Source organism: Nesoenas mayeri (assembly GCF_963082525.1).
Source record: "Nesoenas mayeri genome assembly, chromosome: Z".
Classification (NCBI taxonomy): domain Eukaryota; kingdom Metazoa; phylum Chordata; class Aves; order Columbiformes; family Columbidae; genus Nesoenas; species Nesoenas mayeri.
Genome location: NC_137542.1, coordinates 806,970 through 879,058, shown reverse-complemented (window position 1 = coordinate 879,058; position 72,089 = coordinate 806,970). Strand labels below are relative to the sequence as shown.

The 72,089-nt window shown below is 46.4% G+C and overlaps 1 protein-coding gene across 1 annotated transcript; it reads right to left on the bottom strand.

Moving 5' to 3' along the window:
• Positions 1-27,929: 27,929 nt before the first annotated feature.
• On the bottom strand, positions 27,930-54,938 carry PCSK1 (proprotein convertase subtilisin/kexin type 1; the record flags this gene model as incomplete). Its single annotated transcript, XM_080362749.1, has 14 exons — positions 27,930-28,292; positions 29,338-29,499; positions 31,317-31,450; positions 33,453-33,610; positions 35,110-35,343; positions 36,304-36,404; positions 37,565-37,777; positions 39,970-40,142; positions 44,004-44,092; positions 46,142-46,218; positions 46,676-46,822; positions 49,054-49,164; positions 52,577-52,681; positions 54,756-54,938. The coding sequence occupies 14 exons, from the start codon at positions 54,936-54,938 to the stop codon at positions 27,930-27,932; spliced, it is 2,250 nt and encodes a 749-aa protein (XP_080218875.1).
• Between the last annotated feature and the right edge of the window lie 17,151 nt (positions 54,939-72,089).

Here is a 72,089-nt window from a genome sequence, read left to right as displayed (position 1 = left end):
ACACAAACCTGACAGCTGCTGAATCTGCCTGCCATGTAGGGGAGAAAAAACAGGGTTTTTATCATGCTTCTGTCTATAACTCTATAACTGTCTATAACATTCACAGAATCCCAGAGTGTCAGGGGTTGGAGGGCCCTGGAAAGCCCATCCAGTGCAATCCCCCCATGGAGCAGGAACACCCAGATGAGGTTACACAGGAAGGTGTCCAGGCGGGTTGGAATGTCTGCACAGAAGGAGACTCCACAACCCCCTGGGCAGCCTGGGCCAGGCTCTGACACCCTCACCCCAACAAGTTGCTTCTCCTCTTGCAGTGGAACCTCCTGTGTTCCAGTTTGCACCCATTGCCCCTTGTCCTGTCACTGGTTGTCACCAGAAGAGCCTGGCTGCATCCTCCTGACACTGCCCCTTTATATATCTGTAAACATTTATTGTAAACGTTAGTGATTCTATGATTCTATGTTCTCTCACTGTCTGGAAAGTTTTTAATTATCAATCATTGCTTAGTTCACAGTATCACAGTATCACAGTATGTTTGGGATTGGAAGGGACCTCAAAAGATCATCTAGTCCAATTCCCCCACGGAGCAGGAACGCCCAGGTGAGGTCGCACAGGAACATGTCCGGGTGGGTCTTGAATGTCTCCAGAGAAGGAGACTCCACAACCCCCCTGGGCAGCCTGGGCCAGGCTCTGTCACCCTTGCTGAGAAGAAGTTTCTTCTCAAATTTAAGTGGAACCTCTTGTGTTCCAGCTTGATCCCATTACCCCTTGTCCTATCATTGTTTGCCACCGAGAAGCGCCTGGCTCCATCCTCGTGGCACTCACCCTTTGTATATTTATAAACATTAATAAGGTCACCCCTTAGTCTCCTCTTATCTTCTTTAGTTTGGAGAAGGGGAGACTGAGCGATGACCTTATTAATGTTTATAAATATATAAAGGGTGAGTGCCACGAGGACGGAGCCAGGCTCTTCTCGGTTTAGTTTCTGTTTTGTTTAGTTTTGTTTTGTTTAGTTTCTCTTCTGCTTTTCAAGAAAACTTCAAAGTCACTGTTAAAGCTCTGTTCTCTCCAGCAAATGATGTGGATCCATGCCAGTAAATTGGTTTTAAAGGCAACAGGATTATGGACTCTATCTATACTCAATTTATAGAATCATAGAACTGTTTTGGTTGGAAAAGACCTTTAAGGTCATCAAGTCCAACAGTGAACCCAACACTGCCAGGTCCACCACTAAGCCATTTCCCTAAGAACCTCATCTATACTTTCTTTAAACCCCTTCAGGGATGGTGACTCCACCGCTGCCCTGGGCAGCCTGTTCCCAGGTCTGACAACCCTTTTAATTCCATTTTACATGGACCGTTTAAATTTTAAATGATAAACTTTGAGATGAAACCCCTACTTTGTGGATACACTTTGAAACTCCCCTCTGCCTCCATTGCTCATTTCACTTGGCTTTGTGTCTAGACCTCATCTGGTTCAGACAGCCAGCAAGTGCCAGCAAATGTCCAGCTGTCACTTAAATAGGAGTAATAAAACCGTCTCTTACACAAAGCTGCTGGTACTCCACCGACCAGACTAAGCCAGAACGCCTCTCTGCCAGCCATGGAGCTATGGGATGGCCAAAAAAACCCAGTTTTCCTGCATTATTTTTCTTAGCATTGCCTGTGCTTTCATAGGACGGTTGTCAAACACAGCGGTACCTGCACAGGGTTGTCAGGACATCGCAGGGGAAGGAAGAGCTGTCCTGGGGCCAGAGCAGGGGACAGGCAGCCGGGTGGCTGTCCTCCTGCTGGGACGGCTCCCTGCCAGACCACGGACAACCTTGCCAGCCTTTGTTTCCTACCTTTGTAAAAAAATCCTTCTTGGAATGCCTAAATTTAGCAAGTGTTTGTTTGTACTGCAGCTGCTGATGGTGCTGGTTGGGCAACGGTTCGTGCTGTGTCAGCACATCCACATCTCTCTTGCTCCGTGGTCACGAGGTGCATGTGGGTGCAGGGGACCTGGGGGGGCTGCAAGGTCCATCGTTGATGAGAAAGGGAGAACGTTGGCTGTGTGGGCTCCCCTTGGGGCCAATGTCTGCCCAAAAACACCTGCAGGTCCCACATGGTCAGTGCCAGGTCCCTGCAGGACACGATGTTCTGCAGGGTGCCCCAGCATACGGGCAGGAATAGACAAATACTGTCTATGGCATCCCTTCAGGAACTGCTTTTATGAAAATAAAGTATTTTATCACAAATAAATCATTATCGCAAACACAAATCTTGCTATTGGACATGGCAGAGCTGCACGGGAACTTCTGGGATCCCCTTGTTCATTTCTCCTCTCTGCTGCCTCCCTTTCTAGCACCCCCATTCTCCCTGAATTGCTTCTCAATTCCTGCTAGCAGGGGAGAAAAAGAAACGTTCGACTTGCATCCTTTATCCACCAAACCTGAAAGTTCACTAGGTTTTTGTGAGAGGTAAAACCTACATCCAAAGCTCCTTCTCTCCTCCTGTACTACGAAGGTCTCACATGGGGAGCCCAACACCATCTAAGACCCAGAGAGTCTCACCTGCCATTAGATTTACCTGGTGCTGTGTCTAACTAATCTACCTGTTAGAATTAGCCCCCTGCTAATTGTTGCTTTTTCAGATGTCACCAGAGTAAGAAATAGTTTCTTCAGGGAATAAATTAGAGGAGCTGAAGAGAAAAATTCAGCCCGGGGTAACTCCTCCAGCACTCTAGATTGCATTGAAGCCAAGCAAGACAGCTTTAATTGTGCCATAACACAGCTATTGTGAGCAAAGCACCTGCCGTTAGTGAATTAATTGAAAATCACAGTTCTTAAAAGTCAATTGTTCAACTAGGGGCCAAATTACAGAAAATTATGTGAACTCTAATAAAGTCAGAGCAGTTTTTGTAACATGTTCCTTTTTAACCTGTAATTGCAATCCCAGATGAACTTTCAAAGGAATAAATTGACCCCAGAGACTGGTCTAAATAAATGTGGTGGCAGCTGGAAACTTGCTTTACTGCCTGGGCTTCCACCTCCTCTCAGATTTAGAAGCAGCATCCCAGCACTTCACCTGCCCATTGCCTTGTGCCAGCTGTGGAGCGTAAACCCCACATCTGTATCACAGGGGAACAACATAGGCTACTTTTAACAAAAGTATTTGCCTTTTATTTTCATGCACCAAAGCCAGGAACAGGGCTAGAAACAGAGATGCAGCATGAAGACACCGTTTGAAGCCTTGTTGTTGGAGGAGGCAGCATTGACGGATGTGCACTAAGGTCTGTCAAAGAGAAGAAGCCAACATTTCATGTTCCACTGAACTTTGATAAGTTCTCGTCATGCAGTAGTCTCTTCTTTAAGGATACTCTAGAAGTAACTGCTGGTAATTTGGATCAAAGGTCTGGTTACTTATATGTAAAGAAAAGAAATCACAAGATAAATGGTCACCAAGGTGACCCCAGAAGATCCCAGTTGCAAATTTATTTGAAGCTGGTGATGGCTGCACCCAGTTCAAGAGGTATCATCTCCTCGGTTCTATGATTCTATATGTATAGATGACTTTCTTAGGGACATGGTTTAGTGCCAAACTTAGGTTAATGGTTGGGCTCAATGATCTTGAGGGTGTCTTGCAAACAAAATGATTCTGGGGTTCTATGATTCTTCTGAGGAGCAGCTGAGGGACCTGGGGGTTCATCTGGAGAACAGGAGCTGAGGGGAGACCTTCTGATCTCTGAACTGCCTGAAAGGAGCTTGGAGCCAGGGGGGTCGGGCTCTGCTCCCCAGGAACAAGCGCCAGGAGCAGAGGAAACGGCCTCAAGTTGCCCAGGGGAGGTTGAGGTTGGATGTGGGAACAATTTCTTCCCCAAAGGGCTGTGGGGCATTGAACAGGCTGCCCAGGGCAGTGCTGGAGTCACCAGCCCTGGAGGGCTGGACAGACGGACATGAGCTTCTCAGGACACGGGGCAGGGGTGGGTTATGATTGGACTCCATGATATTGAGGGGCTTTCCAACCAAAATCACTCTGTGATTCTGCAGGCTGGGGCAGAGACCTCTGGCCCTGCCTCATGAGGTGCTGAGGGCGTGGGAGGGCACGGTGCACACAGAGAGACGGGAACACGTCCCAGCTATGGGCAGCAGTCCCCACAAAGACCACTCCAGCAGCTGATCGCTTTTCCTTCATTAGCACACATCTGCAGCAACGCAAAATCAGTTTTAGTGATAAAAGTTAAAACTGCAAATCTTTGGCTGCACTACACGCCTTTTGACGCGATCAGACACCCACGGGGAGATGAAGTCTTCCAGGAGGAAGGACTCACACTCTCTGGGCAGCGGGGACATCCCGAATGAAGAAGTGCAGTTTTAAATGACAGGTTTTGCCACCGAAGAGTCACCTGCAGGAACGGGAGGAGCGCCGAGGTACTCCAGGAGCGCGGTGCCCTCTAGAGCTCCTGGGCTGAAACTGGTGCTTAGTTCAGATCCGGAGTTCACGTCTGGCACACACCCCGCGCTGGCCACGGCATGTCAGTGAGGATAAAGAGTAATTTACCTGGGGGAAATGTGTCTGGGGCTTCTGCACATGGATCACGTCATTCTGCCTGCAAGGTTGGTCAACTCGCCCACCACCTTTTATAGCTGAGAAAGTGGCTGTTAATAATTTCCCTCTGCACAGAGGATTGTGCACATCAGTTCTGCTGTGTCAGTTGAGCACTAAGAGCATCTTGGAAAGTGTCCAGATGGCTGTTCAGCAAGAGCTTTATTTAGAATCACAGAGTCACGGAATGTGAGGGGTTGAAGGGCCCTGTAAAGCTCACCCAGTGCAATCCCCCCATGGAGCAGGAACACCCAGATGAGGTTACACAGGAAGGTGTCCAGGCGGGTTGGAATGTCTGCACAGAAGGAGACTCCACAACCCCCTGGGCAGCCTGGGCCAGGCTCTGACACCCTCACCACAACAAGTTGCTTCTCCTCTTTCAGTGGAACCTCCTGTGTTCCAGTTTGCACCCATTGCCCCTTGTCCTGTCCCTGGTTGTCACCAGCAGAGCCTGGCTCCATCCTCCTGACACTGCCCCTTTCCATCTTGATCCCCAGGAATGAGTCCCCCCTCAGTGTCCTCTTGTCCAGCTCCAGAGCCCCAGCTCCCTCAGCCTTTCCTCACACGGGAGATGCTCCATATCACAGGATGGTTTGTGCTGCAGGGCCCTCCCCAGCTCCCCATTCCCCTGCCATGACAGGGACATCTGCACCAGCTCAGGGTGCTCAGAGCCCGTCCAGCCTGGCCTGGGGTGTCTCAGGGATGGTTCAGCCACCACCTCTCTGGGTACCTGGCACAGGCTCTCACCACCCTCAGGACAACAATTCCTGCCTCATGTCCGGCCTGAATCTCCCTCCTTTAGTTTAAACCATCACCCCTTGTCCTGTCACAACAGGCCCTGCTCTAAAGTCTGTCCCATCTTTCTCATGGGCCCCTTTTAAGCACTGAAAGGTGCACTAAGGTGTCCTGGAGCTTCTCTCCTCCAGCTGAACACCCTAAATCTCTCAGCCTGCTCTGTAGCCGCACACGTCTGTATGGCACGGCAAAACGGGAGCTTTGCTCTCTGAGAACACGTGTGCTTTGGTGGGTGAACTTTGCTGCAGCATCTTCCCCAACACTGTGGTCTGGAAGTCCCAGGGAAGGGCAGACAGACCAAACAGCTGGGTCTGTCCTACACATCTGTCGCGTATCCACTTCTTAATTTAAATCTCTCAGTTTCTGCATCCCTGTCAGTGCTGCAGAGCAATGTATGGGGGTTTTTCGTTTGCTTCGTTAGTTGGTTTGTTTGTTTTGGCTTTGTTGGAGTTTTTTGTTTTGTTCATTTTTGGTTTGGTTTTGGTTTCTTTTGTTTGTTTTGTTTTGTTTTTCACTATGTAGTTTAGTATGGATCTGTTTAAAGGTTTCATGAAAGAGCTACAACCATTTCATATTGACTGTGCTGTAACATCAGGTGCTCCAGAGGACCCAATTTAATATTTTCTTCAGCACAAGGTTTCTTCACTGTGGCCGTAAAGCCACCAAGTCAGCATTACTCACCACTAGCTTTGTGTTTCTGCCTCGAATACCAACTCAGCTATTTACATCTGTTTTCATCAAACGATGTCTTATTTCTACAGGCTTTGGTTGTCGTGCTGACCCCCTTTCCTGGTGCAAACACAGCACGTGAGCTGCTCCCATTTCAGGTGTCGTCCCCTCGTCCCCAGGTCCCAGCGCCACCGGCACTGCGCTTTGGCAAGGATGCGGCACAGACTGTGCCAGGGTTGCTGTCACTTCCCAAAATATGTGTCAGAAGACGGATGTTAAACTGTCCATTACATCCCGTGTTTATCTGACAGCCCCCTATTAACTTATTTCCCTATAGTTACTCATGCACACATACCTGTCAGAGACTTTTTTACACTCTCCAATGATTTTGTCTTAGTTTCTGCCTGAAGCAGAAGCTATACATTATATTAGCATATATTACAAGACTGTGAAATATGTGGTGGGGTGTATTTTGTAGCTGACATATGGACACTGCACATCTTTAAAAGATCTTGGCAGCTGAACATGCCTCTTGAAGGAAGAGGGCAGCACTTCAGTTAGAGATGATGAATGTCTGCACGCTAACCATTTTAATTAGACAAAGCAACCCTTTTTGGTTCAGCTGTTTCATGAGAGAGCAGAAGGAATTAAAAAACAACCTCCAGGGCATGGAGGTAGGTCTATCAGTCACTCAAACATTGACATTTAAGATAAATTTGATAGCACCTGCACTGCTTTTATCAGCACTAGAAAGTGATCACAACAAGGTCACTACAAGGTGTGTCCGTGTCCCTGTCACGCTGCTCCAGGCGCAGATGCCGAAGCGGTTTGATGGGTCTCAGCACTGTGGCCGGTGGCCACTGTGGGTGGCCACCTTCCACGAGATGGAGCTCCAAACGTTACCATGAGCCCCGTAAGACACTCCATCTCACTCATTACACTCGGTTCCTTCCCCTGTCCACCCTGCAGAACTGTAAAGCTGCAGCTGGGTAATTCATTTCCTTATTAAATGAGAGCTTGCTTCAAAAGTAAACTTGAGAGTTTTATTTTCCACCTGCCTCTCTGACTTTACCTAATGCCGGTTTGCTCTCCTGTGCAATCACAGGACTTCTTAGATGGGAAGTACAGAACCAAGTGTCTTATTAGAAAATGGGGCATAATCATGAACAAAGAGCGTTACATCAGCTTCACTTCCACACTGAAAGCTCCGGAAGGCAGAGATTATCTGCAAATTCAGATGGCAGATAATGACAGTTAATGGTAATTGACACAGGCAGAATCATGCTGAAGAATTTCAAGTGTTTAACTGAAAAGTTTTGAGTAGTTTCACCTAGCCCATTTCTGTAATTGTGGCAGGAACGTAAATGCCTTCCCTGCAGCCCTGGCACAAACAGGTCATGGTAACTTTAGAGACTGGACACAAAATGAGTAATTAGGGTAACCTTACCCACCTTTCCAAGGGACAGTGTGTTCAGGAGATCGCGCGCTTGTTTTTCTCGTAAGGTTGAGAGCAGCAGAGCTGGTGTCACCTGAGACGAGACACAAAGTTATCTTTCTTACTGTAGATCACCTAAAAGCTCCAGCGTTTCCGTGAGCAATACTGCGTGTGCTCCCCGTCCCTGTCTAACCTCTGAGGCTCAGATGAGCCAGGCTGGGCTTATTGGTGCCTGATGGGACTTGCGGGTGGGTTTTGAGTCCCCTGCCCCAGACCTTCAGCATCAGTTTGGAGAGGGGATACAGGTCCACACTGACACCCTGAGCCCGGACCCAGGGGGCTTTGGGTCAGAAGGTGCCAGCTCCGAGGGCCTCTACCCCAAATATCGGCATTTTAGTAGCATTATGCAGGGTGTTTCGAAAAGATGGAGGCAGCGCCCCAACATCGCGTAAGTCACACAGGACCTCAAGGCTTGGTGCTACAGCCTTGGCCCCTAAGATGCCCAGATGTTACACCCTGTGGCTTCTTCTTGTGGGGATATGTCAAACACGATGGTTTTGTGCCACTGTTAGTGACTAATCTGGATGACCTCAAAACCAGAACCGCAGCAGTTGTGACCTCAGCAAAAGAAGACGTGTTTTGGATGAATTCAACTATTGTCTCAGTGTTGTCTGTACAGCAGGTGGAGGGAACATAGATCATTTATTGAAAGGTTACTAAAACCTTTTAACCTTTAGTAAATTTTTTGTGCAATTGTAACATGTTTGCATGGTGAAATAAATGGCTTTGAAATCAAGTCCATCTTTTTGAAACACCCTGTACTGCTTGGTGAAAAAAACACTGAGCCAAGATCCGCAACTCATAGCACGTTGCTTTTTGTGGAAACTATAGCTAATATTGAACAAAGTAAGGGCCAGTTTGGTCAAAGGTCATTTGAATCTGTCGGGTAAGTGCCACTCTGCTCAACTCCACCACCGCTCACACACGCACACTGAAAGCAGATGGTTTGGAGGAAGCTCCTTGCAGGGGCAGAAGCAAGACCCCTGCTTCTCGTGATGGACCCACGGACTGAGCTGCACCCTGCCAGATGTGCCTAAATTCCTCTGGGTTTGTGGACAGAGATCACAGAATCATAGAACCACAGAATCCCAGCGTGGAAGGGACCTCAAGGATCACCTGGTTCAACCTTTATTGGAAAAAGCCTGGCCTAGACAAGCTGGTCCAGCACCTGCCCAGCGGAATCCTAAATGTGTCCAGTGTTGGGGAACCCACCACTGCCCTGGGGGGATTATTCCAATATCTGGTTGTTCTCATCGGGAGAAATTTCCCTCTTGTGTTCAATCAGAATTTCCCCAGGAGTCACTTGTACTTATCACCTCTTGTCTTTTCCACGTGTCCTTGTACAAAGAGTCTCCATCTACTTTGTAGCCACATTAAAATACTGGAACATGGTGATGAGGTCTCTCCTCAGCCTTCTGCTCTCAAGGCTGAACAAGCCCATTTCTCTCAGCCTTTCATCATATGGTGGTTTCCCAGTCCTTGCATCGTCTTTGTGGTCCTTCTCTGGACCGTCTCCAGCCTGGCCACAGCCTTTTTGCACAGTACGGACCAAAACTGGTCACAGTGCTCCAGGTGTGGCCTGGAGAGCACTGAGTAGAGCAGGATAATCACAGAATCACAGATGGTTTGAGTTGCAGGGCCCTCCCCAGCTCCCCATTCCCCTGCCGTGACAGGGACATCTGCACCAGCTCAGGGTGCTCAGAGCCCGTCCAGCCTGGCCTGGGGTGTCTCAGGGATGGTTCATCCACCACCTCTCTGGGTACCTGGCACAGGCTCTCACCACCCTCAGGACAACAATTCCTTCCTCATGTCCGGCCTGAATCTCCCTCCTTTAGTTTAAACCATCACCCCTTGTCCTGTCACAGCAGGCCCTGCTCTAAAGTCTGTCCCATCTTTCTTATCAACCCCTTTAAGTTTGGAAATAATGACTTTTTGTCCCTGTTGGTGATGCTCTGGCTAATGCAGCCCAGAGTGCCGTTGTCTTTCTTTGCCACAGCAACACGCTGGTCACTCGTATTGAGATGATGATTTTTCCCGTCACTTTTTGATGAGCAGCTCCCCAGCTGGAGCAGCCGCTGTGTGTCCATCGCCTGGCTCTGACCTCCTGTTACGGGAGCAGTGACTCACACAGGACAGCAGTGCGGTGACACTGCCAGGGCAACATGCCCATCAGGGCTCCTCAATTAGGGTGCTAATTCACTTCCATTTGCAACTGCTGGAAAACATTACCATTTATGCCAGCCTGTGCAGGAGGACAGGAGGACAAGACCTCAGTCTCTTGTACCCTGGCTCTTCATCCTAGCTAATGACCTCTGCTCCTCAGCTGGTGTTTCAGATCCCACCCCGATCCTGCCCTGTGGTCCAGATGGCCTCACTGGCCACTATTTCACCCTGACCCCCATCACCACTCATAGCACACCTTTGTCATCTCCCACGCCTGGCCCCAGGTGCTTTGCGCTCAGGATTGTTTTCCATCCAGGGGGGTGATAACTCACACCTCCACAGCTCCTGCTGAATCCGTCTGTCCGGGCAGCTCCTCACTGGAGCGCTGTGTGCAGGTCTGGGTGCCATGGGCAAAATGGGTATAAAGGCGCTGAGCTCTGCTCTGTGACAGTGACAGAGCCCAGGGAGCGGCAGCAGATGTGACAGGGAGAGTCAGTGGGACATGAGGAAAAGGTTCTTCCCCAGAGGTGCTGGACACTGAACAGGCTCCCAGGGAGGTGTCACAGCCCCAACCTGAGTGTTCAAGAAGAGACTGGACAATGTCCTCAGACACACGGGGTGACCTGTGGGGTTGTCATTGCAGGGACAGCAGTTGGACTCCATGATCCTGTGGGTCCTTCCAGCTCAGGACACTCTGTGGGTCTGTGACCTGATCCCCTCTCTGCTGGAGCCCAGTTTTGGTGCTCCGGGGTCCTGCCAGACCCTGGACGTGCGTGGCAGGAGGTGTCCAGGTGTCTGTGCCCCTGACACCACCCCTGCAGGTGTGGGACCAGCTGGAGCATTTTGGGAAGCGAAGCGCCAGAGACTTTTGCCTCTGACCTCCCGGAGCTGCTCAGACCGTGATGACAAAACTGAACAAAGGGCTAAAAATCCCCCACTGAAACACAAAATAGCACCAGCTGGATGGGGTGTTGGAGAAAGAAAGGCATGGGCATAAAAGATGGTACTGTTCCCCACACCTGCACTTGTATCCTACAAATCATAAGACACATATCTCAAGATTGACAAGGGTGGGATATTTTCTAAACAATGTTATGATACATGTTTACACCTGAAACAACCTCCCTTCAGTTTCAATATTGATCAGTGATGTTTAAGCAATGACACTGAAAAGTTGTGTCTGGCTGCTGTTGTTGAGGTTTTGATTGTGGGGTGACAATAAAACCATGGTAGATGTATTGTTAACCCCCTCTCCATCCTTCCCACTCAGCACAGGTGATGGAAAGAAGGACAGAGAGAAGAGAGCTGGAAAAAATAACAATGTTTTACTAATGCTGCTGATAAAATAGAGAAAATAATACAAAATATACAAAACCGATCTGGAAAGTCCCGGCAACTGCAGAGCCGGCACCCGAAGTCCTGGACTGGACTCTGCAGCCAACCGGAGCTGGATTCAGTCTGTCACTGGCCTCAGTTTGCAGGGACGACTCGCAAGATCCTCTCCTCATGTCGCCATAGGGAAAAGGGACGAGATCCTTGTGATCTCCCACTTTTATATGAAGTATCACGTGAATGGGATGGGATGAGATGGGATGGGATGGGATGGGATGGGATGGCATGGGATGGCATGGGATGGCATGGGATGGCATGGGATGGGATGGGATGGGATGGGATGGGGTAGGATGGGATGGGGTAGGATGGGATGGGATGGGGTGGGATACTTAGGTGATTAGGTTTTGGTCACCTGTTTCTCGTTGCCCCTCTCGCAGGATGTCCATCCATCTTATCAATAACCTCGCATTCCATTGCTCTATTCACCAAAACATGTATCTGGTTCTACAGGAAAATGCAGCTCATATGAAGCTTCAGCTGACAGGCACATTCACTGAAAGATAAATTTGGTTTTTGACAAAACCAGGACAGCTGTGACCCAATCCAAAGGCATCTCCTCCTCCCACACCCGTGACATGGATGAGGACAGGTCAGCAGGTGGGGCACATTTGCGCAAGCAGAGCGTCTCCTTTCACCATAGTCACCAGGGGGTGGAGTTGGGGTTAAATGCCCTGAAGACCCACAGCGTAACAGGTTTGACCCGAATGAGAACAAGTGACATGCACTGGTCAAGCTGGGGACCACACTCCTTAAACGGGCCAGGACAGAAACGTGCTGGTTTTGCCCCATCCAGGCACACACCTCCACTTTGTAGCTCAGGCTGGGCTGAGCAGACCCCTCCATGAGCCAGTTTACCAGCTGAACAGCAATACCTGAGCTGTCCTCCCTGCCAGGGGGGGCTCTCGGGGGGGAGGGACACGTGGGAGGTCGGTGTGTTCAATGGTGACATTTCTAACAGCTGAAGCCGTGTTGCCCCAGATGAGTCACTTTTGCTGCTGTCGGTGTTTTTAGAAGAATTTTCAGCGTCTGAGCTGCGGTCCGGGGCGGGAGGGCAGCCCTGACTCACCCGCCGCGGCGCGCTCGGCACCCGAGGGCTGGGGACACCTTCACTCAAGCCGCGTGCATCCTACATGCATTTATTTATTCCTAACACAAAGTTTTTTAAATGGCATTTCTTGTGCAGGTCACTGTCCCCATTTCCAAGGCAGCAGGAGCAGCCGGGAGCCCATTGACACCACGTAGGGACTGGGCAAAGGGCCTTGTCCCACCTGAAGGAACCCTCATGGCAGCATGGCGTTGTCTTGCTCTTGTCTGCCTGCCAGGACAGACAGACAGACAGCCTGCCTGCTGAGGAACAACCTGTGCCCTTCGCTGTGGCTCTCGGCTGCAGCTCCCTGAGCTGCAGCTTTAGGCTGAGCTTATCCCACCCGCTGCACACGATGACGTTGGCCTGTGTCCCCTCTCCCAAACTTCTGTTCAGTGATGTTAAATGTACAATGGGAACAGCAGCAGTTCCTCCATTTCATAGAATCATGAAACAGTTTGCATTGAAGGGACCTTCAGATCCCCCCCAGTCCCCTGCCATGACAGGGACATCTGCACCAGCTCAGGGTGCTCAGAGCCCGTCCAGCCTGGCCTGGGGTGTCTCAGGGATGGTTCATCCACCACCTCTCTGGGTACCTGGCACAGGCTCTCACCACCCTCAGGACAACAATTCCTTCCTCATGTCCGGCCTGAATCTCCCTCCTTTAGTTTAAACCATCACCCCTTGTCCTGTCACAACAGGCCCTGCTCTAAAGTCTGTCCCATCTTTCTCATGGGCCCCTTTTAAGCACTGAAAGGTGCACTAAGGTGTCCCAGAGCTTCTCTTCTCCAGCTGAACAGCCCAGCTCTCTCATCTGTCCCCATGAATGTTTTGAAAACACATACAGAATAAGAGGTTGTCAGCTCTTCGGGGAGATTTGCTTTGAGCTAAATTGCATTTTACAAGGAGGATTTGAGCTCTGGTCTGGGAACTTCTCACTGCCAAGTCCTGGAGTTTCAGACCGGTATCAGACATCTCCCTCTAGACCAGGATTAAGCGGCTTTGCTCCCTGGCAGCGGGATTTAAGACTAAACCCTCTCCACGATTTTCTGCTCAGTGTAATGAGCCCGAGACATCCGACCTCTCTGCCCTGATTCTCCTCGCGTCTCTAATTTGATGCTGTGGTTTTTGCCTCGGGAGGTGGCTGATGGAGACCAAGCTCATTCCAACACGCACATTCCTGGATCCGGCCCCAAATTGTCCTTGTTTGCATGAGGATTTCTTCTCTACCAGCTAACTAAGAACTAAATAAGTCATTATTTTTCCTGGAGAATCCGAAGTGGCACAGCCCTCTGGAAAATGGCTTGTTTTTCTTGAAGGATGAGTTTGGTGTGATAGTCAGGGCTTGTCTTTGCTAAGCTCCGATGTAAAAGTGAACCCACACAAACAGAACTATTAACTTTCAGATTCTCCGTAACTGAGTCTTGCTAAGGAAACGAAACCTCATGTGTTTTGTGTGCAAGATATCCATCGGTTTTCTGTTTGCTGGCTGCTCACAGCTGTGCTTAGTGGTGGTAACTTCCATAACCTTCTCATCCTCCTTCCTTATGGACCCGATCTTGGTATACCAAGATAAAACTTCAATAAAATAATCTAATAATAGTTGAGCAGATAATCTGTTTAGGTAGAGCATGTTACAGGGCAGAGTTAAAAAGTTATTAACACTTTCTTCACACCTGCTGTACTAGTGAGTAAAACAGAAGTTTTCATCCAACAAAAGTGCGTTAACACATGTAGGGACAAAATCTTTGCACTCAGAAAATCCTGCTCAGAGGATGAGCACAGTTTGTATCTAACGTATACAGAATAGCGCCTTCACACCCCATTAATCAACCAACTTTTCCCCCTTTCTCACGCAAGTAGAGTTTTGCTTTAATTGCCATCCCGTTAGTTCAAGCATTTGAAAGTTTGACACAAATAACCCCAAATACTTGTAAATAAATATGGAGTGATGGTGTTGATTCAAAAGTACATTCGTATTTTCTGTTACAGTAATACGATAAATAGATAGATAGATAGATAGATAGATAGATAGATAGATATAGATAGATAGATAGATAAGCACCCAAGTCCCTATCAATTTTACTATTAAGTGACAAGGGACCTTGAAATATCATATCCGTAGGAATGGGTCTCCGCAGGAATAAATGTTCTGGTGGCAGGAGACTTGTTGGCTATAAGAAATATATAAGTATTAAATAAATCACAGCGTTTGTGCAGCCAAGGAAGGCGGGAGGAAGGCGCCATGCAGATAGCGACCAGGCGGCAATCGTCCTCATTGCTTTTATTAGAAACAAAACATATGGTCTTGAAGAGCTGCAGGAAGAAGTGCAAGGTTACACAGCAATTATATCCAAAGGTCACAAGACAATATGGAAATTAAAATGTAATTTCGCAATTCTTCGCAGGAATATTGCTTTTTCCTTCATTTAACTGATGGCAAAATCGAGACTACTATTGAATTCATGTGCTGTAATTATTACGTCAATAGATAAGATGATTTGGTAAATAAAAGGAGCAAGAGGTTTTTGTGCTATTAGTACTTTACCATTGACTATTTCAAGCTTTTATCAAGTACTGGTCATCAACCTTTATTTGCTTAATATATTCCTATCCCAAAGTGCTGATTTTATCAAAATTACCTTCTCAGTAAAGTGTATAATTTTCCGGTGGTAGAATGAAGGATGTTCTCGATACTGGTAATTGTCCAATTATTTTGTACGATTTTTATGTTTTAACAAGCTCAATGAGTTTCAGAGCAGCCGGAGTGCTCCGCATGGTTTGCAAGCACATTAAATAGGAGGGCACCTGGCAGCATTTTAATTACACACGGTCTTCTTGATAACTGGGAAAGTAAGACCTGAGCAGGCTGGGTTTTTTCCTGCTGCGTGTGGAAAAGCCATCACATTTTCACACACCAGAACACAAAACAAACATCACTCAATTCGCTTTCCACTCCAAAAAGCGTGTTATTTAATAGCGCCTGCCAGGGCGAAACGTGAAGCTCAGTGAAAACAGCTCTGCGTGAGTTCGGTGGGGACAACCGCCGCCAAGACGCAGCGGTTGTGGGTGCGTGGTACCACCGGGGCGCCCTGCACGTGTGTGTCGACAGAGAGATGCTCCGCAACAGCCCCTGCTCTAAAGTCTGTCCCGTCTTTCTCATGGGCCCCTTTTAAGCACTGAAAGGTGCACTAAGGTGTCCCGGAGCTTCTGTTCTCCAGCTGAACAGCCCAGCTCTGTCACCTGTCCCCAGCAGAGCTGTTCCAGCCTCGGGTCATTCCCGGGGCTGCTCTGGCCCCTCTGCAGCAGCTCCATGTGTGTCTGTGCTGAGCACAGAGCTGGACCAGCGCTGCATGTATAGTTCGTCACGCACTGGGGAGCTCAGCCAGCTCCACATCCCAGCCCCGCTTTGCCGAGCTCCGCTGTGCTCAGCTGCTCCATCCCACACGTCCCCACCATGCCAGACTCCAGAAAAGAGCAAAAAAAGGTGGTGGCGAAGGACTCGTGTGTGGGTGTGTGGGAGAAGCCTGGAGAGCTGCAGCTCCATCGCCGTTTGGCAAAGGACGTTCTGTCCTCTTCCCCCACACTACACGTGCAGAGGGTTGTGTCCAAGGAACAACACACTGCACCACGTAACCATCCAGGGCGTCTTTGCTGCTGGGAAGACGAGACGAACCTCAGTGCAGACACAAAACACAGCTCACACACCATGATTTGTACCACCAGTAGTTTACACAGTAAACCCACCTCCAGCAGCCAGAAACAAGTGGGACGCGGCCGTCACCTGCGTCTGGGGACGCACAGGACGGGAAAATGCAGCTCAGAGCACTGAAAGTGCAGCTTTGCCTGCCAAACAAGGAAGATCCGACCCTTCCCATGTGCCAGAGCGCACATGGAAATTCCCACATTTCAGAACCCAACAGCAATCTGAAGGTGAATACCTATACAATCTTACGCAGTTAGCAAGTCGGCAATGATGCAACATTAACACCTGCCCGGAAAAAAGATCAGCCTTACACAAATATGGGCTTTAATTCATCAGGGGTCAGCAATGCAGCGTGTGAAGGACGTTCCTAAGCAGCTGTGGGTGTTTCAGGCTGTGGTTAACGCAGGAGGCTCAGGACGCGTCTGCACCCCTGACACACGGGACGAGCATCTTTCCACCCGCCGGCACCCGCTGAGTCCCACAAAGGGAGCAGCAGCTGTTCCTCGGCCCACCTGTCACTGCCTTTTGTGTGGCGGTGTCCCCAGCTGGCCGGTGACAGCACCCCCAGCACATCCCCGCGCACCGCACGCACCTGCGCGGTGTCACGGGCAGCAGAGGCAGCCGCAGCTTCTGCCACACGAAACCTCACCGGCTGTTTGCTCGTCCGTGATTCCAGCCACATCGGGGATTAGGTGTTGCTTTCCCGTTCTACGAGCACCACCCGCTTGTTAAACACTTAAAAAATCTTGAACAACTCCAGTAACTTGTTCCTGAGAGAGCTGACAGGCAGTTCAGGTGTGTCACAAGCTGTACACACACCAGTGCACGCAGCCCTGTGCACCTGCATTCCAGCAGGGACACAGCAGCAGAGCATCACGGGGGCAGCATCTCCCCAACATGTCCAGGCAGCTGCAGCAAGGCCTTCAAAACTCCTAAAAAGTCAGAAAACAAGGCAGAAAGCCCACAGGGTGTATTTCATCTCAACAGAGCCACATGGAGTGGAAATTAAAGCCCTTAAGGAGTAATCCCGTCAAGTTCACCAAAAAAGTGAGGTACCACAGAGTTAATTCTTCCACATGATGTGGGCAAAGGGGAATCCTCTGGTGCTGTTGGTTATTAACCCCAGGTTCCAGTATGAGTTGAGAACAAGCTGTTGGAGAGCAGTATAGGGAAAGGGACCTGGGGGTCCTGGGGACAGCAGGGTGACCATGAGCCAGCACTGGGCCCTTGTGGCCAGGAAGCCAATGGGACCTGGGGTGGGTTAGAAGGGGGTGGTCAGTAGGTCAGAGAGGTTCTCCTGCCCCTCTGCTCTGCCCTGGGGAGACCACACCTGGAATCTTGTGTCCAGCTGTGGCCCCTCAGTTCCAGCAGGACAGGGAACTGCTGCAGAGAGTCCAGCGCAGCCACCAAGATGCTGCAGGGAGTGGAGCATCTCCCGTGTGAGGAAAGGCTGAGGGAGCTGGGGCTCTGGAGCTGGACAAGAGGACACTGAGGGGGGACTCATTCATGGGGATCAATATGGAAAGGGGCAGTGTCAGGAGGATGGAGCCAGGCTCTGCTGGTGACAACCAGGGACAGGACAAGGGGCAATGGGTGCAAACTGGAACACAGGAGGTTCCACTGAAAGAGGAGAAGCAACTTGTTGTGGTGAGGGTGTCAGAGCCTGGCCCAGGCTGCCCAGGGGGTTGTGGAGTCTCCTTCTGTGCAGACATTCCAACCTGCCTGGACACCTTCCTGTGTAACCTCATCTGGGTGTTCCTGCTCCATGGGGGGATTGCACTGGATGAGCTTTACAGGGCCCTTCACCCCCTGACAGTCTGGGATTCTGTGACTCTATTATTCTGTGACCTGCCCACAGCAGTAGCTGCCGCCTGCCCAAAACTGCTGACTCTGCAGGACAGACCCTGCCCCGGTGAAGGAGCAGCAAAGGCAGCACGGATCTCTCTCTGTCCAGATATTTGTGGGATATTTGTGCTCCCCATCCTCTCCAGAGCAGGGAACAGAGCGGTGTGCAGGAGGGCGCTGAGCAGCTCCCTGCGAAGCTCACGGTTGTTCTGTTCACAGCAGAACAAAGCAAACTGTTCTGGTAAAACAATAAAAAACGAACCCAAGGTTGATTGTGGTTCTTCAGAAAACAAAACATGTTTTCTTTGCGTGTGAAGGGTCACGACAAGAGCACCAAATGTGATGCCAACATCGCAGGCATGGTCCTTGCTGCTCCAGATTGTAAAGGGCAGCTGTTGGGCACCAGGACAGAGACGGGGAGTTGTGATTGTTGCAATTGCTGCCGAAGTCTCTGTTGAAGCGTCTGACTGTGTCTGACACCCATTCCCACCTTCACCCTTCATCTCACTGCGTCTGCCTGGAGAACAGAGCTGAGGGGAGACCTTCTGATCTCTGAACTGCCTGAAAGGAGCTTGGAGCCAGGGGGGTCGGGCTCTGCTCCCCAGGAACAAGCGCCAGGAGCAGAGGAAACGGCCTCAAGTTGCCCAGGGGAGGTTGAGGTTGGATGTGGGAACAATTTCTTCCCAAAGGGCTGTGGGGCATTGAACAGGCTGCCCAGGGCAGTGCTGGAGTCACCAGCCCTGGAGGGCTGGACAGACGGACATGAGGTTCTCAGGACACGGAGCAGTGCCGGGGGTGGGTTATGGTTGGACTCGATGAACTTGAGGGGCTTTTCCAACCAACATGATCCGTGACTCTATGATCCTGCCCCGGATCCCCAGCAGGGACCGTCCCTTTGTCCCATGCACCGCGGCTCCATCTTGGCCGGGTTGTGTTTATCTTGGTGAAAGCACAGAATTACTAAGCACAAGAAAAGCACGGCTGTGGGTTCGCACATTGCCTGAAAACACCATAAACAACATTTTACTCCGGCTGAGGAGCTCCCGAGCAGCCTCTTCGCCAGCGGCAGCGCTGGGCGCACCACGGTAACCCCGGCCGGGAGGCCTTTGAGCAGCCGTCGCACAGACAGCGCAGCGAGTTCTGAAATACAGGGTGCCCCGGCGCTCCCCTCTTCTCGGGGTCAACAGGAGGTCATCCTGGGTCTCCCACCCCCATTCTGCCGCGCTGAAGCGCTCGTGCTCGTTGCTCCCCCGGCCACCTGCAGCCTGCGACACACTAACCCAGGACACTAAACCCAGTGACATTCTGCTGCCCACGGATGGACCTGAACCGCCACCGGGGAAAACTAACGCTGCCGGGAGAGGAGCCAGCGATGCTTGTGTTTATACGGTTTGTATTGTTTTATGTAGAGACGCGTGCATGCTTGTATGCTCCTGTTATCAATAATTCCAGGGGAGAATGACCATTTTCTTCAGCCTGGGTAGTTCTGTTTCACATCTCACAGCTCGTGGCTAATTTACAGCTTTTTAGCCTCGAGGATGCCCTTGGCCACAATTTGGAGTTTGCTTTGGTACATATGGGGGAACCAGTAAATTCCCACATGTTAGGGGGCCTGCAGAGCTTGCACACAACATGTAGATTCTATTGCCAGTAATGGGAATTAAATACACAACATACTGGATTTCGTAATTAATTTCGCTGCACCAAAAACGCACAGAAATCCAAAGCGCAATGTTTTTATTCGGATGTAAAAGAGACAAGGAATGTTTGGACTGCGAGAACGTCTTGGTGAAAACACACACCAGTGAAACTGGTATAATTTATTCTGTTGGGAGACCATATAAACCACACCGGCGGCACCACCGTTCCATTGATAAATACACCTGGACGAGCCACAGCAGGAAACAGCGCGCAGAACAAATGAAATCCCAGCTGTTTGTGACCCGGACAGGGACCAGCAGAGAGAAAGGACTCTTTGTTGGGCGTTTCGGCAGGAGAGTTGGGCTGGGCTGGAACACACCCGGTCGGGCCGGCGGAGCCGGAGCTGCTCTGGGTTACACAGGGGATTCGAGTTTTCCCAGGTTAGGGAGAAAGAAGCATTTTTGCCAAGGTCTTGCACGTCATGTGGCCGGTTCCACGTGGCCTCCAATGCAGAATCACCTCCCAGCGTTCGCCAGGAAAGGAGGAAGCGAGCAGGAAAGAATATGGGGGTTTTTGTGCATGTATAAAGATTTTTAGCTCTTTATTTCATGTCGGATTTGGTTCTTTGAGGCTGATGAAGAGGGAGAGCGTGAGCAGGTCAGCACCACTCGTGACTCGTGAGGGACGACCGATCAGCCCGGCGGGGGCACGGGGCTCAGCACCAGCCGTCTCTGTGTGCACGGTGTAACGCACCAAGTTAAACCTTCTCCTCTTCCACTGTTAATTCCACCTACACACATAAACCACTTGCGTGGCTCTGCACGCTGCGGATGCCGGTGGCGAGAAGACATTTGGACGCTGAGCCTCGGCTTTGTGCGAGCAGGAGACATCACGCTCCGTTTAGTGCATAATCCCCAGCCAAACTTTGCAATCCACGCGGGATATTTTGTTCCTCATGCAATACTGGGCCGCGGTTTAAATAAATCCTGTGGGTTTAGGTGCTCAGATGACATTAAAAGGTGAAGAAAGCTCTGCGCCCTGTTTTCTGCCTTGTCTCAAGGTCCCGCCGTGTCGCACCCTCCACCAGCACGTCTGCGGGAGTGGCGCGTTGTGTTGGTGCTCGGGGCTGCTGGGCAGGGTTGGTGAACAGCAACGGGCTGAGCTTTGCTGAGAAAAGACAACACCGAGCGCCTCTGCAGGTGAGCACGTCGATGGATCCCTAAACACGGGCAGCGGCTCAGACTGTATAAAATTGCAGGAGCGAAGTCAAGGAGCTGAGCGGATCGGCACGAACTGCAGCGCTGATGAACCCTGTGTATGCTGGGCTTCGGGTTTTATGTTTAGAATGACGGTAGGAAAGGGAGACATGGGAGAGCAAGAAGGCGACTGATCTTGTCACAAAACAAGCCGTATCTGACTCACCAGCGTGAGCAGCAGAAAGATCTCTAAAATTTGTCCTTTGAAGCCAGGGCAACGCAACCAAAAACTGCTTGAATAAAGAGAATAGAAAAACACACAATTCGCTCTTTTCTGGGTCTCTTTCCGATCTGCCACCAATTCCTTTTTCTTCCTTTCCACTGCTGGGTAGTGACTCCCGACTCAAGTTATCTTCAGCATTCTCTGAACTTCGTAAGAAGACAAAGGTGACACAGGCTCGAAATCACCAAACATCTGAAATGCTTATTAAGAACGTGAAACCATCCTGTGTCAGGCGGGTCTCTGGCGCACAGGGCTTGCCCAGGGCTCTGTTCCTTGTTGTTGCCCTGATGAAGAACATGCCCCCAGAGGTTGAGACCCATGGTGCTGCAGCGCAGGCAGCTTGTGAACCCCAGCGCACAGCGCATGGAAATCGGGCAGAATTGATACAGAACCGCGGGCAGACATTGGCAACAACTGCGCAGAACTGGAACATCGGGAAACTTCAACACACAGACACACATGGAGCTGCTGCAGAGGGGCCAGAGGAGCCCCAGGAATGACCCGAGGCTGGAACAGCTCTGCTGGAGACAGGTGACAGAGCTGGGCTGTTCAGCTGGAGAACAGGAGCTCCGGGACACCTTAGTGCACCTTTCAGTGCTTAAAAGGGGCCATAAGAAAGATGGGACAGACTTTAGAGCAGGGGCTGTTGTGACAGGACAAGGGGTGAAGGTTTAAACTACAGGAGGGAGATTCAGGCCGGACATGAGGAAGGAACTGTTGCCCTGAGGGTGGTGAGAGCCTGTGCCAGGTACCCAGAGAGGTGGTGGATGAACCATCCCTGAGACACCCCAGGCCAGGCTGGACGGGGCTCTGAGCACCCTGAGCTGGTGCAGATGTCCCTGTCATGGCAGGGGGGCACTGGGGGTGGTTTAAACATCCCTGCCACCCCAAACCGCTCTGTGATTCCTGCTGTTCTATGATCACATCCCATCACTCTCTGCCCTGGAGGATCAATCCTCTCCAGCTCAGTCAAGCATTTGGTCAGGTACATGGTCCCACACACACACCTGAACACGACAGGAGAGTGATTTAAGCAAGTGGGTAAGATGAAGCGCAGGCTTAACGGTTTTACATCACCTACAGCGTGTGCTTAAATGACTCGGTGAACTGAAGAGTGCCCGTTGTTTTCCGAGCTGGTTTTCCCCAAGCCCGAGGGGTCACACACGGTCTTTACAGGACAGTCTTGCACTAAAATGGGAGATGCTGGAGGTTTGTGTGGTTTGAGCAGGGATTAACAGCTTGAGCCCAGCTTCTCAGCAGCACTGGGCGGCTGCGCCCAGGCGTGCTCAGCTAAGCTCGGTACCAGACCAAGCACAACGTCCACGCCGCCTCGCCGTGGAAATTCAGCCCCTGAATCAGGCGTGAGAGTCAGAACGGGGCTGACACCCACCACGGGACGGGCTCCTCTACACTGTGATTCACAGGAACCTCTGGATCCTGCAGATGCTCTAAAGGAGCCTGTTTCTATCTTATTTAAAGGGAATTTAAAGAAATATTCCGTGTTCCTTCCCTAAAGAATTCCAGATTGAGCAATTGAAGCCATGAAGGAATTTTTCCTGCAGTGTCTTCACAAGAGACACAAGATCCCACATTTATAGGGTCTGACAGAATACTCACCTGTTCTCCTACAAAATCAGCATTACTTACCTGTCCAAACTGCTCAAAGCTCCCTGCACAATTTTATTTATTTTTTGCATAATAAGAGCCAGACTATTCTTCCATTAGTGCGACTGCAGAAACACAGAATGCTTTGGCAAAATGTACCCCGTTGTTAAAAGGATAATCAAACAATCGAACAAATCTCGCTTCCTCCTCTGCCGCCCTCCAGCGCAACCTGCGTTAACACCACCACTTCGGTGCAAAATCTGGGACGAAATTCAGCTTTAAACTCTGTTATAGCAAATCAGCGCTGCGTCTTCTTGCTGCTCCTGCTGAGTTGCCACGTCTGTCCTAACACTGCAATTTTCCAAGTGATAAATGAAAAATCAATGACAGCGAATCAAAGTCACTAAATGAAGGCGGTTTTTCAACCAGTTGCACCTATCGTACCGCGAGTTGGTGAACTGATATTCCACTCTTTCCATACGGCACCAAAACCAGTACTGAGTATTTCCCCTGACAAAGACGTCAGCGTGTTGCAAAGGCAACTCATAGCAATGTAAGTTATTTCTTAACAATACAAGTATTTTATACGATTAAAAAAATGCATAAAGAGCAGTTGTGCTCTTTACATCTGCTGGCATAGCTTTATAGAAACAAACAAAACAACACCAACCAAAGCAAACCCACAACGACAACAAACCATGAGCCAAACACTTAAGGCAAAGCTCTGTGAAACCCATCGGTTCTCTAATGTAATATAACGACCATATTTCTATTCACCTTTGAAATGCTCTGCTTGCACAGAACCTTTAACCTCTATGGGTCCATTTCACAGGAGGACTCCGTGGGGCAGCAGACCCACGTTCTGTTTCCTTATCACAGTATATGGCACCGCATTATGTCTGCGATTTACAACACGGACTGATAACGTGGGCACAGTCAAACAAAACAGCGCATGTAACAGCGGCCAATTCACTTGTTCCAGGGAAAGAACATGACACCAGAAAGAAAGAGATCCATGCTCAGCAACAGTTGACTCGAGGTAGTCAAACAGCTAAACGATACAACCATTAAGATATATTTTCCTGATAACTACCGACATTCACATATTATCTATTTATTTTTCTCCAGTATCTCAGTGGAACTTGGAATGTATTTGACCCGGGTTTTTTTCCACTGGGCATTTACTGAGTTGCTGGAAGCAAAATTTCTCATTCTTTCTGCTTACATTATCCTCATAAACTGCAATAAAAGAAGCAATATTTTTAATGAGTACTTGTGCCATTAAATAGGAAAATGTTTACTGTAACGATCTCTACTAGTGACTAGCAGGGTTGGAGTTTGAGCCTTTGGACCGCTCAGAACAGCTAAAGCCAGAAGGTTTGAATGCAGCATGACATTTAAAAACCATGCCAACTTGACAGAAAATCCATTGTTTAGTGCAGAAAATAGGCAATATTTCCCGAATGTAGGCTCAGGTTTCCTGGTTTTTATGCTACTTCAGCAACCTGTTTTCTATGCACATTTACTAGAAGTATTTCTGCTGTGGAAACGTAGCCTATTGTGAGCACCAAAGCACGTTTTAATTACCCTTGCAGCGTTTGACACGGCAGGTTTTGCTGACCGAGCAGTAATTACTTGAGACCTGAGAAACAAACTAAATCCAAGTATGATCCGTAAGTCCTCCAGCAGCCGAAGCTTTGGAAAGCAAAACAGACTCGTTAATTCCTGCATGTTTGCCCAAACTTGGGGTTTTTTTGGCCTAACAGTGGCAGAAGGGGGTTCCATGGAGCTGCATCTTTCTGGGCACATCACAGCAGCCCAGGAACACCCCGAATTGTGCAGGTGGTCCCCAGAGCCCGCTCCCAACACAGACCAGCAAACAACTGCCCCTAAAAAGCAGTTTTCCACAATTATTTCCAGTATATGTGGCCTTGAAATACAAGTAGTGGAGCGGGGAGAAGAACAACAAGTGTTTTAGCTGCTGATGATCGATGCAAGGCAATGGAGAGCCACATCTCCAACCTGACCCCCGACCCCTCCTGCTGTGTTATTCCGCTGCAGTGCTTCAGACACACACGTTTGCACGTGAAATCAGCAGAATTTTGTAATTTGGTGTGAATTGCACCGATGTCCGCAGCAGATCTCGCTCCAGCTGCGGTGAAAGGTGATAACCCCGCTGCCCCTGGACCATAAACCCTCTGCGAGCCTCCATCTCCAATAAACCACACACCTTCTCCACCCAACCCCTGGATATTCTCCTCAAGCCGTTATTTTTGATTCTAAACTATAAGTCCCGGTCCTTTGAAGTCAATAGCTTGACTTTGTCTTACTGTTTTCTTTACAAATGGTAAGACCACACACTGAGCTCTGCTAACACACTGTATTATGCTACTAGTAGACAAATTTTAACATCACATCACATACATGTTGCGGTTGTTGTTGGAACATGCCTTTTAAAAAATACCTTTATTGGATGAAATTGTCTCTTTCCCAAGAAAAAAATCTGGTTCTTCAATATAATTTATTAAGCCTTTTAAAATTCTGTCTGTTCAATAAAATCTTTGCTATATTATAAATACCTGTAAAGAAAATATAATTTAAAATTCTGAGAGAAAACATTTTTTTTTTCCTTTTACATTTTTCACAAAACCCACACGGGCTCCAAGGAAAGACTGACAATAAAAATAATTTACTCCTGTACAATCTACTCTGGGTTGGAAACATTCAAAAGAGAGATTTCAGACTTGTCCTCTGATGAAACTTTGGCTACAACACGTGAACTTATCTTAAAACAAAGGAAGGTCCTATGTTTTCCACCTGTTTAATCTGAAAACTTCTTTCAAAGGCTGATTGAGGGTTGCTAGAACTCTCCTCGCTGTAGCATACCTGAATGAGGACGCGCTAAAATCACTGTTTTCTGAGGAAAATAGACTCTGAGCTTCACTGCACAGGACTAAAAGTGGCCCTGCCGCACCAGATGGGAATATACACCATGGAGATTAACTCCCAGTTCTGAAAACTAAACATTAGTGGAAATAAGTTTGTGCTCTCACACAGTTACAAGTTTTAATGTTTTGCTCATTCAGCAGTTCTGTATTTTGCCAGAAAGCTCCTGTGTCGAGGGACAGCACAGGAAAGCTTTTACATTTGGGCCACCTTCATTCACTTCTCACTGTCAGCAAATTTCTTAACTGGGGGAGAAATTCAGTATAAGAGACATTAAATGGTGGGGTTGCTATCCTTGACATACGGACTAGAAATAGGGAAGAAATAGTCAAATCAACTACGCTAAATCTACCTAAAGCTGGCCAAAAAGCAGACTAAGCCAAAGATAGGCACGAAACCATCACAAACAATGAATAAACAGAGATTTTTAAAACTTAATTATGAGAAGACAATTTTCAAAGTTGTCTTTAAGTAATCCCTTTTTCCATCAAAGAAAACTTAAGTACTCTTACGGTAAATAAATTTACCTTAAAATTACAGAATTTAGTGTGAAGTTTGAAAAATCTCTATCAGAACTGATGAATCATGAGCAAAACGCTGAATTCCTGTCTTAGAGACACTTACATCATTTTAAGGAATAGACAGCAAAGGAGAGTCAAGTATGCCTAGAATGTCTGGAAAACACATTTCAATAGTAGATGAGAAACAAAAGCGAAGAACAGTCAGCACTTATCTGGATTAACTTTGGCACTGCAGTGTGATGAATATCCCCTGGGAATCCTCATTTCCTTGTTCTAGATTCCCTTAAATTTCTGAGCATCAAACACTGCATTATGTTTTTTAAATTATGAAAAGCAAAACAACAGTATGTCAACGCTGAATCTGACTTTCAGGAGGTATGTGTGGAAAACTGCCGATGCTAGGGAGCTGCCCACCCTCGCTGTTTTCTGACGGCCACCTCTGCTTCCGCCTCTTCCACCTTCTCCTTCTCAATATTCCTCTCCCTCCTCCACTTCCCATGTGCTCATTCCCTCAATTTCTGAGTCCCTTCTCAGGGTATTTCTTTTATCTCACATTTCTCCCTACACAATTTGCCTTAATTTCCTATATATTTTGGGAAATGCTCCAGTCTATCACAGACGCTCCAAGATCCAGTCTCTAGGTGGACTTTGCTGGTATAGTCGTCCTTTTTATTCCACTTGGGTCACAGTTCAAGGAAAGGACAAAGTGATCTAAGCTTGGTTGTCCTGACTGCTGTTGGCATAGGCATCTCAGAAGGCATTTGTGTCATTTAATTTTAGAAATGTAACTGATGTTCCATAGGTAGGAGGTTGGTCCCCCAAAGTTCATAGGTGGGAGACCTTACTGCGGCTTTTTTGGACTTAAAAGGGGCCCATGAGAAAGATGGGATAGACTTTTGAGCAGGGCCTGTTGTGACAGGACAAGGGGTGATGGTTTAAACTAAAGGAGGGAGATTCAGGCCGGACATGAGGCAGGAATTGTTGCCCTGAGGGTGGTGAGAGCCTGTGCCAGGTACCCAGAGAGGTGGTGGATGAACCATCCCTGAGACACCCCAGGCCAGGCTGGACGGGGCTCTGAGCACCCTGAGCTGGTGCAGATGTCCCTGTCATGGCAGGGGAATGGGGAGCTGGGGAGGGCCCTGCGACACAAACCATCTGTGGTTCTGTACAGTCAATACAAACAGACCAGTACCGCACTGGGTAACTCAGTGCAAGGACCATCCAAGTGCTCTGACATTCTGCCTACAGAAGCCCCATTTTCATCAACTATGTCCAGCCTAGCAAGACATGGCTCATAATTCAGGCACTTCACATGGGCTGGATGATGAGAATGCCATCTCATGGTCTAGGATGCCTCATTCGGGCCTCTTTTATGTTTGTGTATGTCTGCCTGTAGTTTAAATTGTGAATAATTTCATCAGCGTTCAATCCAGATCCAGCCTCCCAGCTGTCCCTTCACGGCAGAACAGAAGGGTGAGGGAGCATCTTTCGGAGAAGGGACCAAAAAACTATGTTAGAAGCAGTACTGGCTGTGACTGCTAAATCTGGAATAAATGACAAATATAAGAAAGGCTGCAATATTCATTACCAATCCAGGGATGAGAGTATCTCCCCATAGCTTTGGCAGTTCGCTTCAAAAATGCTTGGTAATTCAGGTTTTGAATCCGTCTACAAGCTAAGTGAATAGGGTGGAAGAATAAGTAACATGAAAATTGTTTAAAATAGAGCATTAAGGTTTTCTGGGGAATACTATTGTATTTCATGCCTGAGGGGGCAAATCTACTTTGATGGTAATGAAGAAAGGATTTGAAAAAAGCTATTACTAAAAAGCTTCAGCTTACTGCCTTATCCTCCCACACCCGTTTTCTCCTTTCCTTGATATTTGTATTAAATATGAAGCAATCAAAGCAGCAATCACAGAACTAGAGCATACAACAGACTTCTGAAAAAAAACTACAGGTGGGGTGTGGAGAATGAATATTTCCAACTCAGTGCCCTACCCTATAGTTTAGTTTCCCTCGTTCATAATATCAACCAAGGCTTGCAGCAGTCTATCATCTCTATGCTTGTATGGTTTGGCATTGTAAAAAAGATCAACGTAGTCACTGTACAGACTTTCTTCTGAGTCTCTCAACTGGGACGCCTTGTTTAGTTTTTCGAGGGCTTGATAGAAGTGTTCATATGGAATATTTAACTTCTCACTTTCAGTCTTCTTTGGCAGCCGCTTCTGAGCCATCTGTCTGCTAAAAGCACTTCGCAGCAAGTGCAGCATAGCCTCTGATGGGATTTTATCTTCGGCTCTGTCACTGCTGCTGCTGGCATCTTCTGCGAGCTTGGGTCTCTCACTCAGGTTCTCCTGCGTGGTATGGTCCTAGAATACAGATTAGCATTAAAAGGTTAGGCGTCGATGATAAACTGACTGGATTAAGATTTGCTCTGATTAGTAATTTCCACCTATGTGTGGGTAGATGCTTTTTTCTTCACTCAGGAGCCACTTTGCATCTGGAAAATAACTGGACCATCATACATCAAAACAGACTATCAAAAGGTTTACATTGTATGAAATATCAAATCCCCTCACAGTGCAGGAAGTTATAAATTCTGACTCCAGACTGGCAGGATACTACATGTATTTATTTTCTTGCACATGGCTGCCACACCTGCAGGTACCTATTTAATGTATTTAAAGACCATAAGCATTTGTCTCTCAATCTTCTCCTCCATCACCTGGCTGAGGAAGGTTAATCTCTCTACACTTCACAGACACCCTAATTACTTAACAGGGAGGCAAACTGATGTGATGTAATTAATAAAGTATTTCAAAGACGCTGACATAATCAAGCGTTGTGAAAATGAACAATATTACCACCCTGTGCATCCAGAAACCCAATGTCTCTCTCAGAAGTCTGGAATATGTTTAGAGGACTCTGCCTGAAAGGTAAAGAAGTGATGACAAAGGAGCCAGCAGCAACAGATCCACTTACCAAGCCTTCCGAATTAGCAAGTCCCTGGCACTTGTCACGTTTTTCACTACTAACTCCCTTCCAAACTCCCTGGAAGGGCTTCAGCAGGCAAAACTCATTTTGGATGCGACACTTGTTCTGACTAGAATTACACAAATTCAGTGTTTCAGTCAGAGGTGTGTTCCTCCCACCTCAACTGCATCAGATACCAAGTTCACTGCTTTAACAGCAATGTCCTCTTACCATTCTAAAAACTTTAGATGTTGGCATGTGAAAACAGAGGCTAACAAAAGTATCAGTTGTTGGCATGGACGATATTGCAATACACAACTGAGAAGTGGTCAGGGGCTAGAAGAAATTAATATAGAATTAATGTGTCTTCTCACTAGGAAAAAATGCCATTTTCTTATAAATTGAAAAACAAATTAAGGAAAAAAACTAATGTAACACTACCTCTACAAAGTCCGTCATCTTCTCCACCCCTCTCCTGTCATTTTGCACAGCATTGTAGGATGTGTATACACGTGGCTGCTTCATGTGTTCAGGCTGGGTAGCAGTGCCATGCAAAATCAACTTCCAGTTTACAATCCTTCCTTCATTTTGTATTCTTCTGGACTAAAGGACACGCACGAAATCAGCACAGGTTGTCAGGAAATAAGAAGAGAAAACAGGACACGTGATCGTACAGTAGAAAGAAGTGACTAAAATAAATTACAAAGCCTTCAATTTAAATTTAAACAATGATTTACAAGCACCAAAAAACTGACAGATTAGAGACAGGATATATCAGAAAGTGAGATTCAATACAATGGCTTAGCTACTCCAAATATTCACATTATGGTGTAACAGAATTATTAACTGATCACATAAGCATCAATGGAATTATGTCATAACACAGAGTGCTAAAAATTACTGAAGTAGTATTCTGTGTTATTAGTATTTGTACATTAAGCATTTCCTTGGTGATTTCCCCACAAAAGTTACCACTGGAATAGTAATTCAGAATATTATTCTGCAGTGGTGAACAAAAGCAATGTGAAAAACAGCTTGTAGGAGTGAGGAACAAATGCTCTGTCCATTAGTCTTGGCGGCAATATTTAAACAGTAAAGAGTGGAAAAGAGACAAGTACAGAGAACCCTGGCACTTTGTTTTGCCAAAGCTTCTTTCAGATTTTTCCCTCGGTCATTTAGTGACTGAAGTTGGCTGCTGAAGCTCTTACCACAGTTTACATACACAATTTACACAGTAACTAAATTATGAGTAACTCTGCTGGAGCATCTGTGATTTTCGTTAGGGTCATCAATGTGAAAACTTGTGTCAGGAATCATAAAACCCTACAAGCTCAGGAAGGAGTGCTTTAACTCTTGAGTACAAAAAGCTGGGTTTATTGTAAGTTTCAGGAATGCCTCACTTGAAAATGGAAAATGAGAGAAATTACAAACCAAATGCCCTTCTTATCACCATTCCAAAAACACATTATATTAATTGCAAAGAGCAGGATATCTGTAACCATGGGTTTATCTACAAGCCTGCAGTATTAACACAACACTGTTGATAATAATATTTACTTCTACTGCCTTGTCCATCTGCTTAGTATTGGCATTAACCCCCCGTTTCAGTCTGAGGCCAATAGGGGCTGGAGGCTCCGTGTCTGATAGGAAGCGTTCCGTTTCTGGCAGGATCTGACTCCTGATGACAAGCTTATTAACAGACAAATTTGATGAAGTTCTCCAGAGACGAGTGCGCTTTACCACTCTCTCTTCAAAGAGAACAGTTTTTCAGTTGCCTGTCAAGCAGCTTTATTCTGGGTTCTCAGTGTCGCAATGCACAGCCCCGGGTGGTTTTAGTAAACTTATTTATTTCATATCTGTAGATTTCTTAGCTTTAATCCTTAAACATTATTCAGCAGTAATTACTCTAAGAAAAAGGTTAGTGAAAGGTATACACCAGAATAACTCTCCGAGGTCACCAAAATTCACTAATTCAAAAGGTTTTGAGTTAACGAAAAATATGCACACGCACCAAGAGAAGACTAGATCTACCCTGTATTCTATTCTGCTGAAAAACCTAATTTGCAGTTAATCATATGTTGATTTGATTACATATTTCACTCCATGAATCATAGAAAATTACATTAAGTGATTTCCTTCAGCGACATATAATGTGAAAAATATACGCATGAAAATTTTTTTACAGGTACACATCAGTGAAATGAGGATGTTCCTTTGCATTTATGTAAAGAACAAGAAAATCTGACCCTATCCTTTTTTCTTTAATCTTTAATCCAGATGGATATTTAGTGTAAATAGACTCTTGTTGTAGCTTGCTTTGTGAGAAGACTTCAACTGTTCACAGTGCTTGGTAGAGGTTAGTGATCATTTCACCTGTGCGAGCTTCCATACGTAGCTCGCTAACGTACAGACATACTTACCACGTCAGTAATTCTTAAAACCCAGGTGCCTGTTGGATTCTCGCCCCACGTGTGAACAGACATGAAGTCCCAGTTCTTAAAGCCGTTGGGAGATTTATCTCTCTCTCTCTCCGCCAGTAAGACAGTGCTGGTCCCTGTGTAAAACCAGACCAACATTAGTGACTCTGCACACGTATCCACTTTTATTTTGCACATTGTTCAGCCTGCACACTATGTATTGTGCAGGTAACCTGGAAGATACACTATTTAGCAGTGGCTTGTGGAAGGGAAACATGCTATTTCTTGTCAGTGGCTCCTGGAGTTATTTTCATAGCAGTATTTAAGAGCATAAAACCTACCACACTAGGTCGTGCTACAAAAGTACATCTTGCTCAGTGTTCAATTCTTAACAGAAAGAGTAGTGGACGCATATAAGGAAGCAAAAGAAATAAAGGTCAGACACAAGCAGTATTTTCCACTGTTCAGGAAACTTCTGAGACGGAAGCTTTGAAGGCAAACCAGCTCAGGCAGTATTGTGAAACCAAAGCCTTACGCTGAATTCATCACTGTTTGTTTGTTTGGGGTTTTTTTTGGTGAGTGGATGTAAATTGTTACAGCCTGGAACTCCAGCAGGTTGAGAAGCATTTGCATTGTTATTTTTATTACAAAAATGCTGCAGTTCACGAAGTATTTCTGCAGCAGAAGAGACTCTGCTGCACAGTAGGAAATTTGTTGTGCTTGTCTGCATGTAAGGAGGGAGCAAGGGAGATGTATTTACATAATAAGGAGCTGAGAAGCCACGGGGAGCCTGATCATGAGTTATAAATCTATTTAAAGGTAACACCATAAATAGAGAAAAGGAATGACATACATTTGTTAGCACTGTTTTGCAGAAAAGTGGAAAAACAGCAAGAACCACGGGAAATAACAGTTTAACTATGAAGGCAAAATGATACTACGGGGGAGGCAGCAGCACTAGACTATTGCTACCTCAGCTAAAGCCCTAAAAATACAAAGATGAAGAACACACTACTGCCGTCAGCCTTTCAAAAAAGGATGTTTTTCTAAGATGAAGCCATGCTTCCTGCGTGTTAGCAGTAGAACAGTGTCTTGGGAGGGAAATACCTCTATAAAAGCAGAATGAGAGCGACTGTTGCTGTCATCTCCATGATGTACCTACAGACCGTCCATATATTCACTCCCAAACTAAAACTTATCTAAGATGGAACTAAATTTTAAAATACCACCAAGAGTCAATGGTGAAACACCTCACAGCAGCATTGCTCCCATAAGATGAAACTCAGAAAAGGAAGAATTAAGGTTAGGCTTAAAAGGAACCCCAGGCAAAGCAGAGCCTGGAAACTACTGTATGTACAGTATCTAAACCCTGCTCTCTGGTGAAGTCCTGCGATGCTCTAATCATTTATTATCTGTGAATTACTAGATTAGCCTTGAATATCAGTAAATAAAGGTTAACCTGATGTTTAAATTCATACCTGAAAGCTTGTCTATTTTTTCCTAATAATATCAGTTGATCTAACAGATCTTACTCTCTACAAAGTTGTTTACACCCATTTTCCTTTCTTTCTTTTTCTTTATTTTCCTCCCTGTGGTGTCATTTCAGGGCCTTGTCAAGACAGCTTGCCATATTCTCACACATTTAGTATATCAATAGTTGTACTAAGGTGCCTAACAGACACGCTGGATTTTTAAATAGACCAATGGGGAGACACAATTACATGAACTTTAGGGAGTCAGATACCCTGTTTACCATTGGTTTGCTAAATCACAGTAAGGCAGATAAGCACTATTGACCTGCAATTCGTTCTCTGCCAAGAACTCTCTGTTTTTATAGGTCCTGTTGCCAGAACGAAAACGTATTAGAAACAGTGACTTCATTTTCTGAAGTACGATTTTCAAACCTCATCTCACAAAAATGAACTGGAACACCTGAGGGCTGGAAAAGGGTTTCGGAGAACCAGTTCTCTCGTCCCTGGGATGCTTTGTCCTTGCACTCCCCTGCTGGGGGTGACTAGACTTGTTTAATGATATACTTAGCTCTTTTTAAACCACTGCAGAACAGAGAGGTGCTTTTTAAATGAAATAAACGTTACACACTGCAGCGACACAAAGCAAGCACATCTTTGCCTCCTGTACCTGATGGAGACACCAGAGTGACGTGAAGATCACCTCTACGGGAATACTCGATCGTTGCCTCAAGCTGCACGTGCTCCAGAGATGTGATGGAGTTTTCTTGACCCTCGCAGGCTTTTGTCGGAATTTCAATGATGACCTCCTCATTTGCTCTTAATAACCTGGCAAAATCATAGGACTTCTTTGATTACGCACAGAAACCTTTGATTCTGCGTCATCAAGTGAAGTGCAAATGACACATTTAATGCCCGTTTCAGAATGATGAGAAAAGAAGAAGTAAAGACACATTCTACATTTATTACTGTTTTGAATGCTCCAGTAAAAACCATGGGAAGTTCTGGAAGCAGAGATAATACTGACCAAGTGACAGGCACTGCATAAGGCAGACTTGTGCCACGCACCCTGGAAGCAAGGAAGCAAGTTTGATAATCCAGGGTTTCTGCCAACGCTTCATTGTCCCACAGAGACCACAAATAACAGTCTGTGCAGGCAGCTACATCACACAACTGCATCAGACTTACACTTGGTTGCCTCATTCAAATATCCAGGAGAGCTGTTATCAGGGACTTAAAACACTGCAGCAGGCACAGCTGTGTTAAACCTTTGTAGTCAATGCTATCCCAAAGAAAAAAGCAAACATCGTCTATACGTTCTCTGTACGGAGAGACACTGTGCATAGCTTTCTCTGCACAATTTCCATTAGTTCTAATGCAAATGGGGTATCTAAATCTCCACATAAATAATTCTAAACTCAGAAGTGTTTTTATAATGTAACACAGAGGACTGCAATAAAAATATATAAACAGCAAGTATTACATGCATCAGTACTGGATCAGCACTGTGGAATGGAGAGAGCTCATAAAAGCAAATTGATAGTAAAATGGCATAAATAACAGGGTTACCAAGCAGTGACACTCCAAAACACTGTAATATGTTTCTACAGACAGATTTTTGGTGCACTGACACAGTATAATTTTGACCTTTGAAATAGATGTATTTTTTCTAGACAACAAATCTGTAAGTGAACAAGTGGAGACAAAAACAGTCTAGATACTCTTATTGATTAACCAGCTTAGTGACTAATTATAGCTTATGTGTATTTGAGCTCAGTTTAGGCTCACTATGCTGCGAGCACTTGTGAATGTGGCTGGTAAGTCTTCCCTGTGAGCCTCTGAGACATTTGTGTTTCATAAGAAACACGCTGCAGATGTGACTAAAGCTCAATATATCACCTTGACTTCAACATATACTACGCCTGTCACAGGAAAAGAATTGCTAAGACCAACTACAGATTAAAAAAAGAGAAAAAAAAATCCCTGGGAGACTTTGGTATCTTTTTATTCGTATTCCGATAGTGCTATAAACGTTCCTATCTTATCTGATCAGGTTCAGCCTCACAGTATCATCCATCCATATGCCGGCTGCACAGGTGGACATAATCTTATTTTTTGTTAAGGCTTCATGCTAGTAATTCCCATCAGTCTTACACTAAAAAAGCAAGCAAAGGCTCTTTGCCTGCCCCTGAGGAATACAATAAAGCAAAACCAAATGAATAAAAACAAATGCCTTAGTCTGGTTCAGAGCAACCTGTGCAGAATACTATCCCTCAGGCTTTACTAGGACAGACATAAGCTTAGTTACTGCTAAAGCAAATTCTTACCTTGGCTCAAAGCTCTTGTCTTTGACAATACACTCTCTCTTTTCTGGTACACCTTTCCATTTTTTGGGATCAGCCAAATCTACCAGCGCATTAGCATTCAGCAGTCCAAACCCAAATCGGCTGTTGACCATCAGTCCCGCTCCATTCTTTTTCCATCCTGGATTTCCAGCCAGTGGGTCGTATTCTGATGTCCACACCACCAAGTGCTGCATGTCCCTCCACGTTAGATCTGGGCTGTTGAGAAAATGGTCCTGGTTAATTGCTTCAGGTTTGTCTACCGTTTTCTCTCAACTATTAGCCTGCAACAGAACACGTTTTGAATATATATGGCATCCCATTATTTTGAAATATACGGTAAGACACATGCTTCTTCTCACAATACTTCTCAGGGTAGACCAGGCTTCTGTGTAAATGAAGAATGGGTATCTAGCAAGATCAGAGTCTGGTTCATCAAAATTATTCAACCATTTAAAGTTAACTAATAAAACCAGTATTTTCCACCAGTCTTTAAGGGACACAGACTTTGAAAATTCACTGAGTATTTGATTCTGTGATTACCCTTTAAAAGATGGCCCTAAGTATCTTGGCTTATGTCATCAAAGGAGTATGCAAAATAAAATGGAGCTGAACCTACATAATTCAAATACTAAGCATATGTCCTAACGTCTGAAGTATTTTCTGTGAAAAAGCCATTGTCCTGTTCTTTCTTACTCTTTTCTAAGGCATATGTTCTGACCACCAGCCCCACAGGATCTGAACCTGCCTGCTCTGACAGTCAAGCTCGGGTACGTTGCAGCTGATGTCTCATCTTTGGCAGAAAAGATTCTGTAAATTGATCAAAGACTTAATTTAAATTTCTTCTATCTATTGTCTTCCAATTATGTTCTTCTGATACACGTGCAGCCTCACTGCTTTCCAGTCCAGCCAACCAGAACTCAGCAAACAGTTGCTGCCAATGCACAAAATGGACTAAAATTCCTCATTCACCATGTTTTGCTTACGTTGGTTCTGCTTTGCTAGGAAGGTGTTGAGGCAAGTAGCTGCTTATTTTTGTCATCAGGCTGAGTAAGCCCGACTGACAAAAAGTGGAGCTGCAGCATGAGATGGTGCTGCTTTCAGACCGACACGGTTTCAGGGAAGATGGTGGGGCGGCTGGGAGAGAGGAGTTTCAAAGGTAATTGTGTGACATCTCACTTTGCTTCCAGCGCGAGAGCAAAAATCCCTGCTGCCAGTGGTGCGGATGCAGAAGTCCCAGTGTGAGTCTCTGTACATTCGTTGTGAAGATCAGCACTTGTCTACAGGAATAAAAAAAAGACAAAAAAGAACAGATTGCATGAATAAACGGTTGTAAATACAGTCATATCCACACTCACAAACATAACCACGGATCCTTGGTGCGTATTAATACATTCCTCACCAGCAGAAAAAGTGATAGATGTTTAAATCCGTTCATATTTCAATCCACTCTTTTTACTTCAACTATAATTTTTGTATCAAAACGCTTTGTGTTGGAACAAAATACTCCCACACTGAATATCTTATTTTATTCTAAGGTTTCACAATAAGTGTTTCAGGCTTACTGGTGAATCATAAAAACAGATCATTGTGTTGGGCCTAGAACATTTAAAATTACTGCTTGCTAGAAAATTACTCATAGGGTTAGTATTGGTGTTCTTCTCCCTCTTCAGCAGAAGAACTATAATTTGCAATGAAACACGTGCTTTATTTGGAAATTAAACACCAAACTCATCTGCTCATGTATCTACATCTCGGCTACGAAGAGAAGCCTCTTAGGAAGGATTGATCTCCTGGCTAACTTGGAGGGACATTGTTTTAACCCCCATCAATGTACTTTATTGTAAAATTAGCATCCACCAGCGCGGAACAGAAATTACAGGCACTTCAATGTTATTTTATCACAGCAATTTTCTTCGGCAGAAGATATTGTTGCACAGTTGATAAAGGCACACGAGCTGCTCTGCCTGCTTTCCAAACCTTCTGCAGGTTTGGAAGCACAATCGTTGTTGTCGTAAGTGGGAACTCGCGGGCTGACAATGCCACAGCACCTAATGGTATATCAGAGGCACTGACTCATGGTGTACTGACTTCCCAAGTTCTTTTTGCTTCTACTTTAAATGTCTCGTCATCTGCCCTCTCTGAAGAATGGGATCACACCAAACTTCACGCAGAGACCTCTTGTAAACAAACAGCAGACAAACTCAGCATCCGGATTTAACCGCACTGACACAACAACTTTGTTTGGCCATTGTCTTACAGTAGAAGATGTTCCAGGAATACCGTCACTTTTTGGATTACAAATCCCTCAGCGTTTCAAGGCAAAAGCACTGAACATACAACACATAACCTAAGGCAGGCACCTGAAACCAAGCACGTAAGAGCTCTCATTTGTTATTTGCATACATAGTACATTTCTATGTTAGTAAAAACAACCTACAATTCTTTGGTCAGTATAATCCCCACTGCTGTATGCTGTGGCCAGAGTTGAGGAGCACTTCTCTGCATACCAGGGAGAAAGGCCTTGCTGAGAAGCACTGCTGATGGAGATAGTGTAGATACTATCAGTGTAACCATCGCAGTCACAGTTGTCACCCTGGCGGCCTCCGTTCCCAGAAGCCCAGACGAAAATGGACCCTTTCCCATTTCGGCCCTAGAGAAAATGGACACGAGAGGTTATCAAAAAGATTTCAGTCTCTGTAATGTATTATAAACAACTCCTCCCCTCCAAAAAGCCTAATATATCAAACATTTTCAGGTAGAAAAGGACAATTTTCCATAAGCACCGTAGAAGACAAAGACAGAAGAAACCAGCTCAGGATATCACACTTCACACAGTACATCACATTGACTGGTCTAGGTTCACTGTTCTAGGCACCACAACTTCCCTCAGAATAGGTTTTTAAGTTAAAAATAGAGTCTATGCTCAACAGGTGGTGTTTTGGTCACGAACGTTTCTAAAAAAATGCCCTTTTAAGAAATCAGGGCTTATCTCACTTGCCTTCCCTGTAATGACTGAGGCACAGATAAGCCGCATGAATGATGCACATGATTTGACTTTCCTACCAATTTACTTTTTGTAGGGAATTCACCAAGGTCAGCCTTCATTTGCTGAAACAAACCAGCAAGCACGTCTGGCTGGAAACCTTCACCTCTCCTACAGGTCTGTGGGCCAGCACCCCCAGTCTCCAAACACAACCGCGTTCATTCCCTGCTCCGGTCTCCAGCAATGAGGGAGCAGCAGACAACAACTAACCCATCACAGCTATCACCGAGGAAACACGTACGGCTCTGTCCAGCCTTAAGCTGTGCTAGTCCTTCAGAGGAAAAAAAATATCCATCTTGTGGGAAAAGCAAAAGTTCATCTGCTGTTTATTATTAATATATGCGCATTCACTGGAAACGGCGGTTGAAATCCAGATTTTTATCGTCCCACTCAGATGAGATCTGAAGATACTCATGCAAGTGCTAAGACGTTTGCAGCACTTAAAACTTAAAATAAAGAAAAGTAAGCTGTAGTCTTTATGATACAATTGTTAAAATGGGAAGGAGAAGCCACGTCAACTACAGAAAATAAGATAGTCTCTTCCTTTGAGAATAAAGGCTGCAGGCCAGAAAAACACTGGTAAATGTAAATACCTGCTAAGATTTCACTCAGGGCGGCACTAACGCCTCTGAGACGCTTAAGGCGAAGCATACGCTTAAGTGCTTTTACTGGGCCAGCAATGAAGGAGCCAGTGATGAAAGTCATCGGAAAACGCAGCCCTGGTTGACTTAAAGCAGGTGGAGACCAGGTCATTGCAAAGGGAAGCCTGACAAATGAATGGGCAAACTTGCTCCCCTTGAGAAATAAAACAAGCTGTGAAAAAGAGACACATTCTTCACCAAAGAACCTGCTTTTCCTGAGTAAGCCTGCTGAAGGCTGGTTCCCTCATTACTGCCTGTGATTCTCCTCTTCTCTTGCTGCCTACCTACGGGCTGAGGTCTCTGCTCACCACCAGCACACTCCTTTCAGTCTCCTCTCCTCCCTCAGTCTGTTTCTCAGCCGTCAGACTCATCTTCTTCTTCTCTCCTCCTGTCTGCTAATGCAAGCTGCAGTTTCCCAAAAATCCTTTCTCTTTGCTTCTGTCCTTCAAGCTTTCTTCCGTTTCCCTCCTTTCCCATCTCTGATTCAGTTGTCTCCTCTGTATTAGTACCTGTCTTTAGATATCTTTTCACCTCACTGGCAAGAGCAAGAGTAGTCAATTAATACATCTCCGGTAGCTCTCAGTTTGCACCCTACCTGTCATCCAACCACATCTAAACAGGACAGCATAAAAAAGAACTGAAAAAAACATTTTTTCCAATGCTCTTCGTCATGCATTTTTACCATTTTCATTTTAATTGGATGATGATATGCACCAATTTACAAACTAATGTAATTAACACAATACAAGCCCATCCACAGTGTGCTAAAATGTATCACTATTTTGCACAGCAAAATATTCATAAAGCAGAAATTTTGTATTAAAATTTATAGGCTTTCAGTGCAGAAATCCAATTACTGTTCAGTGCAAAGAAACTAGCAGAGAAGGGTGGGGGTAGGGTGAGACAAAGGCAGCAAGAGTAAGGATGGAAAAAGAGAATAGCAGCTTAAAAGCAGCTTAGAAATCACTAATGGTGCTTTTTTTTAAAGTGCTGGTTTGGTTGGTTATTTCTCTGACCTGTGCTATTAGAATCTGTCTCCTTCTTTTCAAATATATTTGAGCAAAAAAGATCACAAACCATTTTCATTTCTTCCCTGATAGGAACCATTTTAAAATTCTGCTCTCTGCCACGTTTTATTGTATGTTTCTCGTGCCATACCTCTGTTATCCCGTACTCGAAAGCCTTCTGTGCCAACCTCCCAGGTCCCTCCACGGTTTTACCATCATCATTAGGGCCCCAGCTTGCACTGTAAATATCCACGTGGTCTGGGTTGAAACCGATTGAACTGGCTTCAATAGCATCGGTGACTATTCCATCCAGCATCCGTATACCTTAACAGAAAAAAATAACGAGCAGGCCAGATTTAGTTCACATCCTTCTTCTTCGTTTTTGTTAACTGTTTGTAATGCTTCCCGAAAAATCAACCCGTAACTATTACAAGCACAGCCTGCTGCTGATCACATAAGTACTACTGAGGGCAGTTTGCGTCAGTATCACAGTCCGTTTACAGAGCTCAATGCTCTCTACAGATACTTTTAGAAACTCCCTTAAAATCTTGGGTTGCCTCTTATTTACTTCTTTCTTTCTTTATACAGAGAGTCAAGAAGACAATGTTTTGCTAATTGTTCCTTTTTCTTATCGTATTGAGCTATTTCTTGACACTATTAAATCTGTAACAAAGACTTCTCGAACTGCTGGCATGTCACTGAAATTAAATATGTTTTATCAACACTACTTTTGTGTTTAAGACTTCTATGAGTTTTAGCTCAAAGATGTAGCTCTGAATGATCTGATCAAAGCACACTGCTTTGCTGTCTTTGTGACGCTGCGATTTCACCAGCTCTCCAATCCTCACCACGGAAAACTCTCACTGCTTTTTCACCACCGCGTTTTTTCTACTGAACGCAATCCAGAGATGCTGGAGATGGCCAGCCATTAACATTTTATTAGGAACTGCATGATCTCATCGTCTTCAGAGTAAGCCTGATCTCAGCGGTACTTAAAATTCAGCAGCAGATAGCGGCTCATCTGCGCCGATCTGCACATCCCAGCTCTGCAGCAGGACTGCGACCACCAACCGGCGCAGGAGGACGCAGAAAAACCAGAGATCTGGCAAAATTCCCACGGCGGCTCCCCCAGCAACGGCAGCAACATCAGAGACACGGCAGCCGGGCTTCAGCCTGTGTTTTCAAGCAATAAAAACGTCTGGGTTGTCTTGAACTTGGCGAGTTAGTACTACAGCAGCTGCACCATTACTGGCGGTTGGTGAATTATGAGTAGTCATTTTATCGTATTTGCCACAAAATGGGGATTTTTCCAAAGCACAGCAGGCAAAATGTGGTCGTTCTATAACAACAACAAAAAAACAACCTTGCCCTTGCAGCTCAGGGTCTTGTTCTTTTTTTATATACTATCAAGCAGGAAAAAAAAGAGACTGTAAGCATATTCTGTTCCCAAATGGCTGGCCTCTAAGACTCATAACACTTCCAAGATTAAGCTGGGCTTTATTATTTCATATTAATTAGTGGCACAACCAGACAAAGGAGTTAATCTGCTCAACCGCTGCTACTCCACTATCACTTATGACATTGGGAAAAGAATCAAGGAATATACTGTGTTTCACATACTAAAAACACCACTTACTCTGGATAGGCTTAAACTTGTAATATTTTGAATATTCATTTTTTCACTTGGCTCAGAATTGAGAGATTCTCTCGTACCAGCCAAGATCTGCCTGTGTGGAATGCCTGCAAGCTCTGGGTGTGAGCTTGCAACACATTGTGAGACACCGGGAATGCAGACGGGAGTGTACAGATAATTTTCATAGAAGAAGACAAAGTCAACTCCGCAGATAAATAATGTCATGAGGAAGAAAACAGGAACACTGACAACACCGTCTTGTCTTTGTGATTGCCAAAAATCCTGCTCATGTAAGTCAACTGAAGGATTTGATGACTGCAGTGACACTTCCCTAAGCAGATTCCAATTACATCCCCTTGCACAAACTCTGCCCTGTTCCTGCACATGCTTTCTGCCACCATCAGTCCCACAAAATCAGAAGCCCGAGGTAATTTCAGACACATCTATGTATCTGCCTGACAGAACACTATTTTTAGCCACACGTCGCTGTGCGGGAACTCTCAGCCCAGGCCTTTGTAAAATGGAGCTTCTTAATCACTTGATTTCCATGGCAGCACTAGGGAAATATCGTCGCGCGGTGCTATGGCCAGATATGCATGAAAATATATACAAACTGCTTTACACCAAAGGTGGTGGATACACACACGTTTCTGAGCGCTGCACAGAACAGGAGGCGAATGATAAAGGACACTGAAAGGTGTCACTTGGGGAACTGGCATTAACACGTATCCTTTTTTAACACGATGCACAGAAAAGCCAATGGGATTCACAGCCACAAAGTACCGAGGAGGCTGATGGAGATTTCAGGACAGGGCCAGGCACTGATGTGAATGGTGAGAGTGCTATGGATGATTAAAGTCAGCATTTTCACAGAACACAACAAAATTTTGAACAGAATGTTTGTTTTGTCCCTCAAGGCAAAGTTAAACCAACCTCTGATGCTGAGGGTTAGAAAACAGATATTCCAAATGTCAGGGGTTCTTTCCCTGAAGCAGCTGTTGCGGTTGTGGACCTCAGGATTTATCCAGTGTGGCAACTGCTACAAGCAAACAGCCACTTAAAGAAGTCATCCTGAACTAATGTCAGATAGAAGTGTGTAATGCGTCATTTCATGGATTCAAAAAAAAAAGGAAAGAAGAAGAAAAAAAACGTGTGAAGAAATGAATCCTGCATAGCTTGGAACATCAAAAAAGTCTTCCCATGTTTAGCCACTCCAAATTTATCTGAATCTTTTGAAGACTTCTCCTGTCCTCCATTGCTCTTTGAGCGTATTTTGTTATGTCCTTTCCTCAATCAGGCTTTTCACATATAACAGCTTATAATTTCTTTCAGCTTCTCCATTCTTTCTCTTATCCCACCTGGTATAAGCAGCTTTCTGGGTAAAGTGGATTGCTGGCTGCTTTTCCTCCTGTTATTTTCCTTTTCTAGACAAATCACCCCGTGGATCTGTAGTTTGCATTTGCAAATAAACACAGAGCATATGCAAATAACTGTGGAATAATCTTCTCCGTAGATGCAAGTGCCTCGAAATATGGGCACAGCAGGAGTCCAGACATCTCTGCAGCTTCATCCATTTTGCCCTGCTTTGAAAATTTGGTATCTCCGTCTTGTGAGTGAGATATTTTATTTAAATAGAGCATGACAGCATAATGCATTATGGCAAAGGCAGAGTGCAAAGCTGGCATCTGTGACAGCTCAGCAGAGTAAATGGGTACCTAGAAACATAACACTGAAATGGTGGGAATGGCAGTCATAGGTGTCAATTGCCACCCATCATCCCTTTGTTTAAAAGGAAAAAACGGAGTGATGGAAAAACCAGAACTGTACAAGTATCTTCCTCTGAGCTAAATAACCATTTGCAACGGATACTTTGATCATAACTATTTCATAAACCTCTAATGGATTAAACTTCTAGTCATGGCTTAAAATGATAAGGCAATATTGACTGACGGAAAAGCAAGATGCTACTTATTTTCGAAATTAACTTATGATGATAGTAGAGAAGTAAGTAAGGCGTTGAAACAAAAACCACTGCAGTTTGAATATCCTGAATGACATGACTTTTCGAATGTAATTGTGTAGATGGAAGCAATATGCTGCAAGCAATGATGGGTACAAATTTGTGTATTTTACTCAGTCTCTGTCCTCCCCCATGCCACCTCCTTCCAGGACAATCAATTATAAGAAGTGACTGCATCATTCCTTAAATGATACGGTCTTATCTCTGGGTACAATACAGGTTGTTGCTATTATTATCATCATCATCATCACCACCTGTATTGTTGTTGCTGTTGTTACATATTCTACCTATATTCAAGTGATAACCAAATTCCAGAGAGTACATTAACATTCAAGAAATGCGGTCATACAGATGTTACATTCTGCGCTATGGCCAGATGGGATTTTGTAGCCTAATGCTGCAAGACTGATGACTTCTCAGAAGGACCAATGATTCATATTTCAGATTAACGGTAGCTTGAAACACTCAGCACTTCACAGGATCTGCCTGGTTTCCATTCCTATTAGACATCTAATTATTTTTATTTTCTTACCTCCCACTTTGGAATTGTAGGCTACTCCAACTCCACATTTTCTGTTGTTGGCTTGCATGGCAATTTCTCCTGCACACCGCGTCCCATGCCTGAATAAACACAGCAAGAATAAACAACATCTCACAACATCTTTGTGTAAGGTACGCAAAGATTCACCAATGACCTTGATTTGGTGGAAGTCTTCCTCTAAATCAATGCAAAGCAGCTGTTGAATAGCTTTTGAGTTGTATCCACATGACACAAAAGTGTTTCTTGCTCTTAGGCTTCAAGCCACATAATTTTACCTACTTAATGCTCGAAGGATCATCATGATGAGATGATAAATACCCAGCCTAAGTCACACCAAAGGCCACAGACCTCGTAGATACCAGCATTTTAGTAGAATGCAAAAGTAGCGTAAAATTATGGGGCTACAAAGCTGCTGAATTTCTTCAGGCAGAAATACAAGTCTTTGTTAATGCCAGATTTGGATACTCTTTTTTTCACTGTTACGTTTATTTAGGATTACAGAAAGTAAGCCGTTAGAGTATCCTCACAATTGCTAATTTTTTCTTGTAACCAGCTGTTTTCAAAACAATTCTTTTTTTGCCACAGTTGATTCTTATTCCACAATACAGAAAACCTTCACATAAGTGTAATTGTAGAAGAGTTGTATTATTTAATATTACAGATTGTCATTCAATGAAGTGTTCAAATGCTTCTGGGCTGAATTCCACTTACTTATTAATAAAGATTAGAGGTAATACAGGTAGATTTAAGAGATAATGTCATCAGAACAAGAGGATAATGGCTTCCTGCTCTTAAATAACACTCTAACAAAGTAGAAATGTCATTTTTCAAATGTCTATTCGTGGGACATTTATCATTTGATTGATTATTTTTCCCCGTACACCAATCTATGTTGTGGACGTTACCATACTGTCTGATAGACAATAGGGAACTGGTGCATCAGTTTCTTCCTGTATTTTTACTGAGTAGCAGCACGCTAATTGGTTTAAGAAATTGAGTTCTGTGTACCAGCTATTAAAGAGGGACATTCTCTTCTCACTGTGATGGATAAAATCCCTCTGTGAACTACCATGAACGTGCCTGGCTGTGGCAGACACACCAAGAGTAACAGGAGGCAGCTCTAGAGAGGTCATCACAGGAAATTCCTCTCTCCTTCCAAGACACACAAGTTCACTAAGTGAACTGGCCGGTTGTCTTGTGTCTTTTGAAACTTCCTATGTTACTACTTCGAGGAGATTTAGGCCAAATCTGGTCTAAACAAAGTTTCCATATGCCTCAGAAGATTGATTTTCCTGGGAGTGAGTGTAAGGTCCTGCAGCGCCTGACAACGTGTCATACCCACATCGTGAGGAGCATGACTTCAGCCTCAGTCACCTGCGCTGGGCCTATTGATCCAGCCAGTGCTGCAAAAACTGGAAAACAGCTACAAGAGCTGAGCTGAAGGGATGGGTTTCTTAGTGGATTCCTCTAAGACACAGGTTCTCCCAAAGCACTTTATAGGAGACGCATTTTTTTGTTAATTCCCAGTGTAAAGCAGAGACCTGAAGTCAAAATTTGCTCAGGGAAGTATCACTCAAGGAACACACATGGTAGCGTTAAGAAATTGTTCCCTTCAGCTTACAGAAACGTATCGGTGCCTTACACATACAAAGTTATTAATAAATTCAGGACATTCTAGGGAGATTATAATTATGCAGCTCTTCAACTAGGAGCTGAATTTAATTTCTGTGGTTACCCACATTTGTGCCAATGTTACGTGCAAATGTTTGTGCACACTGACACACGGGAGGCTGCCTCTGAACATCAGGAAACGCTTTTTCGCTGTGAGGGTGACCAAGGCCTGGTGCAGGTTGCCCAGGGAGGTCATGGGGTCTCCATCCTTGGAGATATTCAACAAGCCCTGGACGTGGTCCTGGGCAACCGGCTCCAAGTGGCCCTGCTTGAGCAAGGAGATCGGACCAGGCAACCATCCAACCTCAACCTTTCTGTGATTCTGTCACACAAACGTTACCTTTTATTATATAATTGCCATAGGAGAAACACATAGAAATTTCTGCATTTGCATGTTCTAAAACACAAATGAATAATGCACAGTTTTGTTCTCTTTACACAATTGGGAGGCTACTCACTTGTTCTCGTTTGTCGCGTCATATCTAGGAAAGGGATCATGATCATTATCGTTGAAATCATAACTTGCCTGTGGATCCTACATTTAATTAAAAAAAACACAGAATTAATTCGGACAACTAAAAAACATATTTTAAATGTGTAACAAAATGGGTTCTCGAGTCTGTATTTACTTATTTGGCGTGGATCATGTCAACAGCAATCAAGTTGGTAGAATTTGATTGGCATTAACAATTCCATAAATTTTTCATGCAGCTTTAATAATTCAGCATTAAACCACTGTATACAAACATGCCTGGGAACTAAACCCACTGAGGAAAAAAATAAGAAAGAAATAACACCCCACTATCATTGCTAAGTAACACTCAGCTTCCTGTGACACAGACCAGGTTCCAAATTATGCCCGAGGCAAATATTTCAGTCTCTGTTCTGTAGGAGCTGACTTACAGAACAGAGTGCAAGCTGGAGAACAGTATCTGTATATCAAATTTACAATTGATTAATGTACCTCATTGCATTCTAATGTCCAGACTTACGTAGTTGGCATAGATGTCAGTGTGATTCCACTCCAAGCCATCATCTAGGACGGTGATGACAACACCCTTTCCTGTAATCCCTTTTTGCCACACGGGAATAACATGGAGATCCAATTTGGGTAGAGATGGAGTCATTCTTGTATCTTGCTGGGGGACAGAAAGGATTAAAATACGTCAGCATTTTTACTCATTTATACTACGCAGGTCTAAAGTCGTATTTTAAAAGTGCCCTAAGCCACCCCAACCTGAACTTGTACATTTCACTCAAATTTTGCAAAGATAAAATAAAAATTAGTTTCTTAAAATACTCATAGCACTGAAAGATTTACCCCATTACCTGAAGATTCCTGACGACCGCCTCTGAACACAGAGCATCTAGTATTTACTGGAGGTAGGCAATAGAAACATGGGAATGGTTGGGATGTACCAACAAAACTTGGAGCATTGAGTTAATAATCAGACCTGCTAACATTTGTTCTTTTTACTTGATGAGAGGCCAAGACAGCGCAGTGAGCTGCATTTTCTCCAAACGTGTTTTCTCCTTTGTGTTCAAGTTAGCCAGAGCAAAATAATTAATGGATAAAACAATTAAGGTAGTTGTTTGGTTTGCTGAATCACAACTTTCTGTCCACTACCCTCATTACTGTTCCTGTGGTAAATCAACTGGAAGCATGAATCATCTATAGCCTTCTCTTCCACAGCAAGTTCTTTCAGGAGTAGCTCCTAAATGGGTCATTTTTCCTCTCTAATATTAAATGTGCAGCACCCACATCTAATTTAGAAAACTTGCTGACAACCCTCATAAAAACAGAGATGTAAAAAAAAAAAAGGCACTTTCATTCTGTTTTTCTGTGCATAATTACATTAGCTGATGACAGGTTTTTCATTTCTTTGTTTCCAAAGGAATGTTGCACAAATATGAGACTTAGAAAAGAAATCTCTTATGGGAATGACCTTTCTTTCATTTATGACTTCTTTTCTGACTGCTGCCATACAGGGAATTATTTGAGTTTTCAAGTTTTGTTCTCTAAAATTCAACAGATAATGATTTTTTCTGGTCATGTGTGAAAGCACACTGAATAGAGCTAAAAACTGTTGGCATCAAATCATAATAAGGTAATAGTAAGTTATTTACTACAAGGCAAGGAACATATTTTGGAAGAAAATAACACATTTATGTATCTAATCAGAAAAAAAATTTAATGTGAGCTGTAAACAAGGGTAAGCATCATGTTTCTGTTTTTCATGTGGGAAAACTACACAGAAAATAAGCAAAAACCATAGAAAAGTGGAAAAAATAACTATGTCTCCTGGAAAGCTAGACATGGGGCATTTTTTTTTTAAAAACTGCTTTTCTGATCTCTGTGAATGTTTGTGTATTTGTCCAATACAGTCACCTCAGAAATTTCTGGTTTCCTATCAGAAACAGGCAAAGAAACAAACAGATATCCAGCCTAAAAGAGAGGTTATATTCTTAAAGAGAATAATTTTTATGTTGAAAAGAAGTGTGCAAGAACCTTCATGGAAATATTTTGTGCTATGTTGTTTACAATTTATTTTTCCCAGCTCTAAAAAAAAAGAGAGAGATCAAAGCATTATACAAACAGCCTAGACTTTGGTCTATTTTGCCTAAGCCAAACTGAAGAAGATAAAGGTATTTCCAGTCACTTGGGCCACATTTGTGCTTGACCTTTCTTCTTTATTTGTTGTACCCACCTTTAATCCCATCCCTGTTCTGTGTTGAAAGCAATAAAGCCTAGACTAAAGGTACAGCATAGTAGAAATAATGACTCTCAAAAGAAAACATATAAAACATAAAAGATCAATTGTATTTCTGAGTTGCCACATGCAGACAGAAACTACAGAGCTCAGGAAATTTCTCTTCCTTGAGGTTTTGAAGATGTGAGCTGTCGAGACCCTCTTCAGTTTAAATCCTAGTCCCAGAGGCTGGAGATGCTTGTCACACACACGCACATGCTTCTATTTTCATCTAGAGTGTGTGCTCTGCACTAACGATTTTAATAAAGAAATACATAGCCAGCCTTCAGACATGATAGGGGACTTATCATATGCCAACAGCAAATATTTTAAAAATATCATAAAGGTAGCTTTTAAGTGTTCCACTTTCTAATATTAACCCCTATCCTAAGCAGCAGCCTAAATGGGCTTTTAGAATCTTTGTACAAATGACTTCAAAGAACAGAGAAGGTTGCCTGGCAATATTATGCACAGAGGTCTCTCATTTTTATAGCGTATGCTAATGAGGGACTCTTCATTTACTCCCTTCAATGAAATTGCTCTGACACTAGTAAAACAATGCAGCCAATAGCGCAACCGAAATTGACCATCCCCAGTTCCAGAATGAAGCAAATTCTTACCAGATACCACTGCTGATTCCACATAGGATCATTGAAAAGATTCTCTGCTGAGTCTCTCACCACGGCACGCTTAGTTCGCTTTTTTTCATACTGCTGCTCTGCCCATGACACCTACAATTATTTGTATAAATAAGACAAGTAAGCTTCTGTAGGTTAGGACTCTTAGCCCAGAGGACAAGGGGTTTACTCACACAGCAAAATTTTGATGTCTAAAGCAAAATGAGCAACGTGATGCAGAGAGGATTATTTATACTGTAGTACAATGTACTTTGGGGAAGAGGACTTGGTGAAATCACAGTACTATAAAATCAATTCAAAGAAAATCGTGAAGTACAAGTTAAGAGTAGAACTCCTGCGACTGCAACACAATGCAGGCTTTTATATCAAATGTGCAGTGTGGTTAGAAGATTATCTAAGCAGTGGTGGTTATTGAAACAAGCAAAACCACAGCTTGCTTCTTTCTCCTACCTACATTTTAATCCCCATCTATTTCTACTGGGAGTCAGAAGGGAAGGAGAAAGATTATCTCTGGCTTTAGTCTAGCAATCATAATGATGCTGTTACTCATAGCCCAGCTGGACCTTCAAGTCTCCTTCCCAGTGGTGTTTGGAAGCGTGATCAATTAGTAAGCCATGAATATTGGACTACCTTCATCACTGGCGCAATTCCACTTCAGGCAACTGAAAGCCAAAATGCTTCAGTGTGTTTTGCTAAAGCATCAACACAATGAGTTGCACAGCGTTTGTGCACAGACACGGCAACCTCTAAATCACCAGGTCGCATTTTAAAAGCGTATCTCGCTTAGCTCCCTTGAATACATCACTAAACGCAGTTCAAATCAAATCCTGATTCTGAGATGTCTCTCTGTGCCATGTGCTCCTGTTGGAAATGCGAATAAAATGTTATTCATTGCTAGTACACGGGCAGTCACCCTGGCACAGATCAAGCTGGTGCTTTTCATCGCAATTTCCAAACGAGCAAAGCAAACTCAGGTTCAGTAGATGGCGAAGGTCTGCTACAAAGCCTCAAGTGGAGGATGCCTTGCATCTAACCTTTTGCTTTAAATGTCTGAATAGATTTCATTACTTTTCTCTACTGTGATCCAATGGCTTTATGGTCCTTGCATCTATCACCTTATATGAAACAACAGTAAGAGTGACTCAGAAATTATAGTGACTAAAGAAGGTGCTGATTTGATTAAAATACAATTTCCCAGTGAGAGTCTAATGAAAGCTCACTACAAGAATAAAAACCTTTAAAGATGGAAGCTACAGCAGCCACGTTTACTGCAAACTCTCTATTGCTATTCCCTTTGCCATATATTCAGTGCTAAAACCCCTACAAACCGTAGTAAGTCACAGAAGATTAATATACCCATGCAAGCACAACTATTTTAAACTGCCCTATTGATATCCAGGGCCACACATACTGGTGCACGGGTTAGAGCAATTACCTTTACCTCTCTCTCCTGCCCACAGCAAATCTTGACCTCTTCATCACCCAAGACTAATTAACAATTGACAGCTTCCATGCTTGTTATTTTTTCTTTCTGATGTGGACTGAGGGAAATGAGCTGAAACTACCAAGCACATATGTCAGACAAACAAGCCAAATATTTGTCACTCAGCAGCTGGGTGAGGTTCCAACCATCCATCTATGGCAACAGCTGAAGGCCCTGTGCCAAATCTCCAGTCACTGATGCATAAAGCAGTGAAAACAATCTTGATTTAAAATCTCTTGCAATAAAGTAGATTCAGAGACTAGTAAAAATACTGAAAGCAGTTAAGGAACCAGATAATTATATCCCTTCAATATATTTGGGCTTTTTTAATCTGTTTTACAACAAACACGGGGACATCTATAGGAAGCCAATACATATTCAGATTAGAGCCAAGTTTTACCCTAGCTTTCACACTTAACATACCGTAAAATTCATGAAAGTGTTATACAAACAAAAGCAGGATTCCCTTTTCCCTCCCTTTTCAATGACTGAATTTAAATCTTTTTAAATAGGCTGCTGCTGAACAAGAGTAGCTCTTTGGAGCAGAGGTCCATGTATAACTACACGGTGTTACATGATTGCTTTGTGTTTATACACTTACATAATGACATAATTACATCTCATTCATTCTCATAGTCAATTTGCATACTAGATGGTAAATAAAAGGGAAACTGGAGTAAATTTAGCAAATCACCTGCAGCACTTTGAAGCTCTGTTTTTGGATCTGAGTATGTGAGTCTCCAATAACGTTTGGCAGCAATGTGTGTAACACAATTGCTTCTATTCTGCTTATGACACTAGAATTCGGGATATTAAACACAGTCGTGCTTCCCTGTCTAAGAGTTGCATTTGATGTAATAAATCCAAAAACGAGAGGAACTGCAACCAAAAATCCGTTCCTGAACATTGTACTATGAAGCAGTGGAACATCTGATCATAGGTATGGGTATAAATTGGAACCCTAATTTACACTAAAGCTGTGGTTTTGAAACCCGCAGTTTAGAATAATTTCACCTAGAAGACTTAGACTGTTAATCCAATGTTTGCAAGAAGATTGGAGTGTACAGTTTTGATACAGAACAGGCAAAAAAATACTGTCTCACCCCTCTTTTAATTCTTCTAGCTGCATACATATACATATAAATATAGCAATATTTCCTCCAAGATTACATTTGCACTTAAAACATACAGATAACCAACTACTCATTTTCAAATTACAAATTGCTAGTTCTCACAACTACGTTACTCCATGTTTTGTAGCGCTCATATTTTTACAATGATTGCTGCAATAATGCTGATTTGAAATTCAAATCTCCTCACTGTTCTGAAATTTGCGGATTCCAGTCCGTTCCTTAAATTCAACACGCACCCCAGTTTTTCAGCGTGTTTACACACAGACATGCTTCTCTCTTAAATAAATCAAATAAATGGGGAGTCTGCTTCACCAGATCGTTCCGTGGATCCCTGGCTCCCCAGCGTGCCTGTTCTCTGACTGCTGTGGGATCCCAGCGCACCAAAAGACAAGTCTAGAACGTGTGATGGATCCTTCAAGAAGGTATTTTAGCTTGTCGCAGAAGCGAATTCAGCAAAACCTCAGCCCCTTCCCCCTTTTTTAATTTTTTTAATATTCGGTCACTTTAAATCAAAACGAATTCCCATGGTAATTGCACAGATGTGGTCTGATTAAACTTAGTGCATCATGCATTTTTATTTTGAAGCAAGCCCTGGGGTTCCTTGTTCATATTTTCATCAGCAACACATCAACATCTGAAATTCCAAGCCTCTGCAATGCTGCATACCTTAAATCTTAATTTGGAAAGCACTTGCGAAAAATAGGGTGAGAGAGGGTCAGATTCTGCCTGTTAATGACAGAATAATAAAGTATTGTTCAGCACGAGTATGGATGGCTGAATATATTAGACTTGCAAAACGAGGAAGGCCTGTCTGTGACCTCATTACAAAGCCAGCAATAAGGAGACAGAATAAACACCGAGCAAGAAAAAGAATAAATGTAACACTCACCCGCTCATCATCAGAAAGTCTTTTAGTGATATGAATGGCACTTCTTCGAGACCGTCTTGGATGGCTTTTATGTCTGAATAGGTAGTGATTTTTCAGTGATCCAATCTGTAAGACAGAGGCATACTCTAACTATCGAGAGATATTTCCCCACTGCAAACAAATATCAGTAATCACAACCTGACCAAAATTCATTCTGCCTATAAGACATAAGAAAAGAGCATGAAACTAGCCTTTACATATTTTAATCTAAACTAAAAAGCACCTTTCAACTAACAAGTGCTGATCACAGCCTGTGTATGCTAGGAGAAATTGGGGAAATAATTCCATTTAAGGTAGTGAAGTAGCAGTCATTACTACTAAAGCACTCACTAATGTAGTACATGTAGCAGATACTCATGGACGTGCCTCAACACGGTCACGTTTCAAAGGGCAGGTTTTACGTACGGTCACGGGCCAGTTTGATCTGCTCTTCCTGGCGTTCAGCGGACAGGTGTAAAAAGCTTCGTGTGGCTCCAGAAACCAGCTGTGGGGTTTGTTTGTACACGCACCCACTGACGTGGCATTCTCACTTGTCCTGGGAGAGCTGGGTGCACCCTATCACCTCTAAATTACTATTTTGAAAGTCTCTTCCAACAGAAATGGTTCTATTATTGTATGAAATAACCCTCTTCTCTACACGGGGGCTGTTTTGAATCAGTGGGGGTGAACCCACTGACTCCGAGGGCAGAAAGACCAAACCTTGACTTACAGAGGTGGGATCACACCTGGGTTTGAGAGCCTGGGATCACGAGGGTGCCGGGGACGTGGGGCACGGGCCGCACAGCTGCTGGGCAGGGGCTGGCCCAGCCCGGGCCCACCCGCGGTGCCGGCGGGGGCACCGGGCGGAAGCGGCTCCGCGGTGGGGGCGCGGGGTCCCCAGGCACCGCCTGGCACAGGACCCTGGTCCGGAGGTGGGACGAGGCTGTCACCTCACGGCGGTTACTCATCCCTGACAACGCTGACGTCACGGCATCCCAAAAACAGCGCCCGGAGGGGCTGCTGGAGAGGAGCCCGGGGATGGATGGATGGATGGATGGATGGATGGATGGATGGCGGGGGCGAGCGGGGCCGGAGCCAGAGCTGCCCGCGCCCTGCTCCTGCCGGGCCCCTCGGGGAGAGCGCGGTGCCCTGTCCGACCCTGCCCGGTCCCCTCAGGGGTAAATGGGGCACCCAGTTCCCTCAGGAAGAACCGGGGCGCCCTGCTCGGTCCCTCGTGGAGAGGGAGCCTGCCCTGCCCGGTCCCCTCCTGCTCCCCTCAGGGAGAACCAGGGTGCCGAGCTCCCCCAAGGAGCGCGGGGTGCCCTGTCCGACCCTGCCCGGTCCCCTCAGGGTGAGAGGGGCTGCCCTGCCTGGTCCCTGCCCAGTCCCCTCAAGCAGAGCCCGGGAGCCTGCCCGGTCCCCTGAGAGTGCGGGGCTGCCCTTGCCTGGTCGCTGCCGGGTCCCCCCTGGGAGACCCGCGTGGCGCTGCCCGACCCTGCCCGCGCCTCTCACGGGGATCTCGGGTGTCCCGCCCGACCCTGCCCGCTCTCCTCACAGGGATACCGGGTGTCCCGCCCGACCCTGCCCGCTTCCCTCACGGGGATCCCGGGTGTTCGGCCCGACCCTGCCCGCTCCCCTCACGGGGATGCCGGGTGTTCGGCCCGACCCTGCCCGCTCCCCTCACGGGGATCCCGGGTGTCCCGCCCGACCCTGCCCGCTCCCCTCACGGGGATCCCGGGTGTCCCGCCCGACCCTGCCCGCGCCCCTCACGGGGATGCCGGGTGTTCGGCCCGACCCTGCCCGCTCCCCTCACGGGGATCCCGGGTGTTCGGCCCGACCCTGCCCGCTCCCCTCACGGGGATCCCGGGTGTCCCGCCCGACCCTGCCCGCTCCCCTCACGGGGATGCCGGGTGTTCGGCCCGACCCTGCCCGCTTCCCTCACGGGGATCCCGGGTGTCCCGCCCGACCCTGCCCGCTGCCCTCCGGCGGAGCCGTCCCCTGCCGGGCGCTGCGGTCGCGGGGCTCCCGCCAGATGCGTGGCGGGTGAGGAGCGCGGGGACAAGGCGCGTCCAACTCCGCGGAGCCCCGCGAGCGGCAGCCGGGCACGAGTTTCGGGGGCGGCCGTGAGGCGGGAGGGGAGCCCGGGGCTGCCCGGCCGTACCTGCCCCACGAGGTCGTAGTCCAGCTCCTCCGCGATGGCTCTGGCGGCGTCGATGCCCGCCGGGATCTCCGCCGCCCACTCGTTGAGGAACTGCCGCTCGGCGCCGCCGCCGCGGGCCAGGCAGCAGCACACGGTCAGCAGGGCCAGGGCCGCGCACCGGCCGCGCCAGCAGCGCCCGTCCATGGCCGCGGGGCTCGGGGTGGCGGGCTGAGGCGGGCTGAGGCGAGCGGGCTGAGGCGGGCGGGCTGAGGCGGGCTGAAGCGGACTAGAGGCGGGCGAGCTGAGGCGGGCTGAGGCGGGCGGGCTGAGGCGGGCGGGCCGCGGCGCGTTGCTAGGCGAGCGCGGGGGAGCGGGCGGCCCGGCGCGGGTCCTGCCTGCCGGCGTGTCGCGGTGCGGCTCCCCGGGGCTGCGCGGCGCCCAGACCCTCCGGAGCCGGAATGGAAATGGAGTGTTTACACGTCAAAACGACGACAGCCATCCCTGACGTCAAGTGTACCTGGCCCCCGAGCCGGGGGGAGGGTGGTAATTCCCCGGGGGGGGCGGGCGCGGAAACGAGCGGGAGGGACGCGGGGGCGAAGCGCGCCCGGGCCCGGGGGAGCGGGGGCGGGGCGCGGAGTTGGCGCCCCCGGGGCGGGAGGCGGCGGCGGGGCCGCGCTGCCCGCGGGCGGAGGGCGCGGGGCTGCGCCGGCGGTGCTCTGTTAGCGTGGCCGTTATTGCCGAAAACCGACGAGATTCACCCCGGGCCGGAGGTGAAGCGGAGCGCCGACGCTGCCCTCGGCGGGTGGTTCCTGCCCCCGGCCCCGCGGTGTCGGTGCGAGCAGCGGCGCTCGGTCCCAGCGCCGGAGCAGCGGCAGAGCTGGCCGAATAAAGACATACATACATTTATTTATCTACTTACTTATTTTTTTGAATTAAGCTAATAACGCGGGACCTACTGCGCAGTAATGCTTGATTAATGCACATCGTCCCCTGATAGTTCCGACACACCATAGGTATGCTGCATTAATTGGCACCACTGCCCGGTCTGATTATATAACAAATATCTTCATCCTGAGTAAAATTACTCATTTTAAATTATTTTTTTAATCGCATCCAGCGATCTGCAGATTGCAGTTTCTCAGCAAATGCTGGAATTTGTTAAATACTCATGTATTTTCTTACTTTCATTTTCCATCCGCATCTCCCCAGCTGCTTCTGTTTTATTTAGCTCTTCTGCTACCACTTCATTGTCTTTCCTCTCCTCACATGTCAGAAAACGCCTCTAAAAATTTCCTAATATTCCCTAAATATTCTTGCCTCTATCTCTGAAACAGAACCTTTTAGGAGCTTCATTTTATACCTAACTGTATTTAACTGCTTAATTTTCCCAGCTTTTACACTGGGAATTTTAACAAGTTGCTTTTAAATATCAGAGCTGAGCTTCAATACTGCTTTCCTTCTGCTTATTACAGAGTGACAGGTATGCCTGCCCTACTCTTCATTGGCTTTTAAATCAAGAAGACAATGGGAAACATGAATACAAAACAGGGAGGAGAGGAAAACATTGTAAAAGGTTTTTCAGTGTCTAAGATCTCAGCCTCGGACATCGCTGTGCTGGGATGGGTACGGTCCTAGGAACATCCTGAGGATCCGGAGGGATCGGGGGTTGTAACTGCCCCAGATGAGGTAACGGGCCATGACGTGTGCAGGAGCCAAAAAGAACCGGAGTCTGAATGGATCAAGGGAGGGCAAAAAGGATGAGTGTGTAGTAAGTATACCAGAAACGCCAATAGAATACCAATAAGTATCAATACAGAATAGAATACCAGTAAAATGACACTACAGCACTCTCCTGGTATTCACCCATTCTCACTTTCTGCAACATGGTACAATGACAGGACAGGGTCTGTCAAAGTCAAAGCAAGCGACTAGGATGTGTTTTCTGCTCATTTTAGTTTATCATATTCACTGCATGATTTTCTCAGTGTTCACTGCCAAAAATATATTTTCTTCAGTTTCCTGGACAGATGCCTTCAAGATCCCTCTGTTCCATTTTTAGCAGTGTGTTTCTGAGGCTTTCTTTAAATGAGGTTGTCTTGCCAAGCAATTTCTGGGTCCACATGGGTTTTTCCTGGGTCAGTTTTACCACTGTTGTTCTACTCAAAACACAGAGGGCTCTTTACCTCTCATTTCTCACCGCTGAGACTGCAACTTGGCTTGAATTCTATGTTTTGCATTAAGCAACTGCGCAGAAAACAGTATCTGCATACAGAAATGAGGTGAGAACCGTGCGTGTACGATGGCAATTTATATTGCTAAGTCTTAAGCTGTGACTGGAACATCTATATCCCTAAGACTGTTTTGAAAACCTCAGTGCTCTTTTTCGTAAATAATTAATTCATTTACATGTCTTCCTTTATTGGGTTATCTTTCTGTTCAGGACTTCAGCTAGATGGGCTGTACACAGAGTCCTGAGCTGTGATAATGTGCGAGGTGCTACACAAATCTGGTTATCCTGTCCATTAACAAAGGATGCTGTCCAGCCCACTACATTCCCAAATAATAGGAGTGCGATAAAAAGGAACAGCTTGCTCAGCAGCATCAGGTGGAGCCAAAGATAATTGTTTCATGCTTCATAAACATTTTGTGTTTGTTGCTTGTTGATTAACTGAGCCCCCGGTGCACCCAGTGCTACTCTGCCTGAGTGTAAAGTCAGAAACAAGCAGAAGACCAGCTGTAGAAATATTATTTCTAGTGCATAACTTCAGTTTAACATGATATTCAAGACAGACGTGCTTCTAGGGGTTCTACATTCTGCTAAGGACCTCTCTTCATCTGGTGGAGGATTGTTTGTAAAGCTCTTCAGGTTTCTTTCTGCGTGCAGCAGCCAAGCGGGTATCGTTACATTTCCTAAGCTGAAATGTCTCCTTGTAGACCAAGTGCAAAACATTCCCTTGCACACAGGTAAGATGTCCATCAGCACAGTGTGTGATACTGAGTGTGAGATCCTCACCCCATCTGTTAGTTGCAGGACAGCCGTGAATTAATCCTCCCAGTCCTCATTTTGACCTGACAAGGATAATAATTCTACTAAAATACTTTTATTAAGAAAAGTATATTACAGCAGTGTAAATCAGAATCCACGGGGCAGGGATCTTTTATCAAATCTCGTATTTCTTTAGCAACTATAAATACGCATCTTCACCTGCTGATGCTCCCGATGCCTCCCCTGTCGCACGCTTAGCTCGCAGGGGTATTTTGGAGAGCTTTGCGCTAATGTTCAGTAACTTGTTCTAGGACGTCTGGATGAAAATTGTATTGGAAATGTCCTTACATACCCCATGCAAAAACTTAACCCCTTTGTGCCAAGGGCAGCCTTCCTGCTCCCTCGTGCCTAAGAGTTTAGATGATGGGCTTTTTCTCCCTCACTGTCAAAAGGCACGTAAAGGTTTCAGCCCATGGCTGTGGTTTTGTACCCACATTTCTGATCCTTCAGAAAAATGTCCATGAAAAAGGGAGACAGACTGGTTTTGAGAAGCCAGGCACTTCCATGCAGCATTCTATTTCCTTACTCATGAGTAGGGCAAATGCATTTAGACCTGGTGATTTTTGTTCAAGGCTTGAGTCCATGTTTTTGAGCTCTGGGGTGGGAATTCCTCATGCTCCAGCTGGATTTTCCACGTCCGCGCTGGCCACAAACCCTTCCCGACACTCAGAACACTTTGGGGAGCGTGAAATCTTCACCGCTGAATGGCAGCCAGTATCCTGAGAAATACATTGATTTTAAGGTGAGAAGCACATGCATGAAACCCTGCAATTGGTGAAGCGAGAAAGCTGTCACCGAGCTGAAGGCACCCCAGGAAGCTATAAAGAGATAAAGTCACATTCCTTTGTCTTTGTGCACCTTGAAGGAGAGGAACAATGACTTTATTGAGGCAAATGATGAAAGAGCATAGATAAACAGGAACAGTGCATGAGGGAAAACAAAGGCAGGTGGAAGAATTGTGTTTATCTGCAGTAAAAAAAAAAGAGTTTCAGGGGAATGCCATCTTATTATTTTGAAAGAATATTCCTGATGAAGAAGGGTATTATGTAACAACATCTCATCTTGAATCAGTCACAAGGCAAAAGCCAGAGAGCAAATTCATCTCCGATGTTGCTTTGTGAGCGTGACCCATTTGATTTTGTGATATGAAACTGACCATTTTTTTGTCTACCCGCAGAGCTTTGTTTCAAATATGTGAACTTAATTGGGTTTGAATGCTGGTCGTTCTTCACGGGTAGGGGATAAGCCGTGGCCGGGAGGGGCACGTTGACAAAGCAGGAGGGTGTCCCGAACGTGTTACCGCGTCCTCGCGCTCTGCTGCTGAATTGACGAGACCAGGTCTCGGTCTGGACATCTTCCACCGTCACAGGCACCCGGGGCGGAGGGCCGACCACTGCAAGCCTTGCTCTAGCACAATTCCCGATGCAGCGGAGACAGAGATGTTTGTTTGGGGTCAGACATCAACGCGCGGGGCTCGAAGATCAACCCAGCCCTAGTCTGAGTGTTTTGGGGCTCACGGTCTGAGGGTGAACCCCGGGTGGGACCTGGGCCAGGCTCGCTGCCAGTTCTGCAGGACACCTCCAACTTTAACCTTGACTGACGAGCGACCGCCCCGTGCTGTTATCCACGAGGAACAATGCCTTCTTTCTTCTTTTATTTCTCTTCCAAGTGCATTCACCTTGAAGAACAACACATTGCAGGAAGCCTGTTATAAAAAGTGACCGCCGGTATTTCTGCCTGCATCTCATTACAAAATCTGCCCATTATTAACGCTGCAGGACCAGGAGATCTTACACAGCTGTCAGGAGCTAAATGCTTCTGCAAGATAAAACTTCTGGTTGTAGAGTATAAAACCAACCGGTTACGCAGGTGTTGATGTTATTTCACCAGTTCCACTTGAAAGGTCCAGTTTGAGAAGGTTAACACCATTCAAATGGGAATTCGTGTTATGTGTAGCTTTAATTTGCTAAGTCTGAGCATCACGTTTTAAAATCAGAGTAGCTGGAAATGCAGTTTGATGGCTAAAGTGGATGTGGTGACTGCTGTGTTTCAATTATTTAAATACTAAAAAGGGCTGCGCCACTTGTATTCAATTTGCCCGTGGACCAAAGAACACTCTTGAAACCACTCTTTTTCGGTAACTCTATTTCTTTTTCTGCAGGAGCCAACACTGCAAAGTAATTGAAGGATAGCATAAAAGAAGCCATATGTGTAGCAATCACACGGAATATGGGAAACACCTGTTTTTCCGCCGATTACCGCCTGCAAACTAGCGGGGCGTGTTTATTTTGGGGGCATTACATTTGCCTGGGTAATAGCGCATGACACATTTTCAGTTTGACGGCAGACGAGCACCGGGAACAGCTAATCGTACCCGTATAAATGAAACACAAACATGCCCTCGCGGCCATACGTGCGGTTAAATAGGGGCCTAATGACACCGCTGGCGGAGCAGGGAGCGGTGGGTGAACAGCCGCCCGTTCGCAGAAACCTGGATCATTCTGTTTACTCTGCAGCTCCAGCTAATTCAGGCACAAACAAAGCCTGGAAAATGCATAGACAGAACTGTAGAGGAGGCGGAAAACTCCGGAAAAACAGCAATAATGTCATTATTTGGAAGAGACAAAGTCCCCTCAACGTGTTTTACTGTGGGCGATGGAAAGAGGCACAGTTGCAAGTTCATGCCCTGTTTGTTCATCATCCAGACAACAGAGGTGATCAAAGAAAGGAAGAGTTTTAGGGGAACATTTCATCATATAAACCCCAACATTTTAAAACTCTACATATTTGGGTTATACTTCTAATAATATTTTACTTACAGTGAATGGCTTTATTGTCCTCACTTGCAAGCTCTCCAATAAATCCCCAAGGTCCTGCAAATTCATAAATTGTTGACATATTTTAATAACTGCATAAATAATATTTAGCATTGACGAAAACACTGCTAAGGATTCAAAATGACTATTTCTGTTACACATTTAATTTAAAGGGGGCGGTTTTGTAGAATTCCTTTTAGAAGACTAAGTACATTGATTAATTATTTTTAAATGGCTCTTATACGGTGTTCTTCATGTTCCATTTAAAGTGTGATGAAAAAAAGACCGGAAAGAACAGAGAGCATGAATACATGAGAGAAGAGTGAAAATACATGGGTAAACAGATTAAACCCCAGTCAGAGCTATATAAAAGCTATATATATATATTTAAAAAAAAAAAAAAAAAAAAAAAGGTCTATTCCTTCCCTCTTTCTTTTTTGGTGCAACTTATGAGTGTAACAAAAAGTGACAATAAATGATGATGCTAAGTTAAAATGTCAGGAAAGTTTCGTTGTTTGAGGAAAAAGTAGTCTCACTGAAGAAAACAGTGAGAAAATAAGTTAGGAGGGCTTCCCACCAAAGCTGGTGCTGGGCCCATAATGTACACAGATATGTGAAAAGAATCATGGAATATAGTGGATTCTGAGAATCACTGAGGTTGGAAAAGACCTTTAAGATTATTGAGTCAAACGTTCCCCCAGCCCTGTCCCTGCCCCGTGTCCTGAGAGCCTCATGTCCGTCTGTCCAGCCCTCCAGGGCTGGTGACTCCAGCACTGCCCTGGGCAGCCTGTTCAATGCCCCACAGCCCTTTCCATGGCAAGCAATGGCTGATGTTGGATGCTCATCCCTTTGCAGAGAAGATGACGATGCCTGGCCCCTACCAAGGCCTGGGGTCGTTACCAAGCGCAGGGGAACATGGTGTGAGTGGAGACGTGTGGCTGTCACCTCCATCTTCCCCTGGCGTTCCTTTCTGCCCCACCAGACCAGGCTTGTGTGCCGCCCTGGTGTGTGACAGCTTCCCCATGCCCTTCTGAGCCCCGAGGTCGCCTCAACAGGAGGTGCCCCCGCTCTCTGTAAAACTTGACTGAAATCAGGCTGGTTTGTTCAAATGAGGGAAAATTCCTCTCTGACCACGCTTGTTTCACTTTAAAGCACTTTGGCTTGCACTGGGCTGTGCAGCTGGAGAGGAGAAGCTCCGGGGAGACCTTATTGCGACCTTTATGAACTTAAAAGAGGCCCATGAGAAAGATGGGACAGACTTTAGAGCAGGGCCTGTTGTGACAGGACAAGGGGTGATGGGTTAAACTAAAGGAGGGAGATTCAAGCCGGACATGAGGAAGGAATTGTTGTCCTGAGGGTGGTGAGAGCCTGTGCCAGGTACCCAGAGAGGTGGTGGATGAACCATCCCTGAGACACCCCAGGCCAGGCTGGACGGGGCTCTGAGCACCCTGAGCTGGTGCAGATGTCCCTGTCATGGCAGGGGAATGGGGAGCTGGGAACCACCATCCTGTGATTCTATGATTCTGTGAATCTATGCATTAGATCTGTGAAGAATAAATTTAAGGCTAACCATTCTTAAACTGAAATTAAGCTGTTCACGTGCTGGTTTGACCAATGAAGCCAAAGCCGCGCCAGGCTGTGCACAGGGGCAGCCGGCACCGGTGCTTCGCTGCCGCCCAGGGCGGCGTTTCTGGTGTCGGTGAAGCCAGCCTGCCCTCTCGGGGACACTCAGCCGCACGCCGTGCTTTCAGGTGCTTCCGAGGGCTACCTGTGTGCTCACATCTAATAAATGCTGATTTATATCAAGTTATTAAAATCCAGCTTGAAAGGTGCAAGTGGTTGAGCTACTGGAGCACCACTGGCTGTTGGAAAAGAGGATTTAAATGTCGTTTGAGCTGAGGTTCGGCCGTGACGAAGCAATGGCATTTCAAAGGTGACCGCTCACTCCGGACCAGCGGCTCTTGAAACGCAGAGCCAGCCCTTCTGTGCACGCGTGTCCTGCACGTTATTGGAGGCATTTCTACCAGCGCCAAGCAGTGTGCTGGCCAAAGCAAACGCCATTTTTAGGGATACGATATGCATTTTAGAAAATGCTTTAAAGGTGCAGTAGTGAAATCAGAGAGATTCCGCAGCGTATCCCTCCATGTGACACTGTCCGAAACCAGGGACTGCGCTGTCTGCTCATTGCAGACTTCTGATCCCCGCAGGGAAAGCCAAGTGACGTATTTGTCTCATCTCATACACATACTTGGCCCGTTAAAGATGCCTGAGTCTTGCCGTGCGGGTCTGTGCACCTGTTGTGCAGATCAATTCTTTCTCCAGAGGATCTTTAGAGGATTTTTCAAAAACCACCCTCGCTTCAGGAAATATAATTCCAAACTAACAAACCAAAACCACTGTCCTAAATAAAAAGTATATTAAGAGTACAAAGATATTAAATATCTGTATATATCTGGGGAGCTGAACTTGACTGGCTGCCAGGCACCCACCCAGCTGCTCTCTGCCCACCGGCATTGCTGTGGTGAGGGCACGAATACGATGGAAGGGCTGGAGCACAAGTGTGATGGAGCGACTGAGGGACCTAGGGGCTCAGCTGGAGAACAGGAGCTGAGGGGAGACCTTCTGATCTCTGAACTGCCTGAAAGGAGCTTGGAGCCAGGGGGGTCGGGCTCTGCTCCCCAGGAACAAGCGCCAGGAGCAGAGGAAACGGCCTCAAGTTGCGCCAGGGGAGGTTGAGGTTGGATCTGGGGAACAATTTCTTCCCCAAAGGGCTGTGGGGCATTGAACAGGCTGCCCAGGGCAGTGCTAGAGTCACCAGCCCTGGAGGGCTGGACAGATGGACATGAGGCTCTCAGGACATGGGGCAGGGACAGGGGTGGGGGAACAGTTGGACACGATGATCTTGAGGGGCTTTGCCAACCAAAGTGATTCATTTCTATGATTCCACGACCATGAGTTGAGATAAAGGCAGGGAGATCATTTGCCAAGAAGTTACAGGCAAAACACATATGACTTCAGGAAAGTATTTTATTTTAATTAATTGAATTTAATTGGCAATAGTTTCTTGCCAATTAAAGTTAGATTAGGATAGCAAGAAGCAACAATAAGAAATAAAACACCTCCTTCCCTCTCCATGAGCTTAAACCCGTGACCCTGTGCTCAGGTGTCCCATCCCGTACCAGCTGAGCTGCCCTGGCCCTGCTGACCTCAGGACGATCCTGTGCCCATCGTGCCTCCCTTCAGCACCACTGGAGAAGCACGGCTGAGACAGAGATCCAAACCACTTCTGAGGATGCCATGGATGAGATAGGGACCTGACCCCCAACTACAGTCATTGCCTCAGTCATCACAAAGAAGTTCTGGGCACGGAGGTGGACAGGTCCATACCATTAATCACTAATAGAGATGAGAGCAGTTGACTTGACCTTCAGTTTGTGTTCATGGGCTTCCAGCTTAGAGGTGGCTTCACCAGAGGCTTCACTGTCCCTCTTCCTCACGTCCTCCCCCTGGTCTTGTAGGAAGAACCAGAAGGATGGCACCTGGGTGCACCTTCTCTCTGGGTGGGAGCAGGCAGGGTCTGATCAGGAGTTCGAGGTGAGGACGGAATGGTGTTGCTTTGATTTTGATGTGGGGAATGTTTTGGTGTGGGGAGAGATGCCCATGCAGGAGCAGGTTCCCAGCCAGGTCCTGTGGACGGGACCCATGGTGGAGCGGGTTTATCCCGAGGGACTGCAGCCAGGGAAGGGACCCAGGCTGGAGGAAAATGTGTGGAGGAAGGAGTGTCAGAGGGCACTATGAACTGGCCATAACTTCCACCCCTCAGCCCCTGCACAGCTCGGGCGGGAGGAGGCGGAGGAGCTGGGGACGAGGGAGTGAAGTTGAGCCCAGGATGGAGGGGGACGGTGCTTTCAGCTTTCATCCTTCTTTCTAACTACTCTCAATTTCTAGTTGGCAATGTTAAATTAATTTTTAACAACTCAGGTCTGTTTTGCTCATGATGGTAGATGGTAAGTGACATCTCTATACTGACCCACGAGCTTTGCCATCTGTTTTCTGCCCTGCCGAGGAGGGGCAGCGGGACAGCGGCCGGGTTGGCGTCTGGCAGCCGGACGAGGCCAAACCAACACGGTCCTTTTCGGTGCCTGTGCTGGGGTGTTTTGGCTGTTTCCAATCGGTGCTTGCATGGCATCAAGGCCTTCTCTGTCTCCTCCACCCTGCCCATGAGCAGGCTGAGAGAGCTGGGCTGTTCAGCTGGAGAACAGAAGCTCCGGGACACCTTAGTGCACCTTTCAGTGCTTAAAAGGGGCCCATGAGAAAGATGGGACAGACTTTAGAGCAGGGCCTGTTGTGACAGGACAAGGGCTGATGGTTTAAACTAAAGGAGGGAGATTCAGGCCGGACATGAGGAAGGAATTGTTGCCCTGAGGGTGGTGAGAGCCTGTGCCAGGTACCCAGAGAGGTGGTGGATGAACCATTCCTGAGACACCCCAGGCCAGGCTGGACGGGCTCTGAGCAACCTGAGCTGGTGCAGATGTCCCTGCCATGGCAGGGGAATGGGGAGCTGGGGAGGGCCCTCAAACCCAAACCATCTGTGGTTCTGTGACTCTACAAGGAGGCCAGAGGTGGGGTGAAGGCTGGGAGGGGACATGGAGATGTTCCAGTTGACCGGGGGATATCCTGTGCCATATGACATTGCGCTCAGTGATAAAAGCTCAGGGGAAGGAGGAGGAAAGGGGAATGTTCACAATTATGGCATTTGCACGAGTAGCCATTGCCTGAGCTGAGGCTCCACTTCCCAAGAAGCAGCTGGACGTCTGCCTGCCAATGGCGAGCAGTGAATGAACTCTTGATTTTGCTTTGCTTGCGTGTGCAGCTTTTGCTTTCCCTGTTAAACTCCATTATTGGATTCCATGAGTCATTTCGCCTCCCTTTGATGTCTTCCCCTGTCCGCGGTGGATGCCTGGCTGCAGCAGGGCAGACCACTACACGGTGCCATCAACAAATACAAATTACCACAAAGGCAAAGGCACCACGTGTGTTGAGATTTAGGACTTATAATATTCGCAGCTAAGGACAGAGGAGCCAAGGAGAGACACAAGACCCCTTCCCCATCTTTACTGTCTGTGACGGTTTTTAGCTCTATGACTTTTTTTTTAATACTAAATGCCACAGGGTGACAGCCCGCTATCTGAGGAACTATTTCCTTTATAATGTATAAAAATACCGGCTTCAAATGTCACCGGTTGATTTATTCCCATCCTGCATTGGGAGGAAGCCACAAAAGAACGAGAAGGGTGTGTGTCCTAGAAGCAATCTTCCCTAAATCACCTTTCTCATGCCAAACAGCCACAGAAATGTGCACGCAAAGGGCGGGTTGTGATCTCCCCAGACACCACTGCTGCGCCCGGGGAGGAGCAATCCTGCAGCATTGAGGCGGAGCGCGGTGCTGTGGGCTGGGGTGCGGGACTCAGGACCGCGCGGGGCGCCTGGGGCTGAGCACGTAAGCAAAGAAAACTCAGCTCCCAGCACGACAAACTTAATTTCAGAGAGAGCTGAGAACATCAAGCATCTTCCAGGATGATGGTGTCTCGCCGCAGGCAAAAATGTGCTTCCTGGGGAATACACTCAGTCGAGTGTCATTAGAAAGGAGACTTAAAAGGTTAGTGAAATCAAAGCAAATGTAGTTGAAACTTCAGACCAATCATCTTGAATAAATATGTTAGTAGTTCTGTGACAGCCCTCAGATTGGGTGTTGCTTATAATCAGAATAACCTGGGTCAAAATATATGCTACCATATCATTGCTGGGAAGTTGCACGGATCTACATAAATAGAAATACTTGGTTTATCTTGAAAATTTATATTATATAAATAAACCCTCTTCTCTGAAATGTGCCGTCATGGACAGCCCGCTCGTCTAAGCTGCTCTCCATCTCCCTGTCTCCTTTGTCCTCTGTCTCCTGTTGTCTGTGACATGTTTGGACAGGACTCCATGTGGAGATTTATTTAACCAAGTTAAAGACAAACCCTTTTTCAGACACAAGCAACTGCTTCCAGTTACTTCCCCATGAATCAAATCCTTGGGTTTGAATTTTATTGCCTAAATATTCCCAGTTAATGACAATTGCTCCTGGGGTTAATACCAGCAGCATTTCTAGATCAGGTTATCCTAAATAATTTTGTTGGGGTTTTTTTGCAACAGCAAGAGACTGTTTGCAGGTTTCTCTGTATTTTTATATAACCAGCATGAAATCCTGTTGCTAAGCAGAAAGCAAAATCAATATAGAAGGCAAGCCCGACCAGCTCATCTTTGAATGGCTGTAGACATTTCACTTTCCTGTAACCTCTTCTCGTTTAGTGGTTTCTTTCCATAAAAATCTGACATGGCTTTGTGTGTATGTTGTGTTTCGCCGTATTTCTAGAATATATCACATAAAAAGTTCTGCTGCTTTACTGAAAGGTACCATTTTGGTGAAACTGCTAAGGCAGCTTCCACTGTTAAATGACCCCCCCTGAATAATGAGTGAAATGGGCTGAATTTTAAGTAGAGATTCCGCATGCTAATATGCGCAATATTTGTACAACTTCCTCTTCCAGTCAAATCACAGGAACTGAAATTTTTGCTGAAACGCTATATTGTAAAAATTCCTTATGTTCATCATTGCAATAACTGCTTAAGCCTTAGTCTCCATGTAAAGAGAAAAAACCACAAACTTCATCTTGTCTAGAGAGGAGTGGGACCTTCGGTGCTTCATCCTGCCAACCCAACCGTCCCGTGACTCTGACCCTTGTGGTGGCTCTGGCAGAGCTGCCCTGGTCAGGCCCGCTCAGCGTGCACGTCACATGTATTTCCAATACCCCAGCAGCATCTCCTTTGGTGGCAAAGCTGTATTTCTTCTGACCACGGCACTGTCTGCAGTTCGGTGGGTTTTGTGCTCTTGTTCCCTCTCATCGCAGGCAGAGCGCTCAGTGCGTGTGAAGCTGAGTCCTGGTCCGGGGGCTGAGAAATACCCCCTGGTACCCACGGAGGGCTTGTGGATCCGCTGACCCTTGCTCGTTACTCCGGTGGCGTCGCTGGTTTGGCTGCTGCCCAGACACAGCGTAGGGACAGGAACCACACAGGGGAGTTCAGCCGGTGCTCAGGACCCCTGTTCAGAAGCTGTGCACCAACTGCTTCTTGCTGTGGACGTTTGGATGGCACCGGCTGTGCCATCCTTACCCATGGGTCTCTGCACTGCTTTCTGAGCCACGGATCTGTCTTAAATGACCTGCAAAAATTCACAGAATCACAGAACCACAGAATTGTTTTGTTTGGAAAAGCCCCTCAAGATTATTGAGTCCATCCGTTCCCCCACCCCTGGCACTGCCCTGTGTCCTGAGAACCTCATGTCCGTCTGTCCAGCCCTCCAGGGCCGGTGACTCCAGCACTGCCCTGGGCAGCCTGTTCAATGCCCCACAGCCCTTGGGGAAGAAATTGTTCCCAGATCCAACCTCAACCTCCCCTGGGCAACTTGAGGCCGTTTCCTCTGCTCCTGGCGCTTGTTCCTGGGGAGCAGAGCCCGACCCCCCTGGCTCCAAGCTCCTTTCAGGCAGGTCAGAGATCAGAAGGTCTCCCCTCAGCTCCTCTTCTCCAGCTGAACCCCCAGGTCCCTCAGTCTCCATCACATTCTGCTCCAGCCCCTCACCAGCTCCGTTCCCTTCTCTCCACTCGCTCCAGCACCTCAGGCCCTTTCTTGGCGTGAGGGGCCCAGAACTGCCCCCAGGGTCTGAAGTTTGTCCTGCCCAGGTCCTAGCACAGGGATGGTCGCTGCCCTGGGCCTGCTGGCCACACCAGATCTGATACACTCATACCAGCACGGCCAACTGCATGACCAGGACGGCCAAGGGCATCCAGCACCAGGGCTGGTACCTGCATGTCCGTGCGGCTCATCCTCAGCTGCACAAGGAGACATGATGGAGCGATTGTCCCGATCATCTGTCCTGTGCGTCCCAGCTCTGAGCTGCAGGACACTCGTGCTGTTGTGCTCATGTCCTTCCACGCTTTGTTGATCTCTGAAGAGACATCCCCAGTTTACCCCCTCCCTAGGACAACCATTCTGCCCAATCTCTGCGCCGCTGCCTGCTTCTCTGTGCAAAACTCGCCTGCTTTGCTCCTTTGAGCTGGAAACTCCTCTCGGCACTTGTGAAAAGAAAAGAAAATACAAAAATATTCCATCCTGAATACCCAGGACAGAAATAAATATCTCGTGATTGAGCAGATATAGCACAGCTTTTGCTGGATTAAAAGGATGATTAATTCATACGCTTTATACTTATAAAAGTTATTTTGGAAAGAGCGTGAGCAGTATACGCCTGGAAATTCCCAATTAGATTCGAGAGAGCTGGAGTGAGTAAGCGCACACCCACTGGAGCAGATGTTTGTTTGCTCTATCGCGGTGCGTGCATCACCTACCCCGCTGACTTCAGAGACGGAGAGGGTGGTTAACAGATGCTGCTGAATTCAAAGTGACCGTGTCATTCAAACTATTATTGCACTTCTCACGATAAACAGTTCTTGGAGAAAAATTCAAAACAAAAGGCAGACGAGAGAGAAAAGACAACTCTGAAACCATCTCCTTCAGCAGCGCTTCTGGGCTAGGAAATAAAAATAAAAGGAGCAGGGAAGAGCCCTGGATTTCTCAGGCAGCAGGGTAAAATGTCAGAGACGGTGGGCTTGTGCAAAGCCTTTGACACTGTCCACATGACACCTGTGCATCTAAACTGGAGAGACATGGGTTTAATGGATGGACCGCTTGACAGATTAGGAATCGGCAGGATGGTCACACTTAGAGAGGAGCGGTCGGTGGCTCCATGTCCAGGTGGAGAGCAGTGACACGTGGTGCTCCTCTGCGGTCGGTATTGGGGCTGCTGCTGTTTCAGACCTTTGTCTGTGCCGTGACCACCGGGCGCTTGCACGCCCACAGCGTTTGCAAAGGTCCCACCGGTGTCCGTCTGTCCGGCTGCCTCGTTGGTGGCAGCTCTGGCCAGGTGACGGTCCTTGGGCAGGCAGGGCTGGCAGGATGTCAGTCTCCACTTCTGCCGCTCCTTTTGTCTTGTGCAAACAGTGACGGGGACCGAAGGGAATGGTGAAACACAAAGCTGCCACGCAGAATTCCCACACTGGTGTGCAAGTTTAAAAACGAAGCACCAAACCTTTCAGACCAGACGTTCCCCCACCATTTCTAACACCGGTTTGTCAGCTCCCACTTTGGAAAGACAGCCAAAAAATCGTAGATCTATTTCAGCTGAATAAAACAATAAGTGTTCTGATCTTACAGATGCAAAGAAAACCATGGGCAGAAATCCCTTTTTTTTTTTTTTAATATGTACTCTGACGCTCTCAGTTAATTTCCTCTGGGAGAATGATAAGTTAACAGATCTAGCACTAATACAGCATGATTCATCAGCTTACACTGTACAGCGAGGAGCAGAATTGTTATTCCTTTTCTATGCGGAGGGAAGCTGGAGGAACAGGGAGATGTGGGGATGTAGCAGAGACCACGCTGGGCAGGGAAAATCCGGGCACCCCGATGCTCCCTCGGGACATGAGTTAACATAAAAACTTCAGCCTGTTTGATTCTTTATATCCACTGGGAGTCAGTTTCCAGGCACTGAAATATCTCACTTAGAATGTTCCTATTTTTGCCTCTTGGAGCAAGTTCTCTTTCCCCTGTAAAGAGAGGAGAAAGCAGATATTTACTGATAAACAACAATCACCATTGTTCAGAGCTTTTAAATCCCATTCTCTACAGCACACTTCACTGACACTGAACAAAAGTGAACATATGCCCACAAAACAGCAGCAATAAATTCTAGTTTGGGGAAAAAAACAGCCAGCCAACCAAACACAAACATTAATACTACTGAAAGTGTTAAGGGGCAATTTTATCTGCAGAAAGACACAGAATTAGTTATGATGTACAGACAACTCATAAATAACCTGAAGTTGTCCTTATTCCGCCACATCTTCAGCATAAATTGCACTAGCGTCACTGCATTTACCCCGAGCTTTACCAGGGGTGAAGGATGGACGAGGGCCTTGCAGACCTTGCTGTCGCGGTGGTAGGTCTAGGTTGTGTCTTGGCTAGATGAAAATGAATTCCGTTTTGATTATTATTTAAGCACCTCTCCATTCTAATGCCCACGGTTCCTTAGAAATCTTCTTTAACCTTTATTAAGGGCAGGAGGCAAAGCATTGCAGATACGTCTAGTCCTGTCTCTGTCATTGACCATGTAGGCATCATTTCAGAGAAAAAGTGACACTAGGTTTGATTTACCCCTCCAAAAGTGCATGTGTCTTAGACAAAGGAACGCTGTCATCTGAACACCGGAAAATCCATGGCTGTGTGACTCCAGCAACAGCCCTGCCTGTTTTTGTCAGGTGGGTCTGTGCCCTGGGGAGAGAAACCCCCTCCCCATCCTGGGGACGCAGCAGCGATGCCGCTAGGTTTTCAGGAGCACGTGTGGTCCCCAGTGTCCCCTCCCTGGGCTCTGCTGCTGCCACAGTGTTGTTCCCATGTGAGACAAGGGGAACCAGGGGCTCTGCCTGAGGCAGATGCCCGGTTGCAAGCCCGTTTTCCCTCTGCTGCACTCCTCTAGTATTAAAAGGGGCTTGATCCTGAATTTTACTTGAAGAACCGATTGTGCTCCATCCAGGTGCTGCTGTTATGTCTTTTTATCTTCCCTTTGATCTGAAATAGACGAGAATCAAAACTGCTCTCTGGCTTCTTGTCCGTGAGAGGACCCAGCTCTGCTATATTGATATGGACTGGAGAACAAACGCATAGACAGGAAGGAATTTTTTTAAGAAAAAAAAAAAGCATGTGAAAAAGCAGAAACCTGAAGGCAACATTTTCCTCTCAAAACACTTGTTGGCTGCTTGTTGTTGTGGTTTAACCCCAGCTGGCAACTAGGACCAGGCAGCTGCTCAGTCATTCCGTGCACTCAGGTGGGGTGGAGGAGAGAATGGAGATGGGGAGAAAGGAAAGAACTCATGGGTTGACTTAAGAACAGCAAAGGAAGAGGGAGATAAAACATATATATGTATATATACATATATATATACATATATATATACATATATATATACATATATATACAAACCAAGTGATGCACAATGCAATTGCTCACCACCCACAGCCCAACAGCCCGTTCCCGAGCAGTGGTGTTTGCCACTCGTGCAGCTCCATTTCACACCCAAGCATGACAGCGCGTGGGCAGGAACAGCCCTTGGACAGTCGGGTCACTCTCAGGCTTTGCTTCCACAGCTCCTCGTGTATTTCCGTGGAGCCGGAAAGCCTTTGACTGTCCGTAACAACCAGAACACCAGCGTGTGACCAACACCCTGCTCGTGCTAAGTCCAAGCCACAGCACCACACCAGCCACTAGGAGGAAAATTAATGCTGTCCCAGACACTTCTCTTGAGGGTTTCAATTTAAACAATATATGAAAGGCA